Genomic DNA, 72,089 nt, shown 5'->3' on the forward strand with positions numbered 1-72,089 from the left:
TCCTGAGGCCAAGTGGCACAGCACAATTCATCTCCCCACAGCAAACCTTTCCCCTCACTCATCAGAAAAGCTTGCACACACTCAAGCTGTCCCTCACCCCATCTGTGTCCAGAAAGTGTCTGGGAAAATATTAGAACAAAAAGACAAAAATGTGCCAAGGATATTTTAGCAATGAACAGTTTGGGTGGTCCTAGGACAGCATGTTAGCCTTTAAACCTTTCTCTGCTCTATTTGTCATTACAGGGGTAGCCAGAACATGATCACTAAACCATTTGAGATGGCCTAAACCAATTTCATTGTCATGATGATGACAATGATGCTCAGCTCAGTGCTTATGACCCAAGGTCCTTTTATGCCCCTAGGAACTGCAGTAAAGGCATGGGGAATGGGAGAAGCCTTTTCAAACCTGCAGAGAGAGAAAATTGCCTTTATGTGCCAATTTAGTTTACAAATCTAACTTATTCCTTGCTCTGCACACACCTTATAATTAATGTTTCCTTTCTTTTCATTACATCTAATTTTTTTTTCTTTAGTTGCTTACTTACTTGCCCTCATTTTCAAATGACCTTGTTAGGGTGATTCTGTAATATTCTCTGCTTCCCATTTCAACCTGGGGCTTCTTTTTAGTTGTCATATAGTTACATTATGCAAGAATCATTATTTGGTCCTGTCTTAAAGACAGAACCCCTAGCTGCTACATAATACATGTACAGATTCAATGCATTTCTAATGCTGAGAATTTCTCTTCTTTCCCACTGTTCATATAACCAGAAATATTCTGTGGAAAAACTAAAAATAAATCTTCGCCCAATAGAATATGCTTTGTAATGTCTCTTGATATGGGCATTATCTCAGATTTAGCTCAGCTCATTTTGTATGGGAGATGGAGTGAGATTCAGCTCTAATTTAATATCTCTGAGATTGATCTGAGCTGTTTGCAGTCTCAGTCACACGTAATAAGGTGAAGGTACAGTGTCTGACTGTCTGACTGAACATTTATGCTTATCACAGTAACGTATCTAAGCTGCTTTGGAAAAGAAAGGAGAAAGGAACTCTGAAAAGGCAGAAAAAATTAATAATGACCTTCCGATATCATTAACCTGACCTGATTCCATTGTGCTTGATACCATTCATTTTCATTTCTTTAATAGCGTACCTCCCCATTCTGCAATTCTGAAAATGGCTGGAGCAAGCTCTTTTCCAAGGTTGAATGGGAAAATGTGTCAGATGCCCTCTGAAAGAGTCATGCCTCCTGATGGAGACTGAAGATTGGAGGGGTTGTAAGGCTCATGTGGCTGCACTACAGGTTTTGGGACTGGAAGGAAACACACCACAGAAGGCATTGCTAACAGAAGCAGGAGGGAGAGATGGATGGAACCTACAACTGCATTAATAAATCTCTCCCTTGTGAGAGCTTATTAAAGATAATTCAAAATTAGTAACTTCTGAAACATCTAGGCTACACAATTCAACTAATGCTATGGTCCCTGAATTAGCTCCAGAAGAACTAATATAATTACATTGCCCTGTCAGTTGGCCCAAGTTCCTTATTCTTCTTCAGGGGCAGATCTAATTACTCTGGGCACAGCACCAGCCTAATGCAGCCACAGCTCTGCTGGGACTGAGCCAGGACATGTGCTGATGCTGTGCTGGATGGGTCACTCTGACCAAGCCTGCTCAGTGGTGGTTCAAATTGTCCTCCCAAGCCCTTGTGACACATTTCAGGTGTGTTTTATAGCCAGACAGTCAAAGTAGACCCCAAACACAGATGAACTGAGTGGCTGGGTTACGGAAGCCATACCTAGGGAATATGTGATTTTTCCTTCATATCCTTGCTGCAGAGCAAAATATCATATCCTTGATGCACAGCATCAGGTGTCAGACTAAACTTGTTGGCCATACACACAAATGTGTGGCTTGGAAGAGACTCCATCTGCAATGAGCAGGGACATCCTCAGCTAGTCCAGGTTGCTCAGAGCCTCATCCAACCTGAGCCTGAAAGAGTTTCAAAGGAAAGAAAGCAGCCCTAAGAAACTAAAAAGTAATTTCCTATGGTATTAACAGAAGTATCCTAAGATGGCTTTTACTTAAATACTGCTTTTTCTTGTTGCAAACAGCATGAGATAAACACTGCAGGTGAGGCAAGCAGAATGCCAGCTTAATTTTTAGGATGCCTCCCAGAAACTCTTCTATATTGAGAGAAGGACTGTTGTTTTGGTTTTTTTTCTGAGTTATTTTGAAGTTCAAGCTTGTTATCTCTGCTTCTTTTCATTGTAACTTAACCAGTACATGAAAAACTGTTTGGATTCCCAGATTCACATTATGGAACTTTTATTTCTAATGAAGAAGCCGCTGGGCCTACCAGCATTATTTGTGATTATAAACTGGTGTGACACTAGTGCTGTCTCATTTAGGTGAGGTACTGTGGGCCACTTTCAGTATCATCAGACCCTACAGGGTTTACAAAGGCTAACCCGGTGAACACAGTAGAGTGAACACATTAGACATTTTTTGTGACTTCAAGCAGCCACTGGACCAGGCTGATAATTGACACACAGCAGCCTGAACTATTGTGACTTTTTTCCATCAGTGACATAAGAAGTTGGACAATGGCTGCTGTGGGCTGGAGGCAGCCTGAATTGCTCACGCTACTTTTGCTGTCCCACACAGTGTGAGACAGAATAAACACCAATTAAACTTTGCACTATCCCGTGGTTGTACCAACAACATTTAGAGAGTTGCCTACCCGGTGAGATCAGCCTGGATATACTGCTATTGCTTGTATGCTCAGCAGTACCAGAAATATCACCAGGAACACTGGTGCCTGCCTTTCAGCAGCATGATTTGGATCTATTAGACCTTTATTTCACCAGGAGCCTCAAAGAAATCAAGAGGATCAATGGTGAAGAAAGCATTCTAGCATGAAAGCCTAAGAATCTAATCAATCCTGAACAAGTTCTAAATTCTAAGTACCTCATCCCTTCCTTAGATACTGTTCAGGCACGCTTTTTAAAGCATAGAAAAAAATCTGAAGATAGCCTTATGATGTCTTCAGGACAAGGTCTATTTGCTAATTTCTGTTTGTATAATGTTTGGCACAACAGGACTCTTACTCCAAGACTTTGGGGCACCTGGGAGTGCAGTAGACTGATAGCAGTTAAGAGATGGAGTGTCTGAACCCAGGGGATAGTTAGCCACTGAAGCCAACCCACAGTTCTTCATTCTCCATCAAATTTGGTAAATCATGCTGAACTCAGTGGAAAGTCCTCTTGGGGAATCTTGACTCATTTGAGTGACTATGGTGCTCTCAATCAAGCCATGGCATGTTTATGGGCTAAACAAACTTTACTACAGCAATCGTGCTGTGTTTTCCATTCCATAAAATGCATTGTGCAATTTACTGTTCTCTCTTCTCCTTTCCAGTTTTTGTAATCTAGAAGAACAGTAAGCACATATATTGCTTTTATGAGGGAAAGTTCTGAGAACCTGGCGACTTGCCTTACCTCCTCATTTCTTTGTGTTGGGGAACAGGCAGGATATTTTCTGCAGAAAAAGAGTGAATAGAGTTCTGTCCCTCTGAAATCAGCTGCAGAAGAGTACAGGACAGAGCCAGCATGTTGAGGTCTTTGGGAGAGACGGGGGATAATAAATCACCTCATTACTTCTTGTTTCTCATTACAGCCAGTATCAGGAGGAATGTGTCTAATCTTACTGTGTGGCACTGCTTTGGCTTGGGTGAGAGAAGGGTAAATAAGGTTTAGAGCCTATTCTGTCAGCTCTACTCTTAACATCTCCTACCTAGAACAGATTCTGACATTCTTGTGGCACTGGGGTGAGCGTGTGGATTCTGGGTGAATTTCAAGGAGCAAAAACTAGAAATCATGCCACACAATTTTGGGATTGGCCCATGTATGTATGACAAAAAGAACTCTGGGACTGGCTAACAAGGCACAAAATTATTTTGCATATCTGGTAGAGCTCTGCATGTCTTGGTGGTGCCTCCAATACCAGCTTATCTATTGTCCCCCTTGACAAAGGAGGCTTTGTGATTGGAGTTTAATAAAGTGGATTATTATTTTTGATTTATGTGTGCCTCTTCTTACTCAGTTCTCCCAGACAAGTCCTTCTACCTCTCAACCACTTTCTAGTGCTCCTTTCTTTCAGTGTGGCTCCTGTACTCAGTGTAAACAGACAAGAGCAGACTAAGGGACCTTTCCTTGGTGCTTGATGTATGCTTGATGTAAGATGTACCCCTCACACAGCAAGAAGACCTGGAACAGTCCAAGTGCTCATGGGCAGAGTGGTCTGAATACTTCTGGGAAGGACTTCTGTTTACTTTTTTGTTTTCAGTATGTTTTCAGTACTGTTTTCAGTATTCAGGCTGAATTAGGGATTTCTTTCTCACACAGGTGAGTTATTCCTTGAGTAGTCACACTGGAACTGTTTGCATCTATGTTTTAATTCCTTTACAAGAAAGAAGTTCTCTGTCTGCCTCTTACTTGAGGACTGGTGTACCCGTCTGTATTAGACATTCACTGTAGGAGAGCCTGTGCAATGCTGCTTCCAAGTCTAAGAGCATCAGCCTCTGCATCCTCACTGTCTTGTACCCTCTCCTCCAAAGCAGTTAGAAGTGGATATGATCTGAGAAAAGGATGTGACTTCTGTGTCAATTCACACTTAAAACTACAGGACAATTTACCTGTTCTTCAAACTAGGAGATATACCACTTCCATGTTGGGATGAAGATTCATTAGATGGAAAGTGTTGGTGGAACCATCACTGTTTCCCTCCAGATATACCCACAGTGGCCTGGTCTTCACTGATGTCCAGCATAAAGACACAAACAATCTTCAGATGAAATAATTGAAGTGCCAGTAATGTGGTAGCTGTGACACCATGGAGCTAAACCTCTAGCTCACTCCTTCTCTTTTAAATAATTCTGATAACTAAAAAAGGAAAGAAAATATTTCCTGCTTCATGCACTCAAGAAACAGATGTTGCCATTGATGAGCTTAAAAAAATTGCAGCAACCAAATCCTCTGAGTCATCTGGTTCATCCCTTTAGCTCAGAACAAGTTATAAGAATGCCTTCATTAGCTCTTTTGCAGTATAGCAAACATAGCCTCCTGTAAAAGGGAGCAGTGGAATTTTAAAAAGTATCTGTCCATTAACACAAAAAAGTAAAAGTCATGGTTTTCTGTAAAGCCTGAGACATCTTTCATAATATAAGTGCTACTGAAACTATCTTGATTGTGTAAGAATCTCTCAATATTTATAGATGTGTTAATAAATGCTGTAAGCTGCATCGTAAGTTAATGTTTAGAATGCAGAATACTTTGACCTTCTCAGGTAGATCTGACTTTTTCTCCTCTTTTTCCTACAGGGAATATTACATCAGTCTGTGAGCTGTGTTGCATAACTGATTAGATTTTATAGGTCAGTATTATCAGGGAACAAGGTCAAACGTATCTTTGATCATCCAAATGGCTCATCTGATGATTTGTCTTGGCCAGCTCTCTCCCAAACAAGGCTGCTCTATAGGGTCCTGTGCAAGGCACTGTGGACATTGTCCACCCTATTTAGCTTGAGGTACAGCAGCTGGGCACCTGAACCTTTTCTATTTTAGCAGCATAGATATGGACCATGTTAGACCACCTGCCTTTGTACTAAAGCCAGACTGGGGTCATGGCTCTTAAGATATCCTTCATTATCAGGAGAGAAAGGAGTGACTTAGAGGGGCAGCAGACAAGGCTGCCAGACCCTTAGCAACCCAGCAGAGGTAAGAACTCAGTGAATGTGAGAAAGGATGTCACAATCTAGCCATTATGTCCACAGTTAGCCACAGGCAGTCCCAATCTGTAGCTTGCTCCATTGAATACAGAGGTAGCCAGAGTCCAACAGCTGGCTACAAGTTGGACTTGATCACTCCTAACTTCAAGACCAGAATGTCTTTTAGCACACTTATCCTACATGTCTGTTGTTACAACATGGCCAGCACCAGGCCCTGAGGCTGACAGGCAGCCTGTGGTCCAGATGGATGATGTGCAGACATGATTTGCCACGGCTGTAGGACAGGCTGTGCATGTGGCACAAGGTCTGCATCCAGCCTTTTGTGTAACACTCACTGTTGAAACCATAGATCATCTTGGACCACACAGCACTATTTCTGGTTTTAAAGTAATGCCCAGATCAAATATCCAAGTCTGTGATGTATCAATTTGATCTGAATATTTTCTGAATATTTCAGAATTACCTCTTCTTGTTTTTGCTATATTCACAAAGCTGCTGGTAAAGTTTGTGATCAATTAATGTGTTGCACAGCAGCAAGTTGAGTGATAACTGCTTTAATATAGCTGTTGTCCCTTCTTTTTATTCTACCACATTTTCTTGGTCTTCTAAATTATGCTTTTTATCATCAGACTCACTGCTAGCTTTGGTAACTTCAAGGAGACCAAGTTCTGTTCTAGGTTCTGTAACTTAAATCATCCATTTTCTCATTTTCTGAGTTCTGACTAAAGAGTTCCCTTCACATTTACTCAAATTGTTATGAGTTTTTAAAATGTTTTTAATAGAAAGAATCTTCTAAAAAAAGACTTAAATTATTTCCTGCTGCTTTTGCTGGATTGAAAGTTGTTTTGTTGAAACATATCGCTCTGTTAAATTCATTAGTTCCAATGTAGATTATTTGTTTTCATACAAATACGATGGATCTGGTTTATTGCTGTAATAGGGATGTCAGAGAGGTGTAAATGACTATGACACAGCAGCGAGTAAGGTCTTGTAGATCCAATAGATTTGCATTTGCCATCAGCTTTTGGGGGAGATTTTAACCATGAGATATTCACTGAATTATCCTGGAAATTAGCAGCATGGATTTGTGTGAGCTCCTGGCCATGCTATGGAGAAATGAAAGTTTCCTTCACTTTTGTACTCTGGCTCAGGTGTAATTTTTTAGTTTCTTCACATAGCTGCATCTTCCCTCATGATCAGTTTGCACCTCATCCTTATGATTCCTTATGATTACACTTGAGACCAAGAGACTGGGGAAAGAATTAAAAGGGCATTGCTGAGCACCTTGGGAAGTCCTGCTTTACTCAGCTGGGAAGGCCCTCTCTCACCAGAGACAAGATATTTCCCAGTCTGTGATTGGTATATCAGAAGGGACAGAGCCATGTTCCCACCCTGCAGCACCAGGTCCAAGGCAGCACCAGGTCTCATGGTTTTGCTCAGAGAAGTTTTCTTGGACCACAGTACTACAGGTAAGTATAAATTTTAGTATACTATGAACACTTTACTGAAATCTACAGCATGATGCCACTTAATTACTACCTTAATTTGTTCCATATACTGAATACTTATAGTTTTGAGTTACTCCTTGGACTCCACCAAGCAACATGTTGCAATGAAGTAGAAAAATTAAATTGCAAAACCATTATTCTACGCTTGACAAAATTTCAGCTTGAGATTACAGTAATATTTCTATTTTATATTCACTTTTATATATGCCTATTTTAGTCACAAAGAGGGAATGTTTGTTTATGTTATTCCTTTCTGTGCAATGCATTATATTTTGAGCAACAGAAAAAAAGTGAAAGATTTTTTTTTTAAATATTACCAGTATCTGCTAATAGCTAAGACTGTACTTTCCTAAAGAGCAGACTTCTGAAGATATTTGGATGGAAACTGGGGTTGGATTTCTGCCTTGTACAGAGTTGACTTCTGCTTCGCCTAATACTTCTTACTCTCACAAATTCCTTGTCCCCAGGTATATGTTTCTTCCTCTCTGTAGTCATCCCCTGAGGGATCAAGACTTACATGTGAAATATATCTGATATCAGTATTTCATAGGATGGCATGCTGGTAGAAAAACACTTTAGTGTTTTCAAAGCAGCTTTGGAGACTGTTGTGTACAGAGCCACAGAATGCTGTTCATTGTATACAGATTAACAGAATGCTGCTCATTTAAATTAATTTCACTGAGAAACAATTTCAAATCGTATTTTGACACCTAAATCTATTTATGAGATAGGAAAGGGATTAAACTACCAAATACAATCTGGTCATATCCAGATATTTTCTCTTCCTCATACCTGGTTCTACTGTAGTTCTAGGTAAATATAGTATTACCTTTTGTCTTCCTTGCGTGGAACTTGGTGTAAACATATCCTGTGTTATATAAACTTTCCTTCTGTATCACTGATGACAAAATCTGAGAACTGCTATTCAGTTTCCATGGCTGCCAAGAGATAGCTAGATTACAATGATAAAGGGATTTTATTTACATCCGCCCACACAGCATGTTGTTTGGTATCCTGGCCAAGTACACACTGGCAGAAGATGAATTTACTAAACTGGGATTTTGTGGGTGTACTTGGCAGTGAGGGATAGAGATTGTACTCACCTCTGCATATTGGTCCTGAATTTGAAGTGGCCTGAGACCTTCCAGGATACAAAATCCCTCTTTCCCTATTCATGCAAGTGATTTCAGATCCAAACGAGACAAAACTGAGCAGGTCAGCGACAAGCCCTGCTCGATGGCTAGCCAGGCATCAGGTGGAACCATACATTCTGGGGCTGCAAACAAGGTAGCAAGGCAGACAAGGGAGATGCCTTTTTAAGAGAGTCTTGAGCCAGGAGCAAGTCCCCTCTTGCCTGGAGTGTGAAGTCCTGTCACAAGAGAGCTCTGCCCCAGGAACAGCTGGTGCAAGTCTGCCTGTACAGTCCCTGCAAGGCTGGTCAACTCACCAAGCTCTATGAAAAACTGCATCTTGCAGACATGCAATTGGTGTAAACTCCTTACTGAATGGAGTTTTTGAGGAAGTTGGAAAGTATGTTGCCAGGAGAGAAGAGGTGAAAGGAGCTCTTCTAGTGCTGTGATGTCTGGGTTAATGTGGATGCTGTACCTCACTAGATGGTCATTGTAAGTTTTAATTAATAGTTAGGGCATTTAAATATTTGCAGATGGGTGATTTCAAAATTTGAATAAATGAAGCAATTCAGCTTTGAGGCTTGAGCCTAACATGGTATTTCCAAATGCAATTGAGAGCTGGCAGGATAGCTTCCATTTTTGATTAGTGATAAATGTAATTGCAAAAGAATGGCTGACTTTCAGAGACAGGACTCTATTACAAGCCATCTGAGAGTAGGAATCGGGCTAAATGAGCCTGATATAATGATTTATTTACAGCAACTCTAATACTTTTAGCAATTCATTATAATTGTATAGACAGAGACTTCATTATCCCTTCACGTCTCCGTGATCCCTGCAAGGGCTGGGAGCTACAGAGCAAACCCACAGGAAGGGGAGCATGCAGAAGGCTTCATCCTGCAAGGCACTGAGCAGATTGCACCCCTTACCAGGCTGAGTAGGGTATTTGGTTCTTCACACAATTTCCCTCTGTGAGTTATTCCAGTTGATTGAATGAATGATTGAATTTATTGTGTTTAGGGTCTAATAAGGCAAGCTAGTTAATTTCTGTTGGATGATTAGAATAAATCTCTAATTGAATCAAAGTCAATGCAAGTAAATATTTTTTATTAGGTTGTTAATACGTTGCTTGAATGTACTCCTGCACATGTTCATAGCTGTCTTAATTTGGGGCAAGTGGATGGGCTTGGCAAACACAAAATTAATTAAACTTGTAAGAATTTCTTTATTTCTTTTGGAAAATATTTATTATTCAATTTAAAACAAATGGGTCTCTTCTTTGACTCAAGCCTACATATTTTTTAAGACAAATAGAGCAGGGGGGTTGGGAGGATAGTGAAATAGTAGGGTATCATACCCTATTTTGCCTTCAAAACTAAGATTACACCTTCCAAGTCAAAGACTTCCCTTGGGAAACTCAATTTTCCTCTGAAAAACAGCATAGATGGAACCTTTATGACCAAGTGTAGTTAGGCCAGTACAGTTTGCAGAAAAACTGGCATCTAGGGCAACCCTTATATATGTTTCTTTCACAGTTCAACAACAGCAGCAAGGAAAGGCATCAGCAGTGCTGGTTTTGTGTTGCTTGAGTGCTGCACTTCTGCCAGGAACATCTGTACCCCATCCTCTGCTTTCTCTCTTTCTCTGGGAAATTGTCCATTGAGGGCACATCCTAAACCTGAAAGAAGGTTTGAAACATGTCCAAAAAGTGGGACATTCCTTTGCATTTTGCAAGAGCATTAGTTAGGCTGATGTGTTTTTCAAAAAGTCCAAACACAGAGTAAGATCACTGATGCTCTGCCTAAGGCTGGAAAGTTGAATGAAGAGTCTGATTTGTTCCTTGCTTGTTTCAGGTATGAACCTGGTTTATTAGTTGTTATTAATGAGATTAAAGTTCTCCAGAGAAGGGAGGAGCCTGTTACCTCATCTATGTGTGTGCCAGGCTTAAGTAGGCAAACCGACTGACATGGAAGACTCTGAACTGGGAGTGAATACACTGAAGTACTATTTCTACAGGTGTAGCTGACTGAGAGCAGAGAGAAAGTAAAACCACGGGTCTTATTCAAGTCATTTTCCTTCAAAATTAAAGCAAGCTGGTCAACAAAACCCCCAGAAAATTAGCGGAGTTAAATGTTTCAGATGTGGCCATGCAGTGGTGCTTTTCAATCCACATTAAAGTCTGGAAACCTGACAAAACATTCTGGCTTCGGACACCTCACTACATCAGGTGAGTCTTTAAAAATCACAGTCTAAATCATTGCCATGGACAGATGGGAACAGTTTTATGCTGTCTCTTGTAACAGCCCATTTCTGAAATGTTCCTATCACAAATCTGTCTTCTATCAACACACAGGTCAAAACAATAACCTGGATTCTTTTTTGTTGGTGGTGTTTTTAAAGAAAGAACATATTTTAATGATTAACATGGAGAATACCATTTGCACCTGGAAGGACTTACATTAATTCCTGGGCGTTGATAGGACAAAAGGAAATAATACAGGTTTATATCACTTTATATTATGCCCACCAGAAATAGAGACGCCAGCAGAAAGTGATGGCCAGAGAGAAGCTAGCAGTTCTCTCTTATTGGGATCTCTATGTACAATCCATCTGATTCATATCCAGCTGAACCCTTCGCACTGAGATGTTCTTTTTAGCTGAGAATCTCCCAGGGGATCTCTTATAGGCATGGTCCAGAAAAGAGAAGTAAAAAACGGACTTACTCTTGGATAATGTGACCTGGATGACAGGTGGAGGAGATGAAGGTAATTCTGCTGTGAGATGAAGATGTGGTCCATTGCCGCCGTCACAAGGCCACATACCCCTAAAAGTGCTGAAGAGCTTGTTCAGGAGAAGCAGCCAGCAGCACATGAAAGCTGGCTCAACCACAGACACAGCAGCTCTGGTTAAAGCAGCAGAAGGTTGTAAATTTGGCTGGCCTTTGCCAAGAGTGAATGATGGAGTATGAAGGTACTGTTTGCAGTTAAAAGCTGGAGCTCCTGAGCTTTCTGTTGGCAGAGTCCTGGTGCTGTGGCCGTGCTCCTGAGACCAGTGAAAGCAGCAGCATTCCCCTATGCATAGGAAGCATTAACTGTCCCTGTTGGTGTTGGCATTAACTCTGCTGAGAAGGGCACAGAGGCTCATATCCATAAACTCCCAGAGGTCCTCTAGCCCCTGGGTCTGTGTGTATGTGGTGACTGCACAGCCCATCAGCCTTCCCTCATCACCTGCTCCAACTCCAGCTTTATCCTCCAGGCTCGGTTCCTTTAGGTTACTGGCTCTCATGTTGTCGCCAGCAGGCACTTCCCCAGTGAGCTCTGCCACTGGAAGCTGAGCTTGGATCATTGGCACTGAGTTTCTCTCACAGGTTTGCTGCCATAAAGCTCCATGGTGCTTAGAGATAGCACTTCTGCCCTTGCCTTAGGACCTGTCACAGAAAGGCTGCACATAACAATTTGTGAACAATAGGACTGAATTTGCACCTGATTCAAAAGTAATTTCACATGGCTTTGAAAGGGTTTGTTCTTTTATTTTATTTTCTTCCTCTGTTCTCTTGCAGGGGATTTTATTAAATGAAACATGGGATAAAAGTAAGGAAGAAAACTATAGGCTGAGAGATACATTGAAATATTTTAACCATTTAAGACCACTAAGAGCGTGCTTTCATGACACAACACTTGTTAGAAACTCCCTTTATTACCTCCAAAAGCATTGGTGCTTTTGAGTGGCAGATGGCAACAGCCTGAAAAACAGCAGCTCAAAGACTCAATGTGTCATGACATGCCAGTGTACCTCTTCACTTTCTGGGGACTAAGAGCCCAGGGATGGGGAGGAAAGGAAACATTAAAGTATTTTTGCCAATTTTTATTAATATTAGTAAAGCTGAGGATTCCTTAAATTCAGTTGTTGAGTCCCCAAGGGCAAACACAGTAATGACTGAATCTTTGCTGCCTTACACTAGTCAGGGATAGAAGTTTGGGAAATGCACACCAGATTTGTAAATATTCGCTTAGTCTTGAACACTGACCATAAATGCAAAAGTGCAAAAAGGAAGAGAAGTATACTGAACTACACTAATAAAATCCACCAGCTGGAAAAGTGCAAAGAATGTGTAGAGATTTCTTAGAGTCGGAAATGAGTTTGAAAAAAAGATGCACCAGAAGTAATGAGATAAGATAATGAAAGGATAAGCCTGTGTCAACTCTTGCCTCCTAAAAAAAACAAAAACGAGTGGATGAGGGAGGGAAGGAGGACTTGGAGAAAGGGAAAAAGGGCACAGGCCAACCTGCATCTACTATGCTGCAGTAGCACAGCCTCATTGGACATGAGGAATCACAATGGCTCCATGAGATCCCCACTGGCACCTTCCCAATCACATCCACTGCATGGGCAAGAACCCGAAACCTGCCATCCTTCTGTGTCTCCTTCCCTCAAAGCTCCTCTTTCATTGTCTGTCCTTTCTCTCCATCTTGCACTCAGCTTTTCAGCCATCTTGAGACTGACTGTGCTGCAGCCAAAAGGCTGGGAAATCAGGAGCCATCTACAACTAGTTGTCCAGACTGGGAAAAAATCTGTAAAAAGGAGAGAAAGAGAGAGCTGACCAGGCCACACAGTTAAGTGGGGACGGGAGCCAGCAACCAGAGCGATAGCTGTTGTGGCTGACCTGTCAGCCCAAGGCATCCATCTGTGACTGACCATCTGCCTTGGATCCTGCAAGCATCAACAAAACACCATATTTTTCTCTAGCTGTGCTATCCTTTCTCTCCTCCTTCCTCTTACGCCTTCCATGCCTGGCCACAAACAGGGAATGCAGCATCTCAGAGCAGAACAGAAGTAACCACTACCTTTCATTTACCAGGACATCCATACATCAGTGTCAGAGCTGTGCAGGGCTCCTTCAGCAGCTAATCTCCTTTCCCACAGGATATTAAAGTGCAGGGAAGCACCAGCTACTTATAACAGCATCTACCGAGGCATGTGATCAGGACATGACAGGACATAGGACACATCTGATGAGACATAACAGAAAAGGCACTCAAAGGAAAGGTGGAGTTTACTTTAAAAACAGAAAAAGCTGCTGGTTTTTAGCTTTGTATTACTGAATCCTTGCATTTTAAATTGTTCTATATTACTTTGTTTGGAAATAAGGGCAGCATGAACATAGGAGTCACTGCTGATGAGACTTTCATTTTGAGGAGGGAGATAAAATATAAAATATAAAATATAAAGAAGGCTGGGAAGACAGAGACAAAGCAGAGTCCATTTGAAACAAGGTGATACTAAACATTTTCAGCCTACTGGGTATTCAAAGCTTCTTGTGGAACTTATTAAATACTGCCCAATGAGAAAGACTTTGATGAGCATTTTTCCCTATTTCTTTGTTAGTGAAACTGTTTCTAATGACTACAGCAATGCACATTGCTGCTTAATGCACAAAGCCTGCTGTGTTTGCCTACCAGCTTCCCGAGCTGGTAGCATTAAATTCACAGCTCTGTGCTCCGAGTTACTCTCCAGAATGAAAGACTTCATATATAAAACAAACCCTACTATGCTCTGACTCACTCTTGCTTTTACGCAGGAGATAGCATTAATATTAAATTCAATTTCTCCTTGGGAACAGTATCATTTCCATTCTGTTGACAAATATCTCAGCAACACAAGGATAGAGGAAAAGGAGACAGAAAGTGTAACAGAGAGCTCTGGAAACTGATCTAAGTGTTTTACACAGCCTCAGCCACGGCACCGCTGTTTCTTTCAGATGACCCCATCTTTGCTGTTTTGCAATGCATCCACCTGCTCTGATCTCCCTATGAAACTCCTGCCCAGCCTTCAAAGGCTGTCTCTGCATGCATGCATAGGGATGCTGAGAGCTGGAGTGCACATGAGTAGCATCATGTGGCATTATGTGTAACATAAGGCAGAGAACATGTCCATGCTCTGCAAACCAGACAGCAAACAGTTATCTTCATGTAGGCAGAAATAACAAATCCAGGAAAATCCTCTGAAATTGTTTTGTGATTCAAACAAGCCAGTTTAATCTGTGCTAATAAGGCAGAGGCGGAACATTTAATTTAAGTCCAAATGAAATAGAATTACAGTGTCCCACTGACTTTCGTCAGGGGGTTGTGGGTTGTGAAGTCTGTTGAAAATCTTGAAAAATCTAAAAATCTTATTTTTCAAACTTTCTGTACCATGTTAGCACAAACATAGTACCAAGTTAGTGGGTGAAACTGTAACTTTCCAGTAAGAGCAGTAAGATAATAATCGAACACAAATTTTAATTCACAATCTGAAACTCTGCTGCTGAAAATTAATTACATTGGGTCAGGAGAAAAGCACATGCAGCATGGCTTATGCATCTCCATGAATATTTGGCATATGGATGTTCACGAAGAGCCCATAAACCAAAAATTATTTGTCAGAAGTGTGCAGTGAATAGTACCAGGTATTGGATACATTTGGGATGATCACACTTAATTCATAATTCTAGGAAAAAAAAAAATAGAAGTGATGAAATATATCAGCACTGTAGCTGCAGTAGGGAGGCTGCTGTTTAGCGAATGGCTAGCACTCAGAAATGACATCTTTTACAAAAATTTTGTGGTGAGACTGAAGAGTGGGTAGAAAACACTGGTCACTTACTTTCCCTTGTTCTCCAGAATTAGCACAATAATCCTCATCCTCTGATGTTCATCACAAAAGACAGAACATATCTTGCACTGTATTACCTGGAAAACAAAGTAGCTTTTTGAAGCCAAGTGTAGTTTTGGAGGCAGTTAATCAGGTAGCTTATCTAGGAGTATCTAGGTGTGATTTTAGATCTCATCTCCTGTGCTTTCTGTAAGAGGCATCTACCATGCTTGTGGATATGCCCCAGAATGGGCTGCCCCCAAAACTGCTGGACATTTAGATCTTGGTGATTGCTGAGCAAGCCCTTGAAAATCACCCACACTGCACTTAGGGAAGATCTGGATTCCCATATGTGGTGTCTGTAAAAAGTATGCCGTCACCAAAACATATCCCATCTACAATTAAGAGTCAAGAGTAATTTTAAGGAAAAGATTTCTCTGGGCCTAGTGGTGTATTTGTAGTCTGTATTTGTATAGAGGAAGGATGGAGGCAATTTCAGCCTCTTTACTAAATATTTGGATTTTAAATAAGTACGTCAGTGCAAATGTGCACTGTACATGAGTGCTTTTTTAAGGGATCGTGGAAGTTATTTGCTGTACACAGGGATGTTTGAACAGGATTAAAAATGGGTAGAGCCTATGTAAATTTAATAGAGCTTGAAAAGCTTCTCAGCTCTGTCCCATAACATTGTTTTACCAGCAGACCTCAATAATGGCATTATGTGAAAATCCTCTCCCAAAGGGACAGTTTATGCAAAATCTTTGTTAGGTGTTGCCCTCCAGCTGACACAGTGATAAGTGGGCACCTCTCCACACCACAGTACACACACAAAATTACAGAAATTAAATCCCAATGTGCACATCTGCCTAGCTATACAAAAAGGCTTTACAGTGCTGACTGAAATACTGGGCTGTGTCCCACACTGCTTCTCATTCTGAGACAGGCCTCTAGACCCCTATAATTTCACAATGAATTGCTGAGCTGAAGGACCTGATACACAAAGACACTTGAAGCAATGTGAAAAAAGGTATTGGGAAGACCAGATCCCATCATTTGAGGAAAAATCTTTGTACGACAACAGATTTCAAATATAATATTGGAAGTGAGTTTATTTTCAGGGAAAAAGAACCATGCTGGTAAAAGCTGGCATAATATAAACACCTCAAGGACCAGGATTTTTCTTCCTGCACAGAAAAGGATGAAGGAATAAAAGGGAAAAAGAGCACACATCCACAAAACTGACATCTATCTCGTTTTTACTGTATCCTTTCTTAGATCTCTCTCAGTTTCTTAGTAAGATGGTGGGTTTTAATATTCTTTGCATATTTTTAATACCTGTTTTCTAATATTTTAATAGCTGTTACCCACATGTGTATGTGAGTGCGTATATGTATACACACATCCACAAATGTCTATGTAAGAACACATGTATACATTGCTGCAACTTTCTTTTTTTATAGAAGCACCACTTCTATTCTTGTCTTTTCCTCTTCTCTATCTCTTTACTCATATGGATTAAAGTTTTCCACATAACAGATATGATTTCAACATCTTTTACTGAAGTGTCAATCGTCAGCCACCATAATGATTGAATTCAGATCAGTCTGTGGGTTTCTCATGACACAGTGAGGAACAGATATGGGCAAACTGAGTATGTTTTTGTCTCCATTGCCAGCACAAACCCATTTTTCAGTTACTAAGACAGAAAACCTGAGGAGACTTTCCAAATGTAAAAGCAATTTAATGTTATCTTGACCTTTTCAGAGAAGTACTGAGGGTACAGAAGACTTTAGAGACACTCTGTGTGTGACCTTGTCCCAGCACAAGATTCCCTCTTGCAAAGCTCTTCAAACTGTCATCAGGTCCTATGATTTATCTGTCTAAACGAGATCTTTGGTTTATCTGAGACTCCCTCTCTGACCCAGAAGCCAAGCAATTTCCATGTTAGACGATTACACATTCCCTTGAGGGTCACAGGGGATGCAAATGGTAGGTGGACACTTCTGTGCTTTGTTGGAGTTGTGTATGAGGAGAAACACAGAACAGCCAACCAAGGCAGAGCTAATTGTGAAATCAGCTTAGTTGGACTAGCCTTTGGTGGCACGATGCTGTGTCAGGGTGGAGAAGCCATGACCTCTGTGTTGCACCCTGGCCTCTCCTAGAGAAGGAAGGCTGTGCAAGCCACGAGCAGGGCCACCCAGAACCAACCCCACCACTTGGGATAGCCCAAGATCCCAAGGCACTCAGAGACAAATGAAGTTGCAATGTCGTGAATCTCCTTTTAGGAAGCAGAAAAGATGGAATGTGAGCAGGAAAATGTTTATTGCACTTTCCTCCACTTTTTTTTTTCTGGTCTCTCGTCAAGCACATCTGGCCAAAGAGAGGGGAAATGTGGTTTCCACAAGACCAAACTTCGAATGGATACAAGCAGTTTCTAAGGAGACCTGCTCTATAATTGTAGAGGAAATTACAAGCTGAATCATCTGTGGTTTGGGGAGAGAAATCAATGATATTTTGTAAGTTGAACCCAACTGTGATGTCTCTTACCAATAAGGATACTGGAAAGAAATCAATTCCAAGAACTTTCAACAAAAATCCATCTTAATTCAGGTCTGACAGACCAGTTTTGTTCTCCTTCCCTAAAGCAACAACATGCACCAACCCAGAATCCCCAATACTGTTACAGACACAAGCCTCTCACAGCAGAGACAGAATAATGCACTACACTCCAGGCCTAACAAACCACTTGACACTGAGTCTTGGGACAAAGGACTGCACACCTTTCAGGGCTGGCCTGCCAAAACTGCTGGCATCTCTCCAGAAGGCAGATCCAAAGCAGAATCCACCAATTGTGATGCATTCCACCACACATTGAGATGGATTGCTGAAGCAAACTGCACCCACTGGACCCTGTAATGACAGCAGCAAACTAATTCTGCTTATAACCTAAATGGCATCTGACTCTTAAATGAGTGTTCTTCATATGCTGATGCTTCGCACAATTTAACTTTTTTCTATAAGACAGGGAAAAAGTGAGATCCTGAATATCTACTGGCATTTGCCCTTCATTTTGTACTTTTACTTTACTGCATATCCCTGTGAAATGCTGAACTCACTTTAATCATAAGATATAATAGGGAGACAATACTCTATTTTCTGGTAAGATGAGTGAAACTTTGCTTTTGTGTTTATTCTACTTTTTTTTTCTGGTGTTGAGAATTCTACAGTAAAAAATTGCAATGCTTGGTTCTAAATCTTTGGCAGACTTAATCCTGCACATGGTGTAATTTCTAACCCAACTCATCAGGACCCTTCCACAAAACAGAATGACAAAATATGTGCCAGAAAGACTGGGTTAGTTACAAAGGTTACTGCTGCTTACTCAAAAGAGAATAACATGAACACAGGCTGAAGCACGGGCTTCTTCAAAAATTAAAAAAAAAAAAAATTCATAATTTATTCTCTACCTCGTGTAGTTGTATTTCTTGTCTCTTTTTTTCCTTCTTTTCTGTTTCTCTTTTTGTGTATCAGTGTTGGCCAAAAAAACTTGATATTAAGCTCAGTGCTGCTGGTGAGGTTAGGTGCACTCTGCACAGCCGCAGGACACACTCAGGTGCTAATGAATCAACTCCTGTCTGGAATTCAAAATTTCCAGAACTTTTATTCCTTTCTCATATCATCCTGTCAACCTCATCATGTCAAGGGTTTTGAGCATGGGGTCTGACTTCCTCATGCAGTAAAATAGGGCACATATAATGCATCAGTGAAGGGAAGTCAAGAAGGTTCCTGGGGATCCTTTACTATAACTGGGCACGAAAACAATCGGTTGAGGGGTTTCTCCTTTGCTTCCCACATGACACACAGCATGATGCTTACCAGATACCTACCTACATCCTTTCTCTGTGATTTATCAATCCCCTTGTGAACAGTGAACCCTTTTTCATCTTCACAGGACACAACTGCTAAAGACATTCTGACTTCATCTTGCTCTCGGCTCAGATTATATCAGATGGGCCCTGTAACTTGAAACCCTGCACCAAAACTACTTGCTCTATCTTTCAGAAGCCAAACACAAATGCTTCCATAAATATTTGCCCTGGGGTGCCATAGCTCTCTTGAGCCATGTCTACAATAGGGTACGACATTTAAATCCCTCAGGATGGTGAAGAGTTCTCCTCTGAGCCTAAACATCAATATGATGCATGCTCTTGCTTCAAGGCATGGATGAAAGTGTATCCTTCCCTACGAAATGCAAAAACAAGACTTCTGAGGACTCAGATTGTTTGGAGAGAGTCAGAGGGAGGAATTGTCTCTCCCTATTGCATTCCCAAGCCACATGGGGACATAAAGAAGAAGCATGTAAGTACATCCTTTCCAGACAACTTCTGATCTCTCCGTTCCTGCTCACCTGTCGTCTTATATTTGTTTTCACTGTAACCTTCATTTTGCCCAAATTTACCTGCCCTGTGTTGTTGAGCAGGGCCGTCAAATGACAGCAGCTTCTTCCTATATTCCCTCAATGCCTTTGTTACCCTGGGTGTATGACACTCGGGATATACCTCCCGTTCTCTACTGGCTGTGCAGAAAATCCATGTAATTACCACAGGCCCAGTTTACAATCCCAGAATACCTGCTAGGATCCCGTTGTTCAGGATTTTCCTCTTTTTTTGAGGAAGAGAAGGAAATCCAGATGGGGGGAATTTTCCAAAAGGCAAGCATTACATCACTAGAATTGCAAACATCAGCTGAAAGAACTCTATGATTCAACTGATTAAAAAAACTATTATAAAAAATGCTTTTTTTCCAAAGTGAATAGTTTCCCTCTGTAAACTTGCAAATTCTTTTCAGCCTCAGCAAAATTAAGGTGTTATCGAAAAAATGTGGGTTTTAATCTTTCTGTGGTTTTGTGGGTTGAAAATGGGGAAAGATAGGAGTTTTCGGGGGAAAAAAAAGTTGAAGTGGTAAACTATGATCAACAACATTTGATTTATATAAAGAAAGAAAGTTGGGGAAAAAATGCAAAGGAGAAACTGAATGGTGGGTAATAAGTTCTCTACTTAATCTCTGGCAGAATGCCAAATCCCTTAGTGTTATAAAAACCTGTATGAATTTTTTTTTCAAGACTCTTAATAATTTGTTCAACACTTCTTCCTACTTTCAAATATTCCAGCCAATGAATCTGTTGGAGATGTTACTGAGATGGTGAATTTAGAATTAGCATTGCAGAATAATAAAAGCAAGTGAATTCCAGATTTGTAAATACATGCTGGAAGTAGAAACTAGGTTCTGTATATTTTACCTGTGTAAAAGGGCACAGAAATGACCTGTATTTCCAACCTGAAAGTCTCAAATTCTGAATGTCACTTACCTGAAATGAATGACTCATGAGTCCTATAGTCTATTCTGAATAATAAATATATTCAATAAAATTACAACTTATTGGAGGACAATTCACGAAGAGAGGATGAGGTGAAATTAATCTAATATGGAATTAAAAATGAATTATTCATGCAACGCTACAGGACAATTATATCCTCACAAGTAATAACTGTATTGACATCCACGTGGAAGAGGGCCCCCATCTGGTCTTTCTTCCATCCCATCAAATATGAGCATACCAAACTGCTTTCAGAAATTAATAGCAAATTGTGGTTTCTTTGTAAGATTCTGGATTAATTTCTTGGCCTGTAGTGATCATTTTTTAAAAAATAGACTGATGAATCTCTGACAATCTTCATCCAGAGGCCTCTGTTATTCCTTTTCGGGTCTGTTGGAGGACTAGTTAACATAAAACTGTTTTACGTAAAAATTTGCCTGACTCTCAATATTTGAATTAAGAGAAAACTGGGATGATTTATGGTTCACATAATTTACCTTGTTTTTGAACCTCTGCTATACCTGTGGGGAAAGTATTTCCAGGATCAGACAGAGAAAACATCACCTTATTAAAGTATTGCCCAAAGCTGCAATATACATACGATGGGAAGAGAAATTAAAGGAGATTGGATTTCCAGAGACTAAGCTGAGACTGAACGATTTCATGTCAGGAGTGAAAGAGTTCTCTTTTCACATCTTCTTGTTTTCCTTTTTGATTTCTCTTTGTCTTTAGTTCCAGGCAGGGGTGAACGGGACCAATCTCCCCTGCAGCAAGTGGCTACCATTCATCTATGTTTACAAACCAAAACTGATGCAGCCTCAACCTGTCACTGAACCACTGATGAAACCTGACTGGCTGCTGCAGGTCTTGGAATAGAGGCCAGCTGCAATTCAGTAGTGCAGAAAAATTCTTTGCGTGGAAAAATCAGGAGCTTAAACTAAAAAAAGCAGAGCTGTTACAGCGTGACACTTTTCTGTTCCGTCTGCACTATTGTGGCAATGTTCTTGTAGACTATGTTTGAAATGATGCTATAAAAATAAATTCTGATTAGATTTGAATGCTTGATGAAATCAGCATACAATTTAGTTTTTTCCACAGGGTGTTCAAGAATATTCATAAGAGCTCTTTAATTATTAAATAATTACAAATCACTCATTAAAACATTATTCATTTCACCACATAATCATGCCAAGTCATATATTTCAAACCCTAGAATTTTTCCTTTCTTAGTGCCAGACAGATCCAAGCAAAGTTAATTGAATGTTTTTAATATTTATGTAGTTAAATGGCTAGTTCACTAAACTGCACTAGAGTCATAGGCCCAAATCACAGGGAGAGCTCATGAGCATTCATGGGCTCAGCAGGCAGTGCACCACTTGGTGAAATGCATAGGACGACACTTCATTAGATTGAAAAAATACCCTTGCTACCACATTAGATTTTTCCAAGTTCTCCATAGGACCCATGAGGCAACATTTTCACTTTGCTTTCCTTAGGTCAAAGTACACTTATTGCTTCTAACTCCATCAGTTACTTGCCAGCTCCTATTCTCAGGTACTTTCCCTCACTATCCAAGAAGTTAAATGGAAGCTCTTGGGTGAGGAATGCTTGCTTGACTCCTCCAGATGATGACAAAACACCTCATCAGTTAGGAGGGATGAGGACACTAGCAACAAGTTAGTTAGCATTTCAGCCATCCCATCATCCAGCACAACCTCAGAGAATGATTACACCAGTATCAAGAGGAGCTGCCTTTTTTACTTAAGCGTTTTCTGTGAGACAGATGTCATGTTTTGCCTTTCATGAGTAAACTGAGGGTATGAGCAAGCCAAGAGTAAGGGTGGTTCAAGGGCTGCATGAGAATCAGGCTCACCTGCTGTTAGGAGCATGAACACCTAGCATGGGCAGCACATCTCTTCTCATCCCAAAGTCCCCTGAGTTGTGGTCCTGCCTGGGAGACCTGCCAAGGAGCAGAGGGCACCAGACAAGAGGCAACTCCAGATACTCATTCTCCTGAGCACTGGGATAGCTGTGTTCACTCAGGATCAATAACTTTCCCTGTAATTATCTCAAGGACCACTAACTATAAGAAGATGAAATAATATTTGCTACAAAACTTTTATTTTTCCTGTCTATTATTCCAGTATTTTAATAACGTCCACAGAGGTTTGTTCAGGGTCACAAGGCGAAATGGTGGCAGAGCTGGGGACAAAGCTGAGGAAAATCTCATTCTCATTCCTTCTATCCACCAAGGAATGCAGCTTCTCAAATCTAAGTGATAGGATGAGTTCAAAGGCAAAGCAGCAAACTTACCAGTTAATCCAAGCATTATTTCTACAAATGATACTATATCATACTGACAGAGATGAGACCCACTCCTTGACCTTATTTTTGGCAGAATTGCTTTCTCGGGAGAGTAAAAAGCATTCTGTATTTTTGAGGTTGAGTTATGAAGAGCCTTATTAGTAATTGAATATAGTTTCTTTTCTTCCCCAGCAGGCTATTGGAGATTCAATATCTGCAGAAATAGCCATGGAGAGGCCAACAAAATATCCATCTACTTACAAAGTCACAACACAGCAGGGCTACCAGCTTCCTACAGTAAGAGTGTAAAGGCTACACCCATGCTGTGCCACAGAAAGACAGGTCAGAAGGGTGGATGACATTGCAAATATGCAGGTGTAGCAAAGCAGAGGTCTGCAACACCTAGAAATTATAGCTATATTAGTCAGAATATAATTAATATGCCTGCCTTCCTTTTAAATATGTACAAGGATGCTTTAGCTAACAGCAGAATATAAGTATTTTGCAACACTCAAAGCACAGCAAGATGCCATCTATAAGTATTTTGCATAAGTATGTGAGCAACATGACTACCAAAGACGGGTAAAGTTGCAAGTAGGTGGCATTGAGCTAACAAAAATTGCCAGATAGAAAGATAAGCACAAAAGACTGCAAATAGCCAGGACAGCCAACATAATACATGAAAAGGATGACTGACAAAGCAAAAAACACAGTAAGTGATACTGGGAGGAGGTGAGTTCTTCCTTATTGAATGCAGGAAATAGCATAAAACCATCAGGCATAAGAAAATTAAAAATAAACTGAGAAAAGAAAGATGACAAGCCCAATTCTGTCTTCTCTCATAAATGAGCTTTCAAGCCTTATCACCAAATCCTGGCAAATTGGGACCATTGAAGGCCACAACCATCAGTGCCAGCTGTGAGGCAGCAACCCCTGCAGCACTTGAGCACCCACAGCTGGCTTACCATGTGGCTGCTAAACACAGTGATGATGTTGAAATGATGCTTGGCAATTAGCTGTGAGCACAAAGCCTATCCTTAAGGAATGGATTTAGTATAGGTAAAAGTTTAGAAACCTCTCTGATCTGTCAGCCATCTAAACATCTCCACAATAGCAATCCCTAACTACCACACCATATATGCACATTCAGTTGGCATACTTGCAACATAAGTTTTCTGCAACAGAAGGAATTTCTTTGCAAGACCTCCTAACTGATCCTGAGGAATGCACACATCCTAAGAAAATCCAGGTGTTATAACGGTTATTTTTCAAAATAGAAATATTTTCCACAGCTAGAGGAGATGAATTAACAGATTGGAGGTTCATAATGTGCATAGCTTCAGTATCGATATGAACCGTACTACAGGATCTGTAGCCTAATCTGCATTCAGTGGATCAACATTAAGCTATTTAAACTGAAGCAATTGCTTCAGTTAAGCTCCTAATGAATATTTGTTCACACCAGAGAAGCCTTATCACAGTTAGCAGTAACTCACAATTTAGCATATCTTGGGCAAGGTCAGCAGAAACAGCAAGACTTGGGCAATGAACCTGAGTCTTGCCCCAGAATGAAAATAGTCACTTTTTATCATTCATTGATCCTAAAGGCCTTTCTGCAAGTGCACAAAATTGCACCTTGTTTACAAATGGGCAGCAATGAGGTGCAGGTGGGGGTGTGATTAGCTTGCAGCTTATTTTAACATTGCAGGACAGTATGAGTGGCTGGAAAGAGAAACCACAGCTCAGCTTCCAGCCCTGCAGCCTTTCAGCCAGGCTGACTGCTTCCAGAGCATGACAGCACCAATTGTACAGTACCTCTGAGTGTCAAAAGACAGAGAAAAAACCTTGAGGTGGAATTTTTCTTGCCAGCACCTTTAGCCATCCAAAGACTTTGGAAATGTGACCCATGGGCAGACAAGAAGACTTGATTTGATGACTTTCTCCCATCCCTTTAATAACCAAAGGCCTTCAGTTTTCAGACAATAAATCAAATATCCTCCCTGAGCTTTACATGTTTAGGCATACTGATTATTAACTCCTTTAAAAAAAACTAATTACTATGTTCCTGACTTGCATGAATGAATCTGTCTGTATGCTATGACCATGAACTAGAATAATTTTGTCAGTAATTTAAATGATGGTGATATGTATAGGCCATAAGAAGGAAGGAGGCTTCATTATCCTAGGTGCTATCCAGGCTGCCAGGAGGACACATTTTCTCTCTCTTCCAGTTTATAACTTAAGTTATGAAAAAGAGCATTAAGGCTGATGAAAGAGAAAGGTTCTTAAGAAGCTGTGACCTAATTTGCTGTTCTGGTTCCCCATGATCACTTGCCAGGATGATCACCCTTTTTGGAAACATCAGAGCTGTTCCTGTGTGGCAAAACCCAACGTGGAAGCACGGGGAGGGAAGTGGCACTCTCTGCAGCAGGCACATTTGACTGGCTGTTCATTAAATTGTGTGCTGTCAGACAACTGGAGAGAAATGCGAGACAATAGGGCTGAGACGGCCTCGCCAAACCATCTGAACTTTGTGGTAGCCCCAGGCGAGGGTTTTATTGCCATCAGTCAATCAACCAGCATGTTTGGCTTAACTTGTGGGTTCTTTTCCCTCAGGCAGTCAATGACATTAGATTGATGTCATGTTAACACAGCCTTCTGAGCTAAGCAAACAAGAGTTTAGGCCTGATTTGTGTAAGTGGCTACCACAACATGCAAGCAAAAGGGGTAAATGCAAGTAATTAGGCGTTGGGTTTGCTCTGTGATGGAAGGGCCGGAACGGCACACCAAAACATGCTCTGGAAATAAAAGAAAATTGCAAGTTCTCCTGGAATTTCATTGGTGAAAATGTCCCTGGATCGGCATTCTGAATCATCCTTTCAGATAAAACTAACCGTGCCTGTAACTTCACACTTATGCCAAGATTTAAAAGTAGAACCAGGAGGCATCAAATAACGAGAAGGCAATTCAAAATAAACAAAAGAAAGTAATTCTTCATGAGCAGAATTCCTTGACAAAGGATGCTGTAGACAGAGGAAGTGTATATAGGTTTCAAGGAAGACTGAAGAGATTGGAGAAATCCACTGAAGGTTAATAAACCTCCGTCCGGCCCAGAAAACTTTAAAAAATGAGAAAGTATTAGAGGAAAATACCATTATTACTCTTCTTCTCTAACAGTCCTCTCTAAATCTCCAGCTCTAATCAGCATTGGAACCAGTATGCAGGGCTAGGGGAACATTTTATTTGACCTGCCACTTTTATATTACATTTCATGTTCTGAAATAACATAACAAGTTTATTTGGCTTTTTCTTTTGCAGTTTTTTTGCTTTTTGTCTTTTCCCTTTGACAACCCAGGAGGCAAAAGCATAGCTCTTTATGTGAGTACGTAGGTGTCAGAATTTCCACGCTGTCTCACATGTAGGCTAGATGTCTTCTTGCAGGTACATACATGAATGAGGTTAAAGATTATCTGTGGACCACAGCAAAAAAAAAAAATTGTCAGGTCAGAACTGTGCCTTCCACTATTAAAAGTGCATATCAATGTTAAGATAAATGCCTTAGAATTTGAATAAAAAACCCATCAGAATCCACAAACTACATAGATTAAATGCACTTAATCCTGTATCCCCATGCCAAAAGGATGAAAAATTACAGCTCTCTTCACTTTGATCTGGTAGGAAATACATAAATTCTTTTTCTACAGCGAGAAATCCATTTCTGTAGCCAGGGCTGGTTGTGCTGCAGGGGAAAAAAAAAAAAAAAAAAAAAAAAGAAAGAAAGAATGCAGGTTAATTCAGCTTCCAAACCACTACAGTATACCACAAAGTCCTCAACTACTTTGCACTCAGCCTTCACCTCAAGAGACTCTAACAATTTTCTTCTTGCTTCTAGGTGATGATTAATACAGGCTCCAAATACACAAAGGGGTAATAAAACACCCTATGCCATGAACACATATTGGATTGAGTTCATTATTTCTTGAAGGTGTTGAAAGCCTTGCTGGCAGCTTTTCCTGGGGAACAGCCCTTCTCTTTCTGAAATGCTATGTTCTGATTATGAAGGGACACCTTATTAAAAAATAAAAAAAAACTAAAAGGAAATACCATTAGACAATTTCAACAGATGTTTAAAATCCCGGAAATAAAATACTTACTGAAATATGGTGCTCCTTTTCTCTGTACAGGGCCTGTATTACCACAGAGAAATGTTTATTCAAAGATGGCCCCGTGGAAAAGCAGACAGTGAAAGGAGAAACAATAACTGCTGGTAGCTGCACACAAGAGAGGCCTGACCTCATGCACCTGCATCACGACCTCACATCCCTTTTCTTTTACTGCAAGGAAGCAGATGAACTGCCCTAGTGTGAAAGGGTGAGAAGGATGGGTTTCTTTTGAGCCACCTCTCTAGGGCATTGCTACACTAAATTATCACAGAAGAATCTCCTACTCTTGCTAAACCTTCTTTACTAATCAGCTTCACTAACTGAGGCTGGAAGCCTCAGTGTCCCAAGATCCAGCTCATCTTCTTCACTTGCTAATGAAGAACCATCTATGGTCACAGTCAATGAGTGCCAGTCCATGCAGGTCACTGACAGCATTAGGCATAAGAGGTTGGTCTCCTCAGCACCTCAGTCGCTGGGCCAGCTTTAACAGTATCTGCAATGTTGACAACACAGAATTATTACAAGTGAGAGATTGATCACTCAGTCAAAAGCATATCTCACAAATTCAGAGCTGTAGAAGCGCTCCTTTTCCCCCCGTCTGCTTCTCCCAGCATCATTGTCGGAGTTGATGAGCTCCAGGATGTCAGCATCTTGGAGTCCAGCTGGCAAAACACAGCTCTGATGAGCCAAATTCAATACAAATAAAAGGACAGCCTGTGTGGGTTTCACTTAACCCTAGATATCTGCCTGTGTAGTCATCTAGGGAGACTCATCCTACTCTCCTTCCCTAAACACTGGAAAACAACCGGCATGTTTAGGGAGCAATTTCTCTAACCGCAGACAGCTATGCTAGGGTAAAGTGAATCACACCCAGAAATTCCCATTTCACTGCAAAGACTATGAAGAGAGTAGAGGGCAGACAGCTAAGGTATCAACAGATACCTGTATGTAGGAAAATAACACCATCATCTCTGTTCTTAAGAGCTTATGTTCAAAAGGGAAACAATTTACTAGCTCAAATACTGCCCACAAGATATTTTCCAAGGATTCCTGTTTAAAGTGTCCATTCAATCAAACACTATCAAGTAATCCTACTGAGCTAAGGCTAAAGAGCCAGGTAAAGAAACAAAGTCAGGCACTGAGGAAAAAGACAGCCTCTTTCACCCCCTAAGGTGATTTGATAATATGAAAACCCATTGCTCAGACCAACAAGAAGAGAGTGTTGGAGGTTAATCAGTCATCATGCTCTAGCTGAGGCACTAAAGTGCTAGGCAAAGTGCATTTCAGCCTGGTGGATAGACTGTGGAGAAGTCATGAGAACAGCTAAGCCCTGAGCATCACCAGCAAGGCACAAGCCTTTGATATGAGGCAGGAGTCAAATACTTTGTCCTTACAAATCCACTCCTTGGAAGACACCAAATTGACCCCTTTCATAAAGCCAAAGGCTCTTGCTGTGAACAAAGGCAGCTTTTTGACCTCTCCTGAGCACCTTAATGAGCCTGAGGTTTTTGCAGGGACAAAATGTTTGGCATTTTCATTCCAAACAGCACAGAGGATACCTGCCATCCAACACCCCATCTCTGCCTGAATCATGACTTGTATTTTTCCTTTGACACCTATTTTCCTCCAAGCTCATCACTTGCATGTTTAGCAAGTAATACAAATCACCTTGAGTACACAGCAATTTTGCTTCCCCTGTGTAAAGGATCCCCATATTGAATAGAAAACTTTATTCATCTATGGAGCAAAGGAAGGTGATCAAGATCAGCCTTTGAGTGAAAAGAAGATGTTCTCATTATTTCAGACCTATGTTCCTGTAATCAGCAGCTCACACTCCAGATGAGGGAAAGCAGCACCAAGACTGGTAGCAGAAACACTCAAGTTCAGACTGTGTGCTTAGGCAAAATATTCTTGTTAGTGTATAATTAGTCAGCTCTGTATGCACACTAATGGCAGCTGAAAAGGTTTGTGCTGCTTTGAGTTTCAGGAGCCTTCACCACAGGAAACAATATTTTATTCTAATGTAGACTTCTGTATTTTTTGCAAAAGTCCTCAGTGCAGGACAGATATTTTCATCGCTCACTGCCATATCTAAGGAAAAGAGATGGTAGAAAGAATTTGAGAATAAATATTTTAATAAATGAACCAAGGAATTATTAATTCTCTGCTTCTTATGCAGAATATAAAGTATATATAATTTCCAAGAGGAGGTGATTGATGGTGCAGCTCAGTGAGAAACTTTCTTCATTATGTTGAAGCAGACACTCAAAGCATGTGAGACCACAACGGGCCACTCAGGCAGGACAACACATTAGCCTCTCCAGAAAAAGTATGGGGAGAGAGAAAGGATGAGGGAAGGTCCAGGCAGTATTTTCCTTCACTCATGTCTCCCACTGAAGTTGTGGATGCCCCATCCCTGGCAGGGTTCAAGGCCAGGTTGGACAGAGGTCTGAGCAACCTGGGATAGTGGGAGATGTTCCATGTCCATAGCAGGAGGGTTAAACAAGATGATCCTTAAGGTCTTTTCTAATAAGGCCTCCCTTATTCTGTACAAAGTAAAATCTATAAGCTCTTCTGCTCTCAAGGGCTACTTTTTCCTTTCTTCACATGGGAAAACATGTCTGAAGCCTACCACTACTTACAAAGCTTTCTCTATTCCATCCATTGTATTCAATGGATTTTTGTGTGTCTACAAGATAAAAAAATAAAGGAAGCTAGTGAGTAAGAATTATGGAAGTCTGAGAGGAGCTGTGGGAAAAACATACTTCTTCCTGTCTTTAGTTATCTAGAAGGCAGCTGTCCCACTAGAAAGAGCCAACTTGTTCTTTTTTATTCCAGTCCATTCTTTGGTTTATTGAGAGAGGGGATTTTTGCCCTTTGTTTTTTTTTTTGTTTGTTTTTGTTGTTTTGTTTTGGGTTTTGGTTTTTTGGGTTTTTTTTAATTTTTTTTTTTTAATTTTTTTGTATGGGAGCATTTTGGAGGATTTTTTTTCACATTACTTTGTAGCATGGTTCCGGGGCTGAAAATACCATGTAAACTAGGTTACAAGACTTGAAGTTAAACTAATACAAAGTGACAATCAAGAAAGGCTCTTTTCAAGTCTTCTGAATTAAAATGGGATGTTATCAACATAACATGAAATGGGAAGAGCTTATTTCAATGCAGCTTTTCTGGAGATTCTTTGCATCTGAAAGCATAAGTCAGATACAGATTTGACATGAATTACTATATCCCAAAATACATAACTAAAACGAACATCTGGTATTCTGCAGATTCATGCAAAGGATGATTGCTGCTTACAAAAGTCCTCTCATTGACATAGATTTGTTTTCACTGTCTATTCAAAAGTTGAGGTGTGTTGGCCAACTCAGCTGTTTCAGGACAAGGAGTGGGAATCAGATGCATGGCTTAGAATTGTACTTGCAGATGAGATGAGGAGCAATGTGAGGAAAAACCGTCTGCATGCACGTACTGCATCAGCTCATCAAGATCTGTGCTTTGGGCTTTGGAGAAAGATAAAAAAGTGAAACCACAAATGGAAAAATGGATCTCTGGAGTTTTTCTAAAAGGCTGTGTTAGGCCTTTCACTGTGTAATTTTGTGCTATGTTACAGACAAAATAATGAGTCATCTTTAAAAGCTGCTAATTGATTGGGCTGGGATCATGTGACCCACCAGCATCCTTTCAATCTATTTCATAATGAGCAGAGAAAATATGTAGTTGCAAAAGAGGTAACAGGACAATCCAGACACACCCTATTTAAGCAGTCACCTAAAAATGCTCTTTTCTTTAATGTTCCATTTTTGTACTACACGTTCAGAAGACTTTAGTATTCCTTTAAAGAGAGTTGTTCAGTACAGAGGAAAAGGCTAGTCTAGACAGTTAAAATTAATAAAAACAAGAGAAGCACAGAGTAGATAAAGTGCAGTTCAGCCCAACCTACCATAGGATTTAGTCGCCCTGTGTCAATTTTTTCATTTAGACTGAAATTTCCCTTTCTGTGTGTCTGCTTTAGGCCAAGATTTTTTTGTTTGTTTTATCTGTCTGTCTACAGATATATACACATACACAATTTATTTGAAAAAATATCACCAGTTTCTGAGTGGGGCTAGGCAAAACACTAATTTCTCTGTGTGGTTTCCCGAGACACCTTTTGTGTCACTAGACTAGAGGTGTTCAGATTTGACAGCAAGGCTTCATTTTGCTCAAGGACTTGCCCAGTGCTGTTAAGAAAACTGAAAATCATGTCTACGTGGGGCTAGGTTATGAGGGTTTGATAAACTACCATGTGTGCAGGCTTAATAGAGGCTTGCTAGTGCTTTATGTGCCCTGGATGGAGAGACTTTTCCTATAATTTCAGGCATAGCCAGAAACCGAAGCGAAATTAGGGAGAGGCATTCTCTTGCATCTTTTCTACCTTTGATGCCCAGAAGGGGAGAATGCCAGCAACAATCTGGGTCCAGCCTGAAGGAAAAGAGCCTGGAACACTACTTGAAAGAAAAAACTTAGGGAAGACAGAGTTACACCAATTCATCTATAAATATGTTACAAAATGAAGGTTAAGAGTGGATACAAACAAAAAGGCTTCTGGAAAGTAAAAATTAAAATATTTCCACACGCCCATTCCCATCTTTTCCAAAAACAACCACCAAACTCCTTTTTTTGTTTTTTTTTAATCTAAACAAGACAGAAAATTAAGGTGTCCTTTATTTTTATTTTTCTTTCCCAAATCATGAATCCTCTTAGATTAGGAGATGTAGCTTTCATTGTGTTGTCATCAATTCCTGCAGAACATTTAGTACTCCCACAGCTCTGCTGTTGTTCTCAAATTCCTCACAATCCCCAGAAGATGAGGAAATAGTATTCTTTCTATTAAAGAAACAAGAAAGGGGGTAGAGAGGGAATTAAGTAAGAAAAAAATATCCATTAACCTGGAGATTTCTCATTTGTAGCATCCTGTGGCCTGGCACTTTTCTACCTTCAAAATGCAGCTGCTGATATTCACTTGCAGCTGTGAATGCTCAGCTCTCTCACAAATCAGGCTGAGGTTGAAGGCAGGCTCCTAGAAAGCAGGAACGGCACAACAAAGCATCACTTCAGTGTCCTGCCTAGAGACATTGAGGAGGAGGAACCCTCATCCTCTGCACGGAGAGCTGGAGACAGACATTCTGCTTTGGGTGGTGTCACCCTCATTGCTGATGGAAGACACAGTATTTATGGTCTCACAAGGAGTCCTTGTTGTGGTATCTCGTGGCTGGGAGGCAATAAGCACTGTGATTAATTTCTCTGGTGTGCCCGTGTGACAGCTGGATTGGGAGCTGCCTTCCTGCTCCCTGTTTACTCTCCCACCGCTGGAGTGGCTCGAATGCACTGTGACCTAAATGTGCTTCCAGAGTCAAGGCTGATCTACTAATATATAAAGATAGATCTCTCTGAGATTCTGGGTGACACCTTTCAGGCAGATAAATTCATTACATTACATTGCCTTGCAAAACAACCTCATCCATTAAACCAAAGAAGAAATTCTGAATTATCAAATTAAGTGTGACAGCTCTGCTAACACTAGAAAACGTTGTTATCTCAGGTGAATAAACTGAAAATCTAAACCATTGGCTGAGGAAAAAATTTGGAAAGGCATCCTGTCTCATGATATAACCCAAGGGAAATGCTAACCTACCCTAGCTGTAAAATTTGGAGGAGCAAAAGACAGACATACAGCAGGACACAATTAAATAATCTGCTCTCTAAGGATGGACAAATTTAAATGTACGAAGCTATTTCATTGCTGGGTTAAAAGTGTTTCACTTGCTTTATGGGAAAGGTTTTGATCCAAACACTGTCATAGCCTAACTTCTTCTTTGGAACGTATTAGAAGTTCAGTGCAGAGTCTTAGGCCAAGAGGTAACTGGTGGAGTTAGACTCTGAATACTTACTTTTGTTTTGGCCTTTTACGTTGGTTTAAACAGAAGGGAAGAGCATGTTTTCCTTCAATAGCCCTTCTGCCATGCTGAGATTATTGGATTAGGTCCTCACATTATTGGGATTTGAAAAAAACATGTTTTGCTCAGAGTAAAAATGCACAAATACCAATTCACCCTTTGATTTCAAAGCATCTTGAAAAACTGAGGAAGAATTAGAACCCCTTCACTGACCAGCCTGAGAATCAGTGATGCTGAGAAGTAGCAGGCAATATTCCAGGGCTCTCTACCTAACCTGAGGAAGGACCAGGAGGCACCTAGAAACAATCCTGAGAGCATTTGATCATAAATATAGAAATACGGAACTTCAGCAATGAAACCCCATACCAAGCAGGTAACTCAGCAGGATTCTGAATTTCTTATGGCCACCATACTTGGCCAACACACTCCAAAACATCCACCCGAGTTCAGAGACTGTCTCACAGCTTTGGGTTGTGGCTTGAGTAAAACAGGGATGAGTTTCAGTCGAACAGCCCTATTTATAGTTTCCAGCAGACACCAGGCCAAACTCTGTGGTTTTGCATGGTTTCTGTCTGAAAGACAGCAAAAATTGGCCATTTCAGCTGATTTTTTGCTTTGGGTTTTGGTGCGGATGAGAGAAAAGAGGGAGGAAGTTTCATTCAAAAGTTGAAGTGATGAGAAAAGTAAGAGTCTACGAACCTCACAAGCCAAAACTGCAGAAGGTTGACATAGAGCCCTGGGAACAGAAACCACGGTGATTTTCCTGTCTCCCATGGTAAGCAGAGACTATGTGGTGAGTGATAGTGCTGTAGGAAAATGTCTGAGTGGAGCTCCACAGACAGGAGGCGGATTGAAGGGACAAGAAGCCAACTGATTGCTGGATGGATCCTGTCCTCCTACATAAAGAACTTCTGATCTAAAATCAGCTGCTCACATGTTATCAGCAAAAACCTTTACAGCATGCACCTCTCAACTGTGAAACCTCAAAGCACGCCAAGAGGAAGCCATGTGGTCTTCTCAATGGTTGGAATAAAAATATGAGAACCTGGAGTACTGAGCCACTGTCTCAGAGTGTAACTGTAAGGAAGTCACTCCACTTCCTTGAGCTTCAGTCATACTAGTCCAAAATAACTTTGAAAAGTAGGAATCACTTAAAAAAACACCCACTCTGACTAACCCATTTGTTGAGTACCCATACACCTGATATCTCTGGAAGCTTTCTTTGCATAGCAAAACACCTTCCCAAAGACATGATCACCCAAGATAGTTCAGGGTCATGATATTGTAAAAGTATCTCCCTTTAAGAGAAACAAGAAAATGCCAACAGAAACTAAAAGTGGAATCAAAACTAACCTACAAGTGTAGATGTCATCTTCCAAAAAGACATCCAGAATCACTATAATTTTATTGTTACTCATTATCACAGGATTATTTTCTACCTCATCATCATCATCTTCAGAGGGATGAAACAAAATAGACCAGAAGGAGAAACTACTGAAATATACTTGCTAAAATGGAAGAAGACATCAAGGTATACCTTTTTTCCTTTCTCACAACTGGATGGAAAACAAGTGAAACTGAATTATATTATCATGCACTTATCATACTTTCAGTAGTGAGAGGTACATAACAATTTGGCAAGTATTAAAAATACCTCAGTAAAACTTAAGTGAAAAAAGTTCAGTAAAGTGATGTTATTCACACAGTATAATGGCATGAACAGAAAGCACATTAAAAGTGTCAAGCCTATTCTCTTCCTCTGATCCCAGCAGTATTCCCCCAAAGCCTTTACTCCATCTCCTAGAAAATGCACAAAGAAATTGGGGCAGATGCAAAAGCTGTATCTATAACAGAGAATTAAATGCAGTCTGACAGCATGGTGACCTTTTGCACTGACTTTAGCTTAGGAGGAGCTCAGACACAAACCACGCTTTTGGTGAGCTAAGAAACAGACAAGCTATGAATATCTGCCTTAGCATGACCTTTCTGATCCAGCCAGGTATTACAAACAAAGGCACTTGATGATGCCAAAGTGCCAAACCTGTCCAGTATGACAGCTGCCAAAGAGTGTGAACAGACGAAGATACATGCCTACTCCTCCTTTTTCCTTTGCCTACAAGGAATTTTGACTGTGCTGAACAAAAGACTCTTTAGATTATTAATACAAAATGTTGATCCGTCTCAAGGAAACTGATTTTAGCTCTAATCAATGGATAAAATTGTACTGTATGGTTATCAACCAGAAATATTATTTGGGGAAAAGAACAAGAGTAAATCCTAATTTATTTCTGTAAGGACGAAGGTTGACAAAATGCAGTAGACCACCTGCACCACTAGAACTACTCATGGTAGTTGAATACAGTGTCACAGCACAGTCAACTCATCCTATGTGTAAGTAGAGTTCAGGAATTCAGCTGATGAACGTGGAAATATCCAAAAAATTCACCTGATTCAGGTGAATAAGGACCTCTGAATGTCATCTAGCATTATCCCTGATCATTTCATTCCCTGAAGTAAGCAGGACTAGCACTGAAGTTCAGCCTTTCTAGATGAGTTTTGAGTAGCTCCAGGAATGGAAATTGCACAACTTCTCTGGACAATCTTTTCCACCCCTCAAAAAACCTTGTGAACTCCTTTTCCATGTGCTGAGCTGGAATTTCCCTTTCTGCAACTGATGTCTGCTGCATTTTCCTTCTCTCTGTGTGTCTCTGAAAAGGGTCCAGCACTTCCTGGTTTTACAGTCCCTACTAGGCTGGTGGTAGGTCCCTGCAAAACCATCTCTTCCCAGGCTGCACATGCCAAGCTCCCTCAGGCTCCCTTTGCACACGGCATGCCCCGGGTCCCAGCCATCCTAGTAGCTCCCTATTAGCTCCTCTTTCTCAACAATCCTTCAGCCCTGCTCTGAGCAGCAGCCCAGCCACAAATAACACTGAATCATAGGAAGATTGCAACTGGAAGGGACCTTCAGGTATTGGGCTGATGTGGGTTCTGCCCTCTCCTCAACAGCAGCAACATTCAGTAATGTATGATGCTGCTGCTGCTGCTGTTTTTGATGGTATCAAACTAACAAAGTTTGAGAAACTTTACTCCAGGGTGGAAAATTCTAAAATACACCCAAATCCCACAACTTCCTGCAGCTGCTCAAAAACTCCCTGCCTTCATATGCATGCCTGAAGATGTAGTATTTAATATTTAAAGGTTTTGGTGGCACATGTATTAATCTTAGGGGGCTATTTATGGCTCACTGGTGCTTACAGCACTGGCTCTTTGTACTGCCCACAAGTCATGTAACCTGGCTGTTGCCCAGGACAGTGTTAGTGGAAGGCGGTAGGTACACTGGTTATGCTTGGAGAAGTGGCCAAGAGGCAGCTGAGCACAATAAGGAACATAACCTGGACCTTTGCCCTTCCCAAACTGTAGGGCTGGCTGGGCAGTGGTCTGGTCCCCAGAGTATTTATTCTTCCATTTACCTCAGCTCAGAGACAAAGCAGAAGAAAATTCCATACACAAACTTGGGGAAGCAACTAAGCCAGACCTCTCTCCTGACACTAACATAACATCTAAACCAGAGCTAGATGGGCAGGTTTAGGTGACTAACTCTCAGCCTTTGCAGAGACTGAAAGACTTGGAGGGCAGCAGTCTCCCACCCTTCCAGGAGAGTCTCTGGGAACAGTCTACTCTCCCAGAGCCATGCTGAGGACTTGCACACCATCTCGAGCAGACTCACTGTCTTGTTTCTCTAACACTTTCATCTTGCCTTTACCTCTTCCCCAACCTGCACGAAAACACAAAACTGTTTTCCCCCTCCCTTGAACACATGCCCCTCTGGACTCACCTTCTTCTCCCATTCTGCTCTTAGTAACAACTGACCAGGCTAATGTTTACATGGTGAGAAACAAGTAAGACATACCCAACAATAGTGCTTGTATCACCTTGTGTTCTCAGAAATTCTCAAATAGCTTTGAATCACCCATATTTTTTCCAGAGTATGGGTTCCCATGGTTTCTTATGCTGGCATTAATGCAGCTTTTATTTGCCTGAGAAGTACAAAGTGCACGGACATAGCAGAGAATAAGGGCCTATGTATTTATTTAGTAGATTAAAGATCTTATATTAGTTAAAAAGACACAAATATCAAGGGGGAAAAGTACTGCACAGCATAAGTCTCAAGAATAGTCAGATTCCAATTACTGTAATTATATCTTTCAAAGGTAAGGTATGAAAATTATCACTTAAACGAGGGAACAAGGAAAGCAGAGAGAATAGTACCTTATTTCTCATCTTATCTTTGTCTCCCTGCCATTGTACTGAATTGCCATGATTACTTTTTGTTAAAGTCTTTTCATTTTTCTCACTGTTCACTTGAGGATATAAGGCTAGGTGAACAAAGCAGGGTTATCAACCAAAATTCAATTTCACAGACTCCTAAAGGGAAATGTTTATGAAAATGCAGACTTCAGAAAGATCAGGTTCCCGTCTAATTTTCCTTTATGAGTTTGAGCAGTGAATGAACAAAAGCAAATGCTTCAGTGTTGAGGTTGTTTTTGGTTGGAGGTTGGGCAAAATTAAGGGTATAAAAACACCTCTCACAGAAGGAAGTCAACAAAGTCTGCCTTCTTCTCCAGGTTTTTCTCTTTTCTGCCTTATTGAGACCTCCCCATTTTCATTCTTTTGAGCAACTAAGGGTGGGCCTGGCTGTTGTTGAGGTATTTCTGCAATTGCCTCTCACAGATAGCATGTTCCTGCACTGGCTGCTGCTGAGCTCCCAACTGGATGGCATCTCTTGGACCATGAATTACACTTTGTGTCCCATTAAATTGTGTGTCTATCAGTGGAAGTAATACTTTTCTTTTTGAAAGAGGAATGTATCATCTCAATATTGATGGCACCAAAATACCTCTGCAAATATTTTTCCTGCAAACTCAACACAAGTCCTTTATCCTTCTCAACAGTCCAGAAAACTCTGGCAGGCTTAACCCCATGAAATGCAGAGCACTGAGTCCGTTTCATGTCCATTGGGCATGAGGCAACCTCAGAGCACAGGAGCTGGGCACAAGCTGGTGACACATTCCCTGTGGCAGAGCCGTCCAAAACACCGTTTTTCTAAAGAGAATCACAGACAGACTTTGTCATTTTCTCTTTTAGTGTCAGGGCCGAGGATTCAGAAGAAGAGGAAGCTAAGGGAAGAAGAGATGTAAGGAGGAATAATGTCGAAGGGCAAAGAGAGGAAGGAGTGTGAGGGTTAAGGTCTCAGATGTGGATGGGAAGGTAAAAGGAGGAGGCCACCCAGCAGAGCATTTCTGACAACATCCATCCTGCACAGAGGCCATCTGGGTTGGTGACCAGTCAGAACAGTGCTCCACTTGGATATGCAAATGGACAAGGGAAGGAAACTAGCCCCACAGGCCCAGCTATATCTTCACTAGGAAATTCGGTTTTGCTTCAGCACAGACGGACAGCTTGATGTAGGTCAGGAGAAGGCAAACGATGACATCCTGTGGCTTGGGGAGGACTTGGACAGGGAGGGCATAGATCAAGAGGTGGCCTCTCAGCAAGAGAAGGTGGGGCAGCTGTGACAAGGTCTGTGACACCTGTGCTTGGGGAAAACATGTCCCCAGTCCCTGCTTGGCCTGGATATGCCTGAGTAATTCCTTACATGGACATCCCTGCCTTGCCCCTCTGCTCTGCAGAGGATTTTTCCATCTGATGTCGCCTGCAATAGGACTGAACTTAGAACAAACACAGAAAGAAAACTGTTTTGTTGTAAGAAACCTCCTATGCTGTATTATTCTTATTTCTCTGCCTCTAGTGAAAGCCCTGCATAGGCTTGGTGGGGTGACACAACTGTATCGATTCAGCTTCCTAATGCAGATAATTCACAGAACTACAAGGAACAAGACAGAAGGAAAGTTATTAACATTGCTTTAAACTTTGATGGAATAATTTGATGACTGAATTTCAGCTCTTTTTGAAGTAGAAATTAGTAGTCATGAACGCTGCATTTCAAGGTAACCCTGCTTAAATTAAACCAGGCAGTACTGAACTCTCACCGGAACCTGTTAAATTAGTGGCAGAAGTCTTTAGCAAAGCCTTCCCCCCCATTCTAAACCGTGATAAGTGAGGAATTAGTGTCTTTAAAACAAAAATGCAATTTAAAAATTCAGAGTGTTGAAACTCATACAGAACACTTAGCTTCTCCACTAATGCCAGACAACTCCCACACACACCAGCTCAAGGTAATATGGGTCAGAAATGAAAAAATGCTGATAGCACCTCAGTTATGAACTATAGACGTTATGTTTGTAAAAACAACTTGTAGAAAAAACAAGTAGTATTATGCAGATGATGGCTGGAATTCAAAGCAGACAAGAACCAGATGAGAAATGAAGTGTGTATTTTGAATAGCCATTTGAACACCTTCAGTACAGATACAGTAGATTCTTGTATGAAATCTTAAAATAAAGGATGTCTCTTTGCTGAGAAGCTGTTTTGGCACAGCAAGGAATGATGACCTCAATGTGGAAGTCTTTAAGCAAAATTTTCTGCCTTTTTTTGCTGGAGCTCAGCCTAAATGATAACAGAGCTGCCTTCCAGCCTTGGAGTCTTTGAATCTCTGCATAGGGGCGTAGGTATATAGAGTATATCTAAAGCTCTCCATCTAGTGGCAGTTCACAGAATCATAGGACCACAGACTCCTTTGGGTTGGAAAGGACCCTTCCAAGGCCTCTTAGTCCACCTACCCTGCAACAATCAGGGATATTTTCCACAACAGCAGATTGATCAGAGACCCATCCAATCTGGCCTTGGATGTCTCCTGGTTTGGGGCATGTACCACCTCTCTGGACAGCCTGTGCCAATGCCACACCACCCTCACTGCAATCTAAATTGACCTCCTTTTAGTTTAAAACAGTGCTGTAAAGAGCCATGTGATGTTGCCCCTTTGGCAGAGGCTCAGTCAGGTTGCTGCTGTGCACTGAATACCTGCTGCATGTGCACAGAGACCCAGGCCAGCCTCAGCCCACTGCCCAACGCTCTCTTCACCCATTGTCTCACTCCTCGCTGTAACACAGGCATCTGCAGTCATTTCCCCTTCCCAGTAATAATTACAAGGGAAAAAAGCTGTGAAGATTCATCAGCTTCCTTAGGACTTTCTCACCCTATGAGTATATTTCCTTTGAAATGAGCTATCCTTGTTTTTATGTTATTATATTATCCTTCTGAATTCTTTTTAATGTGGATGTTCAGACCTTAGAATGGGTGCAGGTGAGATAATGGAATTCAGAGTGAAGTAAGAATGAGAAGACCACCAAAGATCCTAGTGAGCTTTGTGGACCTGTGTTTCTAAAAAATACCATAACAAGGAGCAGAGAGAGCATGTGAGGGAAAAGGAAAAAGGGAGAAAGGGTACAGGGAGAGAAAAAGATCCTTCTCATTCAAAGTCTTCTGTGCACTTATCTATAAATCAAACAGAACCTCTCTGCAGTTCCATCATGGTCACTGAGCTGGTAAATGCTAGATCTAGGGACATATAGAGTGTTAACCTTGATCCTTCATCTGTGCTTCCAGAGTGGATTTTTACATAGCTGAAGGTTAGCTCTGAATCAGTGACCAAGTTAAGAAGTATCTCCCGCTTCCTTTCTGATGAAAATGAGGTCTTCCCATGGGTGCCTTACAAGTGTGGGCACAAATATTCCCTTCATTCTTCCTCTCCACTAGAGCTCTCACTGCATTTGGTGGGAGACAGACCCAAACAAGGGGTGAAGGTCAGTGAAAAGCCATCTGCACTTTTTCAGGCTTTTAGCCAAGTTTTATGCTGTTGATTGTTGGCTGGCTTGCAGATTTTCCAGCTGTTTAATTGAATTTTATTTTTTTTTCCTGCTCTCTAGCTTATGGGTTGATATTCTGGCCAGATGGTCCCAAGCTGGGACTGACTATCTTGCCTCTCTCTGCTCCCTCATTGTGCTGTTGACCCAGAAGTCAAATTGCTGTCTGCCAGCTTTACTCTTCTAAACTCTGTTGCCTTATGCTTTTTTACATAACGATAATTTTGTATTACCTTTACATGTCCCATAACTATCCTGATGCATGACTGTCTGAGGACCAGCAGGAGCAAAGAAAACTCTTTCATGTGTCATGAAACACAGCAGAGGCCCATCTCTGACTCCATTCGGGGCAGAGTGAGTAACAGCTGACAAGTCTGTCTTTGTATTTGTGTTTCTCTGTATCAGCCCTAAAGATGGAATGGATTTCTTGGTGCCTCTCTTTGGGCAGAGGAATGCCATCCTACACAGCAGGGATCTTGATCAACATACTCAGAAAATGCATGACAGAACAGGCAGATTTCTCAGCACAACTGTTTTTATTAAGACCTTTATTGTAACATGAAAAAAATATTCAACATATCGAATATTTTGGAATTTTTGTTTTGAAACGATATAGTAACTGTTTTTTCCTTTGCTTAAAAACAATGTTTTGATAGAAGGATACGAGATACACATACAAAGCACAAAAAGCATTAAAACTTCAAGTCCTATTTTTAAATGGAAGAAATGTAAATGTTGGAGAAAATGTCACAAAATCATAGAATCATTAAGGTTGGAAAAGATCTCCAGGATCATTGAGTCCAGCCTTTGACAAAACACCATTATGTCAATTAAACCATAGCACTAAGTACTATGTCCAGTTGTTTCTTGAACAGTTTCAGGGATGGTGATTCCACCACCTCTCTGGACAGTCTGTTCCATTGTCTGATTTTCCTTTCAGTGAAGAAATTCTTCTTGATGTCCAATCTGAAGCTCTCCTGGTGCTTCAAGCCATTTCCTCATCCTTTCAACAATGTCAATACAATGTTGTTTGGTTTCTTCCTTACAATAATACAGTAAGCAAGAAACCAGATTATAAACAGAACAAGAAATAAATCCATGCAGATGATTTCAACATTAAACAACTTGCCCCTTCTGCCCTTTCTCCGGGAAAACAACTGCTCCTGATTTAATAACATTTGGACATCCAGAAAAAGCATTATAAATTACCCTAAAGAAAATTCTGCAGAACTGCAAAAGCAGGGCATTTGGTAGATGGAAGCGATTCACTTTCTTGCCATCAAGCTCTCCCATCTTATATGCTTGAGATTTAGATGATTATGCAGCTTGACATTTCCACTCTGATGGCAGACTTCTGAGAGCTGTCACTTCTCTGGGGCAGTGTCCCACCCTTCCCTACACACATGGTCCTTCCCTTTGAGTGACAAACCCACGTACAAACAGCAGATAGCTGCTGAGACTCTTACACAAAGTGCATCTTGGCTGTCTTTTGACCTGCTTCTGCTACCTTTAACCTCAACAGAAAAAATCCCCGTAATTCTATATGAGTGGGAAGTAACTTGCTGACCTCCTCCATGGACATCTCTTGGGTGGCCTTTGCTCTTTGTTGACTGTGATGAGGGTGTTGTCTGATCGTCTTCAGCCCAAAGACCCATCCTTCAGTTTTGGTCTTCTAATATGCAAGGAGTCACAACACAGCTTCTTTCACAACACACATATTAAATATTGGACAGGGGAAAAAAGGAACTCTAGGGTCTTTCAGTCCCATGAGTGTCTGTTGCTCTGTTTTTCTCCATTGTTGTATTTTACTTTCCTAGTAAGTCAAGAGAATTTCTATTAGTATACTGTTCATCTCCTAGCTTACTAACCCTCAAAATGGGAATTCACTGTTTTTTCTTTAAAACACATGAAGAGGGAAATGACAAGAGCATTTGTGTTGTTATGTATCTACAAGCCACTAAGCAAGGAAAAAAAAGCATGAAAACCTAAAGGGGAAATGAAGATGTATAACCATGTCTGATTAACAAAACACTGGATAAAAAGAAGGAATCAGATGAAATTTTTAACTGGCTGAGGACTTAACTCATTAAAAGCTACAAACAGAGGGAAAACAAGGAAGATCTTTGGGGTCTAGGTGCACGGGAAATTCAACTTGGGAAGCTTCTGTGGTTGCTCCTTCCTCTTAATGTAAACCACGTGAAAGCTCTCAATCATTTTTATACATGGTAAATTATTAATGTGTAGTAGCAAGGAAATCTCACTTTGTGACTCTGACTCAACCTGTCAAAAGATAAAGAAATTTTGTGGAAAGCAAGCAATTGAAAATTATAATCGTAAATGAAAACAGCTCATGCTTCTAAAAGTATAAGATAAACATTTACCAAGTGGCCTCTTGAAGCAGACAAATAGAAGGTTACTGAGTCAGAGTACATTATAGCCAAAAATGGCTTGATGTTTTACTGGCATCAAATAATAGGTCCAAGTGCCCATCCCTGAAATCCTTGTATGGTGATTCAGGTATTAGAAGATGTGTGTACACCTGGGGAATGGTAATGTCCCATCAGGGATGGTACTGTAAAAATTAATATGAGAGAAAGAATTGAGTATAATAAGACATTCTGGATATTCTTCATACTGGGAATCTCACCTCTGTGAAACACAAAATGGGCAATTAAAACTATTTATTGAACTACCTCCCTCTGGATATCAAAATATGAAGGGTTCATTATGCAATGCTGTAATTGCAGCAAGAGAGCACAATTTAAAGTAGCTTAAAAAATTAATTTTGACACAAATGCAAGATAGTTCCCTGACTGGATAATAGTTATGCACATGAGAGGAAAGAAAAAAAAAAGCCATTTCTAACTGCAATCGAATCTTCATTTGGCAATTAAAGAAAAACAGGACAAAGGGTACTTGAATGCAGAGACATCCAGAATGCAGTGGGTAGTTCAGCAGAGTTCTTGTTTCAGACCCAAAAAAATAAAGTGAGAAAGAGAAGAAAATCTGCCTTGAACTTTTCCCATATGAATTTCAGCACACTACAGAAAAGACTGCTGGGAATAAAAAAAATAAGGGTCAGTTACCCTCACTCACAGGACATTTCTCAAGTCATTGAGACACTGAACCTGCCCTTACCTTGTGTCGTTTCACAACGACAGTGATGAACCAGCAATTCCATATCTTCCCAGGCACTTCTCTTCCTGGGAGCAAAATTCCACTTGAACTTTGTGCTGAAAACCAAGAAGATTTTTGTCTTCTGAGTGCAAACTTCTTCAGGAGATGAAACTCACTTGTTCATTAAAACAATGAGAAGACTATTGGGCTCTGTCATAGGTGAAATCGGGCTTCTTTAGCCTGTGGGAAAAAATAATAGCAACCAACCACTGGAAGTTACGAATACTTTTTCTTGACAAAATTTGACCAGCTGAGTAGGACTGGGGAGGGAGGGGAATGAGGGGTTGCACACTCCATATAATAAGTGAAAATTTTTTTCTGAATCAGTAAAATTGTATCTGATTAAATAAAAATTTAAAAGTGCAAATCTTTAAAAGAACAGCTTGTCATGAAGGTGACTTCAGCTGTTTAAATAAAAAAGTCCAGTGATACTCTAGACTCCCTACTAATATCACACTAATATCACACTAGTTGTCTTTGTAGGTACCTGTGGGTAACTTTGGTCAATTCTCTGCAACATGATAAGGGAGCTGATGAAACTAGCTGTTGCTAAAATCTGACTACATCTAGAGTATAATAAAATGAAAGGAAGTTTTTATAAGTTAGTAGTGCAGCATCTCAGCTTTCATTTTCTTTTATTTTCCTAAGAGTTTCCTTTCTGCCTGGCAAAGAAGAACTATACTTATTCACAAAAGATGTTCATTGATTTCAGCATGCTGAGCAGTAAGCCCCCAGTAGGGCTACGTGTGTTCTGTGCTTCACATCATTTTGTAGATAGATAGGTAGATAGGTAGATAGATAAATATATGGGCAGTAAAGAAATAGGGTGCATTTTCCCTAGGGAGGGTGGAAGGGGAATGCAACAACCCTGCAAGGTTTAATTGTTTGAAGTGAAGATTACCTGACTGAAGCAGGGTTTGAGTTCTCCACTCCTGGGTACTTGCAATCCATGCAAATACTCCATTCACTGGTAGCCTGGAGCTTCCAAACTTTGCTCATTCTGCCTGCCTCAGCTTTGTACATTACCTTTTGGACTCTCCGAAGAGCATTTGAATAGGATGAAACAACTTTGTTCCCATTGTGATCACAGTTCTCCTGATAAACACCATTTTATGTAGTTGGTGAGCTTCTGGCATTTTTTCAAAGACACACAAATCCCCCTCTCCCGTCCCCCTTCCCTCCAGAAAACAACACAACAACAAAAAGAGAACAATAACTTAAAGCATGGGAATAGGGAATTTTACTGTTTCCCTGTCTGCCATGATTCAGAAAATAACTTCATATTTTTCCTCCAACCTCTCTGTACCTTGGTCAAATTTGGATGAAAATTAAGAGTGGAATAATACTTCCAGTGGTTTATCTAGGAGGATTTGGGTACAACAAACTAAATATTTATAGAAAAATTGCTAAATATTTGCAGTCTGGGTTTCTGTATTGTTTAAACTATTTTCAAAAATAGCTTCCTACTTCACCACAGTTTTTTTAAACTTGGAAGATTTTGTTTTCTGAAAGTTTCTTTTCCAGTTGTTCCTAGTTTTTCTCTCTTATCTCAGTCCCTTCCAAGGATCTAAATCTTTTCCTGTGCCAGCCTTCCTCTGAAAGGTGAAGGAAATCTCAGTGTGGAGTGACAGAGAGAGGAAAGAGAAGGAATAAAATGAACTACCTTTGAAATGCTTACAAGCACTGCCCCTGCAAGAGATTTCCCAGGTGACTTCTGCAAACTATATGCTATAAACAATTATTTTTATTACAGTAACATACAAAGACACAAGGAAAACTTGAGAGCCTGATGGTGCAAGATACTGGTAAAAATAACAGAGCAAAATCTTTTTCTGACTCCAGGAGCCATGACCCTGCTGGGAAAGGGAGTCAACACTCTAATTCAAGGAAACAGTTGGCTTTTAAACATTCTGCATTAAAAGTGAGTGGGAATTGCTTTCTAGAGAAGAAAAGATTTGGGATGTGGTCCAAGTCCTGAAGTAAGACAGATCAGCATCTTTAGGAAGAAAGACACAACCAAACCTTGTTATATTATTGTAAATTCATTAATGAAACAAATGCCTCATACTCACTCTTACCAAGGCTTAACTGTCTTTCTCTGAGTTTCATAGTCTCCAAGACATCTGTATTGCCTCATCTCAGCTGCCATTGTTCAGGACAACACTCCCTGTGTTTCATCTTCTAGATAACAGCCTTGTGTTTGATGCTGTTGATCATATTATATTCTAATGTTCTGGGCCTTTGTAAAATTGCATCTGTGTCTTCTTTCTGTGTTTAAATGGAGAAAAGCAGTTGTAAGAGTAAGTGCAGGAACAGATTTGTGCAGATGAATGAGCAAACTAATGAAAGTTTCTTTACCAAAAAAAACCCAACCAAACAAAAAAAAACACCAAACAACAACTTTGCCAGGCCCCATAAATAAGCATCAGGCATTACTAGGAACACAAGTACAAAAATGTAAAAAAAATGAAAAATTATGTGTAAGTTTGGGATGTATAAAAACTGTGGATAAGTAGAACATTTCTGTCCATTGGAACTTAAGCCTTTTCTTCTCCCATATACTCTAAAGTACTCATTTAGCATGCAAAACTGGATTTGAATCACACCTTCTCTCAAAAGGGCCTTGGATCTTTCTAACTGACTGCCCTGTTCTCTTGTACTCCAGACTGAGCTATTTCCTACTTTCTCTTTTGAAAATTGCTGAATCTTGGCTCAAGTATTTTGTTCACCAGGTTGTAGGGGAAAGAAAAGGGAAAAGATACATTTTGTGTGCATGAATGAACTCATAACCTGCTGTGCAAAGTGCCAAAGAAATATATTGGGCTTCCAACCCAATTTATAAGCAAGTGTTCTTGTTTATTCAAAAGTACCTCCCCAGTGTGTCCATCATATAGCACAGGCATTGTTCTTAGGCATGGGATGCTCAGATTTAAATCTATCAGGCAGCAAAACTATTTCTATTAGACATCCTGCAGCCTTATTGAGTGCTCACATCACTGACCAAGGAGGGTGGTGGTTTTGTATATGAGCCTTTGAATTGGTTTGTCTTCATTAAAAACTAAATGAAACCGTTTTGTCTCTACCAAACCAAGCTTTCTTTTCCCCTTTCTATTTTTTGCTTATCATTCTGTTTAATGAAAAAACCGGCATGTTTTGTTTTCAGCATTATCTAAATCTGTTACCTCCCTTGATTTGAGTTCTGAAACAAACCTCAGTTGTTCCCATAGACTTCAATCATATTGAATCAAACCTCCAGCCTGTAGTGGAGATGGTGCACAGTGCCATGCCTGTAGAACGGGAATTCTGGAATACAGGCAGGGACTTTCTCCCACCATCCCATGCATCTATTTAGATGCTTTGTCATTGTTTGCTATCTATAAATAAGCAGCTTTCCATTGCATGATAAAGACTTGAAGGAAAAACTCTTCACAACGCTGATGGAAAACTATTTGAAGTAGGAGCCACGTGGGTGCTCAACAACAGAAAAAAGGAGGATTTTAAGTGTTTGCTAATCCTTGTGAACCTTTTATAGAGTCAATTTCTTCCACTGATGAGAAGAAAAATTACAGCAGATGAAGACTATTAATATATGTTAAATTCTCAGACAGTATTTTTCAATGCAGCTAGGTGAAATCTTGCCATTCTTCCTGATAGACATGAAGTTCTTCAAAAATGGGACAGGAAAAGCTGACCTCACTCTAGTAAGCAGAATAAACCAGTTATACTTAGTCTCATTGGTGTTTATAAGAGGTTTTAGCTGGCTTCCTTCCTGGCTGGCTATAACTGGCACAAACAATTTCCTTCTTTGAGAGCAGCTGTCACTGGTGTAGTTTCTCTTAGGGCCAGGAATGAAATAAAGCATTTATTCTCTTGAAACATCCTCCTTTGTGTGGAGGCCTATAAACAAATGGTAATGATAACCAGACATTCATCAAATTGTGGGGAGGTGATTAGTGGGATGCCACAAGAATTAGTGTTCAGCCTAGGTATAATTGGCATCTTTAGTCTCTTACACAACCTAATAAAATCTAGCTGCTGGAAAAACTTTTCTCATTTCATTGACTTACTCGCCTAGTGTCAGGTAAAGATTGTTAGATCACCTTCTTGCAATTATTCCTTTTTACTGTGGATTTTTCCATTGTTTGTAAAGGACTGATTTCACAGACATTTGGCCATACTAGAAAGCAAGGCAAAGTAGTTTAGAAGTAACATGACAGTGATAGATGTTGCTATTTAGCACAATTCATAACCTCTTAGTCCAGAGGGACCACAGTGCGTGAGCCTGACTTGTACAGAACTGAACCAAAAGGATTTTTCTGAATTCAGAATGGAGAACACAGAACCAGGTGAGATATGTTAAGCTGATATCTTGGTTTCGTGCACAATAGAAGTAAATATCCTGAGTTGAAACTTACTGGATTCTATTTCTAAGAAAACAACCTTGTGTCTCCTTACAATTTCTTCTGGAAAGTCATTCTAGGGCCTTATAGCTCTGTCATTCAGAAAATGAAGAAAAATTCCAACTCAAATTTATTCATTTTATTTCAGTTACCATAGATTTGGAGACTGACTGTAAGTTTCCGAATTAGGAAAGAGAGTTTATTGTGAGAGCTTTTTCAGAGGTCAGGCTATACTTGCAGTTCAGACTCTTAAAAGCTTGGGGCCAAGCCACAAAAACTTACATTGCACTTTTCACAGGTCTGATTTCGCTAACTTTGCTATATTCCCATATTCCCATAGCTGAAAGTGGGAAAAGCTATCTCTCTTATTAAAGTATTCCAAAATTTTCTGTTAGAAACCTTAAAATACATGTTTGGTCAATGAAAACAACATAGAATTGGTTTGTGCAATTTCATACCGCACTAAACCTCCAATTAAAATTTAACACTAGGAGGTAAATGTTTTAGACCATCTAAATGAAAGAATGCACAAAATCAGGAGTGCAACTTGTGTTGATGGCAAGTTAGGATTTCACAGTTTAATTATGTATCAAATAGTCCATCAGCTTAATGAAACAGAAAATCAGGTTAATAAGTTAATAAATATAACAATTAAGCAAATACTCACATATATGTCCATTAAAAGAGAGTGATAATTAAATATATACCATTATAAGAAAAAACATCTTGAAGTATATTTGGGGTCTTAGGAACTGCTACCCCCCCGTGCCCAACAGTATTTGTTGTTGTTTGAACTAAAAAGCCCTATATGCGTCACTCCAAATGTCTTCACCAATGTTTGGCCCAAATACAAGTATTTTTAAGTAACTACCAACTGCCCATTTAGTGGTCTCACTAAAAACAGAACCTACATAAAATGTGTGCAAGTGCAGTGCCACCCCTGATGTGTTATGAAGACATAAACATCCTAAGTCCAACGCACGGTTTGCAAGGCTTAACTTGGACCTCAAATGTTTGCAGGTATGGACATAGTTTACAACTATGAGGAGCAGTGTTTACCAGTGGTGAAGAGCAAGGTAATGACCAGAGAAACAAACGGGAAGAATTTTGGTTAATTATCCAAGATGAATGAGAATTACAGCTAAAAAAAGAACATTCCAGTGCAGAGCAAAACCAAAGTTGTGGTTATTAACTGAAAAAAAAATTAGAAAGTGCCTAGATTGGAAAAAACAGTACTGATATGATATTTTCCTTTTCTTTTAATTTTTTTCTTTTTTTGTCACAGAAGATGACATTTGGCTTTTGTTATTTGTATAAAGGGTAAAAAAACCAATACCTGCAATGCATTATTTTGTTGTACTGGAATGAGTTTAGAAACTGAGGAAAACGGTTGATATTAAGTTTGTATAAAGATATTTACAAGGTTAGAAATAATAACACAAAGGAATTTTTAAATATATTAGTGGGGTCATTATCCCATGAACATGCCAAAAATATGGAAATTACATTTGATAGGTAGAAGAGGGGACACATATTCTGATATTAATGTAATAAATATGTAATTATTAACAGCTAGGGCATTAAGTGATGTAACTAAAGGCACTGTGCAACTTTTCTCAGGATGGTGCCTTTGAAATCTGTTGATTTTCTTGCTTTTCCAGGGCAAGAAAGATGTGAGTGTAAGAATATCAGCAAATTACAAACAAGATTTTTGTTTGTCTTTTTGTATTAACACCAAAGAATTTTAACTCTTAATCACTTTTTGCCTAACCAGAGTTTGTAATGATTTTTGCATGCCTATGTTGGATTGACACTAACAAAACTATTGATTGGTAATTAAGTTTTATCTAGTCCCCAAACAAATGATGGTTAAATCATTTCATGTCAGCACTGTTCCCTCGATGATTTGTGGTTTTAACTCCTGAAGTATTTAGAGAGAGAAAGTACAGTCCTCAGTTTCCTACAAAAACAAGTCTAGCAACAACTCAATCCCTTGCGGATAGTAAGATTTTTGTGAAATTCCACTGATCATTTAAGTAGCATTTATCTTGTCAATCATTAATCTTGAATATGGTAAACTGCAATTAAAAGAGAAATGGTAGCAAGACCCAGTGAAATGACATTGGGACTTTACCCCTAGAAAGCATATTTTGTGCAACATACTACAGGTGCATTTGTCTTTTTCATGGCCATATCATAGTCCTGACTGATGGCATGCAGCTCCAGAGCTGGACTCCAAAATTTATGTGTCTGTATGTGTGTGTCTATATTACAGTCAGCAGCACCTAGCTAGCTATTAATCTCAACCTTAAATGAGCCTCTGCAGATTCCATTTTCTGTAACAACTTGATCTTCGTTGTGTACCTTAGGACCTCAGCAACCCAGCTCACACTGAGCCACGTATATTGCAGATGCTGAGATTTAGGAGCCTGAATCCACACCCCCACTTCACACCACACAACCAGCTCAAATATCAATGTCTTTTCTCTCATAGATACATTGAATTGTACAAATCAGAGAATAATTCAGTCTGGAAGGGACTTGGGACTCCTTTTGCCCAGCCTTCTATTTGAGTTAGTATCTACTTTGTACTATGTGACTTATTAGAGCAGTCCAGGCTGTCCAGGGCTTTATCCGGTCAGGTTTTCTTCATTTCTAACTGATGAGCATAATTTATATCAGAAATTCTTGCTAGTAGTACTACATTCTTGCTAAGAGTACTGACTTTCACTTTTCTACTGTCAAAACACTTTCCATTTCTCTTTCTCTGCTTCTGTTTTCTTGCTTTCTGTCTTCTTTGTTCTGGAAGGCATCTCAGTCTTGCCCCTGTTGTGCATGTCCAGTTTCAATTTCTCTCTGAATTAAAATACAGTTTTTAAAACAAAAAAAAAAAAAACAACAATTTCACCTACAAAAAACCACCAGTGATAAACTCACCACTGGTCTTGATAGGTTTCTTGTTAATTTCTTAATTTTGCTGAGTTTTAATTTCCAACCATGTATCTTACTATTTCTTCAGCTGATGGATGGAAGGGCCTTCAGGGAGCAATTTCCCATGCTCTTTTTGAAAGCATACAGGAATGTTTAGTTAATATTGTAGTGTATTATTTTTTGTAAGCAGAAATTCTCCATTAGATCACCACTCACTGGGAGGCAAGTTCATCAGGTAGGATTGGAGGGCAAGACACATCCACCAGGCTGTAGCTGAAGAGTGGTAACTCAGCAAGGCATTTCTGGAGCTCTCATTCACACTTATTGAACTTGTCTAGCAACAGCAAATCCCTGGAACACAGATGTCTATCACTGCCAAAAATGTCAACAATCAGTGAGCATACAGGCAAAAAGTACCAGGATGATGAAGGATCTGAAGAGAAAGATTCATAGGACAAGTCAGCAGGACAAACTCTCTAATGCAGAAGTGCAGTTTGGCTCAGTGACGTCTAAGTGAGTCTGATCAACAGCTTCATCTGGTGTTTTTTCCAATTGTATGGGTTAAACAGTGTCCCCGTGACAGGCTTGGACCCAAATAGCCTTAACTATAATGACATTGCTGCTCCTCAGACAAATACTTACACATGTGAGGATAAAGCATATATGTATGTGGTGACAGGACAGGTACAAGAACAACTACATTTTCCTGTCTCTGCTGTGCTCACAGCCAGCTTTAAATCCCTGCGTGGACCCTGGGGACACTGATGACATGACTGCCCCTGCACACCCCTCAAGGGCTCCCTTGTCCAAGGGTCCAGGGCCCCATATCATCCCCCAGGCTCTCATTCCTTGGCCCAGCAACTCCAAGCAGGGTTGGTCTTGTTATCTCACATATACATTTGAATTTTATCTATCATACTAATTGTTTTGCAATATTTGGCTGTTAAAATCATCCTGACTCAGCTGTTTTAACTTTCAGGCTCTCACAATAATTTAACAGAACAATGCCTTGCTTAGTTATTCTTAACTGATCTGTGATTCCCTTCAAAATCTTTCTCATGCATCCTTTCCATCTTTTTTTTTTTTCTTCAGTCAATTCTATTGGAATCTGCCCTCCCACATTGGGTGAGAGGGCGTTAAGACATACCCAGGCAACAACATTACACAGCACTGCTGCTGTCACAAGTCCCGTGTGGCAGAAGGACACGATGTTGTCCTCTTAACCAGGAGATTCCCTCCACAGCTGAGTCATTGCAAGGCATGTGCTACAAGGAGATCCTCTGTATGTCCCTTGAGTTAGTTCTGTGGCACATAATCTTTGAAAGAGTTCTTCCATGATGAAGAAAATATTGTCTCCTTGGAACAAACTGTGATCAGCTGTACAACAGAGTTTAGACACTCAGTCACTGATTTTATTTTGACACTTCAGAGAAATATGTCAAGGTGTTTTGCCTTTCATCTGAAGCATCTCATTTCTCATCTAATAAGCAATTTGCTGCCAAGATTTTAATTAGGGATCTATCAGAAAACTTTTCTTTTGGTCAGAAAATCATGCAACATCTGCCTGGTAATCTATCTGCCCCTGTTTCCTCATCCAGACCAACAACTGAAAAAAAATCTTTAAAAAGTCATAGATTTCCTGCCTAGTCAGAAAAGAGTACAACCCATCTTCAGTCCTGTATTGTCTGACTCTCAGATGCATCAATTCTTCCACTGCCATCTCCCTCTTGTTTTATGCTCCTTCTGGTGAGCAGAGCTGCCCTGAGTGGCGGGTGCCATGGGAGGGCACTTGCTTTGCTTAGGAAAATAAAGAAAATTCCAGCCAGCTCTGGCTGCCAGGCGGAGCTCCAAACCTGGATGGTGAGCCAGCCCCATAGAGCACAGGGAATGCAAAGAGGGCAGCGCTGCTGCCTCAGTGGGGGCACCCACCGTCCTCAGTGGAAGGAGCTCATCCAAATTAATTGCTCTCCCCTGAGACCCTAAGAGCCAGACACATCCCAGACCTGTGTGATTGATACAGGTCCCATCCCAGGCAAAGAAGATGCCAAAACTGCAGCTGCCCTCTGGTGTGTACTTGAAGCAGCTGTACTAGCAGGGGGATTCAGGGATTCTGCAATAATCTCATTTTCTCTTCCTGAAAACAGGCTGTTGGGAACATAACTACGGAAATTCCCACACATGAGCCGTTGTTGGCATGTATGGAGATTACAGTGTATCCAGAGATGGATTTATACACATTAGGAAGACTTGTAGCAGCTTCTGAAACTGTAATTATTTCCCATCTGTGACTGTGAGACCTCATAGAGGAGCAGAATGCTGAGGCAGGCCACCCAGATGAAGAGGCAGCTCTGCTCTAACACCGTGCACAAAGCTGGCCCGCAATTCCTGCGAGGCAGAAGTCTTATCCAGAGGATTTATCATGAACCTCGCTTCCTAAGCTCTGTTGATTTATTTCCTAACCTGTTGATTTATTTTGCATGAGAAGTGTGGGTGTTGGGAGGAATTCTTTGGTCCTTCCTTGTTGCTGCCTGCAGAAACAGAGGGCTGCTGTGCATCCGTCTTAATTACAGCATTTGCCTTGCAGTGGTTTGCCTTTCCAAAGCTGTCTGCCTATGACAAAGGTGACAGTCTTCACTGTTTTCTTCTGATCGAGAGCTGAGTCACTCCATTACAAAGCCCACAGGCCAGATATGTTACTAATGCAGCTGCCCAAGTCCCTACAGCTTCACGGAAACAGTGAAGATACAGTTCTGAAAAATAGCTCATTGTTGCATGCCTCTAATTAAATTAACTAGAAGATCCTAATTATAACATTGAAAGAAGCCAAACCATTTTCTATCTTTGCTTTCTTTTTCTTGCTTTAACGTCGAGCATTTTCTTCCTGCGAGTTCAGTGATCTTCAAATGGCCCTAGGAATTGGACTGTTGAAGCCATATTCAGACACTTTCCTTATATCTGCCTAGTTCAAAAATTGCTGCTTCCTTTCTCCCCTTGGAACAATCCTTAAAAACAGGTAGACATTGCTTTCTTGTTTCAGGTGGCATAATATTTGTAGTTAATAATTTACATGTGCAGGTCTAGTCCAGAACCTCAGAAAAATGAACGTGATTAGAGTGAATTATGTTCCTACACACATTCAGGAAACTGAATTTCCATCCCTGAAAAGCAGTATTTGTGAGGGAATTTAACATCGCAGATGTGTTACCTTTAAGTCAATGGCATTCAGTAAAACAAAGGCATTAACTTCAGTGGAAATGAGTAGAGACAGAAAATACCCATTTGAAAACTGAACTCCAAATATACAATTAGTGTTCAGTTGCCCAGAGAATGTTGTCTTCTAACTTTGCCTGAAAAATAGGTTGAGATAGAAAATAATATCTGAATTTCTTTTCATTGCATCAATAATTTTCATTTGAGTATTTCTTTTCCCTAGCATCAATCCCAAACACTACTTAAAAGCAATCTACTCCTTGTTCTGATTTCAGAAAAAGCTGTTTTACTACTGTTTATATAGCACTGAAATCAAGTTTATATCCCAATGCTCTCAGTGTTTCTTTTATATAACACATGTACATAGTACAAACTTCCTTGGTGAACTACCATTTCTAAAAATTTCATTACTGAAATTTCAGTCTCAAGCACTACTTCTCTTCACAATCTCAAAGTCCATTCCACTTGGGCAGCATTAATCTGCAACACATATGGTGGCAAGACATTCTCATTATTTGCTAAGATAACTAGTTCCTCCTCAATTTCTGCTGACAATGTTGGTTTTGAGCTATTCTGACACAAAAAGCTGACCAGAGTGTATTAGGGACTCAAAGGTGCAGCCCTCAGGATTAGTCACCATATCTATGCACAATGTTAAGTCTTTTTATTTTTGTTCTTATAGACCTGGGAATACGGTAGATGGTAAAACTGCAGCTCCTATATTTTATACTTGATATAAAAAAGCAGTAAGGTCTTACATTGTGTAGGATCAGCTTTCTCCTGCTGGTTGAATGTTCAAAACTCACAGAGCCCAGTGAGTTCTTTGCCTGGGGAAAACGTGCCTTTTACCAAATTTTAAGATAGTCTCTATAATTAGTGGTCTAATTTTGTTGTGCACAAATGACCTGACCCACCCAAGTGGGAACACGAAACTCTTATTTGTGAGCTCAAATTGGCTGAATGTGTGTCCTCAAACAAGTGTACAAGTCTGCTGCATACATAATATTAAGTATGGCAGGCTCTGAAAATATGGTCAACAAATGAATATGAAACACTGCAGAACTATTTTTGGTGTAACATAGGTGAGGCTAGGAAAAGACCAGAATGAAAACTTCGACTTTTCTAAATTGGCTCCAGTTCGGATCCCTAAACATGAGCAAATTCTCCCAAGAGACTTGGAGCACTCAGAAGAATTTGCAGTGTCAATGAACTGCCCTAAATAAGAATATTAATATTTGATATCACAATCTCATCACTGCTTTAATGTAACAGGATGTAGAATTTCATTGCTGGAGTGCCTTGAGGCTCTGCATGAAGGAGGTCTACAAATCCCCATGAACCAGCTACTCTATACCAGACAGAACAGACTACTGATAAATTCGTTCACAATCCCAAAAATATACTTGCATCACACTTGCTCTGCACTGGCATTTATAGCCTTGATTTTTATACTGTGCCTGTTTCTGTGCTTATAAACTGCCTACCAGAAGAGCCCAGACACTCTTAGCCTGATCATTCCTTAACAATTGGCTGTTCCTGTTTCAAACTTCTGTCTCCTGTTCAGTTATCCAAAAAAGACTAATGGAAGGAACAGTGGCAAAGGCACTAATTAGTGCAGACGGTGATCCAAATCTCCAGGAAAAGTTATGAGAAACCATCATGGCAGGTAATGTGTGAACCACCATGGCTTGATTCCTTCTGTTTCCTGCAATATTCCAGAGGGAAGCATAGGGCAGTAGGAGCAATTGATCTTGTTCACCTACCAAATGTGGAGAGTTTATACACCCTTGTAAATACCCCAATTTCATTCTTGTCTGCCCCCTTTAGTCCTATCTTCTCTACATAAGTAGAATTTGTATTAACATCGATTACTGTTATTACTGTAACTAATAGCATATTTCTGAAATTGATTACAGGACACAAAAAGCTTGAAACAGGTGGAATTATTTTCTTTCAAAAGTCACAAAATACAAACTGAATTACTTTTTTAAAAAGTTTTTCTGAGCTAAAAGCAGAGTCAAGTGTCACCCTAGGGCAAATTTCTATAGATGAGTTATAAATCTCTAAATAATGAGGTTTTTAATGAAAACAAGACTAACTCAGTGTGAACTGCAGTACAGCAAATTGTGTCACTATAACTGTAACTTAATGGAAATCTACAGAATATTGAATTTTTTTCTGATTATTGCTTAATTTATCAAACTCGTATCATTTACAGCACAGTCTAAATGAGGCAAAAGATTATTCAAGGATGTGGCAGAGATAATTACAAAAAGCACCAAGGAGACACATAATGAGTAGGTAGAGGAATAAGTCACGTGAGAGAAGAAATTATTATTATTATTATTAAAATCTGTGATACCAATGACTGTATCAGCTATACCAGTGGGAGATGGTGGGAAGAACTGAGGACAGGGGCCGAAATGAAGAGAGGGATAGAGAACATGAGTGGAGAAGGCATTGTGGCTGGTGAGCCAATAACATCATCTCTAATGTTTTCTTCCCGGGGCATGGTATAACTGCTGTATGTGTAGCATTTTTAACTGGAAGCTTGAGATGCAATTAAGCAAATGAACAGCTATACCCAAAGGCTCCCCAAATAAAGAAAAGGTTGGCAAATTAGCTCTGAAGTAAATAGCACTCATCGTTTGTGCAGCATTTTATATTTTCAAGGCATTTTACAAACATTGACTAATGACTTTTTTCTTTGTTTTGTTCTCCCCGAAGTTCACAAGAATTAAGAAATCTACAAATGAACAGGCCAAAAATGTAGTGCATTAACCAAAAATAACAGAAGAGGGGATACCAAGCAATAGTTGGCTACTAGATAAACTCATGGAAGATAAAATCCTAAACCAGCCATGAACGGTGCAGGGCAGACCTGGTGCATTAACATCATGCATTCGTAGCTGCTGCTCCTGAGCAGAGAAGTCCTCCCTCCCAGCCAGGCACAGAACTCTGCTGGGACCAGCTATTGCTCCATCAGCCTCTGTGCCACACTTCATTGCATGTGAAAGGCATGCCTGAAACATCACAGAGTTCACCAAGGGGATCACAGACCAGGGAATTGCATCCAACAGCAGTTCACACCAGCTGCAGGGAGAGGCCATAACCACCACACTGACAACATTTTTCTTTCCTCTCTGGAAACTTGACCATCATCCAGAAAGGAATAGGAGATTCATAGAATGGAAAAATCTTTAAAGCCTAATGTCCATGGAGTTCACTTGCTGAGGGAATAGCCATGTTCCTGAGCATTAATTTTATATTACATACTCTTACAATAAAAATACATTAACTATTTTGGGAATTAGGGAAGAAGCACCTGAGAGTGAATGCCCTTACTATAAGGTGATTTTGCAGTGGATCCCTCCAGCCTCACAATTTTTAGTTTCAGTTTTAAAACTATCCAGTTTTCATCTTTCTCCTGTTTTGCTCCAAACATGAAACTTCTCATAGTACCCTGGATTGTGGGAGAAGAATGTACAGGGCCTTTTTAGATGAAGACACCAGAAACATGGTTTTACCACCTCGGTCAGTTACAGAAGGTGGATGTCACTTTCCCTTTCTTCTGAACAAAACTTCTTTGACGGCTCACCACCCTGTGAGCTCAAAAAATGAAGATGTAGCAGTAGTTTCTCTGCTTTAAACAGAAACTAGTCTCCCCAGTGTGAGCTAAGTGTGATAATAACAAATATACCAAACCTGACTGCTTGGGAGTTTAAGCCTAGAAAGCCTTTGTGGATCCCACAGGAACTTCAGACTAATCCCACACGCAGCTGAAAATGTAGCAGCTCCGAAAATGGATACAAGCAGGACTGCCAAAGCCAGGCAAACGTGTAAACACTTGCGTCTTCACTTCTGAGGAGAGGTTAGGCACATTGCTCGTGCCTCAGCTAGACCTGTGTGGCATTTGAAGTACCTGAGTGTCTTTCTGGGTGTGGGCGCGAGTGCTAGAGATAACATTAACAACACATCAGCAGAAGCCCTACATGTCCTGGACTGTCAAACATCGAGTCCTTAGCAACAAATAGCTTCTGAGCAGTGAAGGCTGGATCACAAAAAGAGATGCTGAAAGTATACAAGCCATTTTGTGACTGTGTCGTGGCTGCTCATGCAAAGGATACATTTTCAAGTGTTTGCAGTACCACAGAAGCCTTGCAGCTGGGTCTGAGTCATTCTGAGCACCAGAAAAGGTGATGAACATTATAGGAAATGATCTCCAGTTACTTCAAAATATTATTCTAGAATGGAAATTTCTGTATTTGCTCTAGGAGGTATCTTGTGGTTATTAGGCTCATTTCTGTTGTTTTTGCAGAAAAGCACTGCCTACTCCTACCCACAGCTCTGCACAGCTGCATCCCATGAAGAATATCCAAAGCATCATTTAAAGAAAGCTAATAAACAAAACAACAAATAATGGCTCGCTCAGCAGATGCTGAAGACAGTGTCTTATGCTGGCACATGCTGGGATTCTTCCTCCTTACATCACTGCAGTGAATATTCACCAAAGCTCTCACAAATCAGAGATTTTATCACCTAAGAGGATCAGACCCAATTATTACAACCTGAGCCAGAGGATCCACTTGGCCCATTAGCTCACCACCATTGTGCTGACTGCTCTCACTTCTCCTCTCTGTCTCCAGGCTTCTAGGACAATGGTCTCGTCTGTTCCTTCCTGGATAAATTAATCTCAGCTTTTCAGCTAAGAGATGATACAAGATCACATAAGTGCTTACTGGAGATGAGGATTACTTCCAGGTCTAGGAGCAGAAACATACAGGCCAAGCAGCTGAGACTACTTACTGATTGTAAATGCACTGAAGATACAAAACACCAATCTTGCAAATTTTCAGAGAAAATTTTCCTGACACTGACTTCCTTTCTATTGCAGTCTAATATCTGAAAGGAAATAGTAGAAGTTTCTTGACTTAGGCAATTAAGTCTGACCTGCTGAATAAAGCTTTAAAAACCAGACTGCTGTGAGTAGCTTTTCCTGGACAAGAAAACAGCCTCATCATAAGGGCTTGCTCTCTCACGTGTCTATGGTTCCTGACAGATTACAGCTATTAAGGTAAAATACAGCTAATTAAGGTTTAAAAAGTAGCTTAAATGGTAACCTAAAATTGTGAGAAAGGACAATTATTATAAACAGTGCAGACCATATTAAGGAATTACGGTAAAAAGGAAAAAAAAAAGCCTCGGGAGGATTAAAGTGTTAAAGAGTAGTAAAATAGCAAAGAGAGAGAGAGAATGTCTAGTGCCTCTTCCTTTTTCTTCTTTTACTTTATCTTTGTAATCCAGACTTAGCAGCAATTTTTGGATGCCTGATGCCATGGTGTGTGAAAAATGACTGCATTTTCATGAGATTAATTTCCTCAATAGGACTGGGGTCAGGTGAGGGAGTTTTGTAACTTCGTACTGCCAGACAGCCACTAGGACCTTGGTGGAGGTCTCAGCACAGGTCTTATAGGGAATGGTTGTGCCATCCAGCTGGAGCTGGGCACTCCTGTGAGTACCTCTGTTTATTTGGAGAGGCTAGATATGAAATAAAACAATCCTTTTAGTATCTGGTATCAAGGAGAAAGACACTCTCAAAAGGAAGAAACAGAGTAGACATCTGAAAAGAAGGCATGGATTGGATAGAAGGCACCTTATATGCCCCTATGGCGTGGTAACCCAAAAAAAGATAGATTTCATCAGGAAGTAGTTTATGGTCACAGCTGATTTACAAGGTGAGTCACTGAAGCACATACTCTAAAAGAAGGCAGTGCCCAGTAAAATCTGACTACATGTGGCAAACCACACGCCAGCCCTGCCTCAAATTCATCTGTGCTGGCCATGTTCCTGTGTCCAGCCTATGTACCTAACCTAACCCAGAGCGAGACAGCCCTCTCTTCAGGCTTGGCAATGCCTGTGACAAGATTTTAGCTTAGATTAGCTAATATATCAAGCTATTTGCACTGTGTGCCTTTGTCACTTGAGTGAAGAAAAGAGGCCAGCTGAGAATGTGTGTTTAAATAAAATTCAGCCTGTCAAGCAACAGTGCTCCTCGGTGGGGGGTGTTTGAACAGGAATCAAGGCCCTTGTCATGAAACAGTGAGGTCAAAGACACACCGTGTCCCAGCCCTGCTTCCAGCTCCAGGCTCTGGGGTGACAAGAGAGGAGGCTCCAAGAGGACAAGGCAGCAGTTGGGAGAGCTGAGGAAGCCATGCTGCAGGGGTGGGAGTAGGCAGATGCCAGCTCCGGGGGCTTGAATTTCCCGAGGCAAACATCCCTTCTCCTTTTTCCTCGGCTGCTACCCACTGCCAGCCAGCCAGTCCACCCGTGCATGTATCTAGCTCCAAAATCAGCCATCTCCACAAGTCTTCCCCATACTGAGCTCCCAGGTCAGCCTTGGGGAAGCTGCCTCTGGGTAGGGAAATTCACCCCCTTGCAGGCACGGGCATGGGAGCAATGCCAGAGCCACCTTAGCACATCCTGCTGTGTATACAGCCAGCTCAGAGCTGCCTAGATACACCAACCCTAGAAGCAATCATTCCAAGAAAAACACCTCCTTGAATAGTGGTGATTTGGGTGATTTTAAAATGTCACTGTGCTGCTGCACAGATCTGCTGTCTGTGGCTGAAGTTTTCAGTACTGACATTCACTTCCCATTTGTACTGAAGTCGGCGGCTCCAGCTCCGTGCACTACTTTGAAAATTCACCTATGTGCACCTTCCACGATCTATCAGCTCGATTTACTGACACAATCAAATGTTTACTATTTCAGTTCTGCAGAGCCCAGAGAGCTGAACAGCAAGCTGTATCTACCTCTTGCAGCATCATCAAAATTGCTAGCTAAATTATGAGTTCCGATGCCTTATTATTCCAGTGAAGATATAAGGAGCAAAAAAGAAAAGAAAAAGAGGATAAGTTTTAGATTTTATTTGCAGTACCCATATGGTTCTTGAAACTGTCATTGAAACAAAAAAATACCCATCCCCACTAGCCCCAAGAAGGGAACATATTTTTCCTGAATGGCAAATGAGCTTCTCAACACAAGAATAATTAGCTAAGGAAGAACCAATATATCATTTTTATTATAACTCTATAGGGAAGTAAATTCTCAAAAACAATGGTCATTATAATGAGCACAAATTTTGCCACACATGATTGTAGGCAGTTAGTAACTGAGCACCCTGATGTCACCCAAACTCCAACTCTTTTGGCATCATCTAGTATTTAATTGAAAGCACAAAAAACAAACCATCATCTCTGCAGAAGCTAGGCACCCCTCAATGGTAGTAAACATTGTGGGACAGACCAGGAACATCTGGTTAGAAAAACCTGCTTAAAACAAACAAGCAAAACAAAACAGATGCCCAAAACCAAACACATGCAATACAAGGACCCTTGGAACTAAAGCCTGAATAATCAGACTTGTAGCTTCTGTTTGCTGATGTGGCTTTTAGGACCCAGAGTTTGGTGTTTTGGGGTGCATTGAGCTTATGAGTTGCCAGAGTGAGCTCACACTTCCCTGTGGATGAGAGCCAAAATCCTGATGCTTGAATATCTCTTCCTTTTTAAAGGCTTTTCAGCAGGGTAGTTGCATCCAATGGCTTTCTTGATGGATAGGACTCTTCCTGAGGAAGCACAACCTCTAACTTCTTCATGCTGAGGAGGGACTCAGAAGCAAGCTTTACTCAGGCAGTCTCCTTCTCTCAGAGCTGCTCCAAACCCTCCCAGTCAAAAGAGAGGTGGAGTTTAAGGTAACCTGCCTCTGTTGCCTGCCTTTCATCTCTTGCTTCCCACACAGCCTGATGGAAAACAAAGCCCATCCAATGAGGCAATCACCAGAGCACAAGCCATCTCTCTGTTCACACACTGCTTCGGAGGAGGCTGGTTTTAAGCAGCTAAGTGTCTTAGTTCTGCACATCTGAGCCCACCACACTTCTTTAAAATTCACATACACATAGCATTGAGCAAGTGTGGAGTCAGAAGCAAGGGCTAGCAGGAAATATCATGGACAGGAGAGTGCAGAAGAGGACACAGACGATGAAGAAATATATTTTGGACAGGGAGGTTGCTCCCCATTGAAACTCCATGGAGGTCTAAGAGACCAGAAAATGTTTCTGCAGCTGTAGCTGTGTGAAGCCTCAAGATTTGTGTCTGAGGGCTATTTGTTCAGCTGGCTCCTGTACTGGTGCTCTGCAGCCTGGAGGGCAGCAACAAGACAGATTTACTCTGTCTTTATCTCTATTGTCCAGCTATATCCACTGCAGGAGGTACCAGGCCTAAGGGACCCTCTGGCAAGGGATGGAGGCAGTGGAGCTTGTCTTCCTATTGGGCCATCACTGGCTGGTACCCTCTGGTTTCATACAGCAGCCACAAGTAATTCGGATTGGATTGGATTGGATTGGATTGGATTGGTTTGGATTGGATTGGATTGGATTGGATTGGATTGGATTGGATTGGATTGGATTGAGCTGGATTGTGGAAATATGGTGTCAAAATCCATCACAGCCATCTGTCAGGTATTCTGACACCTGAAGTTTGTTACCTTGAAAATGGCCGGATGTTAGTCCTAGGTGAAGTGACTCCCATGCTGAGATTGCAAAGAGCTTCTAATATTTAATAAAATAAGGCATTATCATAAGTATTAGTAATACTAGTTTTGTTATTACAGCTTGTTTGGCACACCTTCTAGTTTTAAAGGCCTGGAGAAACCTGACAGCTGATATGGGGATTAATGTTGTCATTTGCTATGATTACCAGTAAACCTTTCATTAAATTCATTGCTGCAAGGTAAACTGTATTTCCACATTTGCTCTTGTTCTATGGCTGCAGCAAGCTGTTAAGGTAGGACTTGGGATTTAGCTGTTTCAACATAAATGTGGGCAACTGATTCACTGTAATTTGGCTGTCATGCTATTTGGCATTTGTTAGGTTTTTTTTCCAGTGCATAGAGATAACGATTACTGCACAGGCAGAGATGTTCAGGCTAACTTTCAGGGACCTTCAAGGCACCACTCTGGTTCTGATCCACTTCTTGTCAATAATTCTTTCTCTTTTGGAATTACTAAAGCACATTCTTCATTCACTAGGCATTAAATGAAATGTATGAGTTTGAAACATCTATGGTGAAAACACTAGATGGAAATAAAAGGGCAACTGCTTTGTAGTTATAGTTCTACATAGCATCAATGTGCCCATTTCCATTAAAATATTGCACATTAAAGGTTATAGGAAAGGCCATGCTGCAGCAATAGTTTGATTTGTACTGCTTTTCTCTATAGAGTACATAAGTCGTGTCTTAATTTTGTGAGATGATACGCCAGCCTAGAAGAGAATATGCAGTTAAGAATGAAAAAGGCACAAATAAACAGTGCCATCTTTTGGGCACTGCTTTAACTCCACATATATTAAATTCCAGATACAAGTAAGGTACGAATGTTATACAGGAATGTGTGTGCACACGTATCCATGTGGCAGCTGATTTTAGGGTGTCAGTTTTATAGTCTCTTGAGAGGCAGTGATAGGGACTCAAAGCCTGAAATTCTCCATCCAGCTTCCTGCAGCTGATCACTTCTCTGCTGTGGCACCTCAGGCTCCAGCAGCATGAGGTGCAGAACAATGCCTGTCTCTGAGTCTGCCTGTGCCATCTCCCTGCTGGATGTAAATCCTACCAAGACAGATGGATGGCTGAATATTTCTTGTGAATTTTTGTGTTTTGAAACATAAGGAAAACTAGGAATAAGGTAGAAATGCAGTGTTTCAATTTCTGTAAGGGGGAAGAGCTTCATATTTTACCAACATGAAGTCCAAATGGATTACATGCAATATCGGACTGCAAACTTCTGGGACAGGTTTTCTAATGGAATCTGCATAAATAAACTCCCTGATGGATACAGGCTTTCCCACTGTGATCCACACTTCCACCCCTGCTGGGATTAATTATTACAACACATTGCTGTGTGCAGGAGGGCCTAAAACAAGCTCCAGCCTCATCAGAACAAGCCTTCCCAACCCTAAACACCACACCTCTCTGTCTCAGGCACTGCCTTAACATTTTCTGAATGCCACAACAAATTTCACAGGTTGTCAGGAGTAATTATATGCCCATTTGGATAAGAGTCAGGTGCTCAAAACTCCTCTGAGAATCTGATCCAACCTTGAAAGAAGATTGGGTTTCTAAAATGATACCCATAGAAAGAGTAATACAAGGTAAAGGGCTAATTGCAGGATGACAGAAGAGTGCTGCCCTTACCAGTGATATTTGTGCATTACAGCTATCACCATTATGGCTGCATAATGGCTGGTTGTAAGCAAGCAATCAAATCCCTGGATCATAACAAGGGATTAGGCAGTTCTTGAAACATGCAGGAGCACTCTGGCCAAGAAGGATAAGGAGACAGGACACCAGTCAATCTGCTTCCAGGTAAATGTTAAATAATAATTTGTACCCGAATTGGTCAGTGTGACCATTGATCATGGCTGTGTTTAGTCATGATTAACATAACCTCTCAAGGCTTATTATTCAGTAATTCTCCCTGACTTCAGCACACTATGAGATGAGAAAGTCAAGCCTTGGCAGCTCCTTCCCTGGCCTCCTTGGAGACACAGCACTAAATCCTACACTGTTGTGCAGACACTGCACTCCTACCCCTGGATCCACCAGAGTAAGCGAGGACAATAAGGCAGAATATTCAGAGATAGAAGAAATGCTGACACCTGAAGCCATTATTGTTGTGGTCAGGAGCTGAAAAATGGAGATGGGCAGACAAAGCCTGAGCTCAGGCTGGAGTGGGAAGCAGAATAATTTTTTTTTTTTTTTTGCACAGATTTTTAAAGATGTTTAGTCTCCTAAAGCTTCAGAAATTAGTGGGGGTTTGTTGTGTCTGAGGTTCAGTTGTACAACACCGAAGTTTTCTCCTGTCTCTGTGCTCTCTCTTTTATTTTTCCAGCATAGCTGTGTGGTGGGAAGGCAGTTTACTTTGTTACATTTCCAGATAAAGGTATTACTCTTTAAGGTCTCTCTAGGGAAGACCTACACAGAAAGTGATATTTCAGGGAAAGGAGAATTAGACTATAAAACACAATGAATTAGATAGAGGTCCAAAACCAATCCCATTTAATTTGGAAATCTCCAGATTCCCACTGTGATTCTTTACCTTAGCTATGTTCTGGGTGATGATTCTCTTTTCAGATTAGCTTTCTCCAGCTAACATTGTTCTGCTCTACATTTTTCTTTTTACCATCATCAGATGCTAAATTTGTTAATATTTTCCCAAGGATACAGAAAGTTTGAGGTCTGATGTGCTCTCTTTATTTCTGTAAATTGATATGCTCTGTTCTCTTACTCAGAGGAGTTTGGCAGCAGTGGCCATAGCCCAGTTGTGCATGGCACACAGCGCACATTGCAGAGACATCAGCACACAGATCTGCCTACTCTGCTTACCAAGCATATCATTTACTGCTTTGCAAACAGTAAAAGGCTTGATTAAATTCAGGGTTTGTATGTTTGCCAACCTGACTTGAGTTCATAGTCAATGGAATCAAAATTTCATTAGAACTGGTGTACACTCAAGAATAAATCATTATCTTTCTCATCTGCAGACACTTCAGTGGCTTGCATGCATTGTTTCTGTGTGCAAAGTCTTCTATTTGAATTGGTTCTCAATAATAAAGCTTGTATGTAGTTGCTTTCTGGTGACGATACCATTCCCCATGGATACATTTTCAAGTTGTTCTTTTCTACATCACTGTGATGTTGAAGACCCAAGGTCAGCCAGGGTGATTCTACCTTAGGCATCTGCTATAGATTGGAAATTACAAAAGAAATGTCAAGAATCAAAGAAGAGGTGGTGCCTTCTTTTTAACAACCAGATGAATTTTATTGTCTCAAGCTCTGGTTCTCAAGGTGGGACTTACCCACTCCAGCATCTGCTGTGGGGCTCAGGCAAGCCAGGAGATTTCTGGGATGTGTTGAGAGCAATTTTAACAGGCAGAACATCAAGGGAGGTGTTCAGCCAGTTCAGCTGCTTGTGTACCATGAATGAGTAACCAGCGATGTGAGAGCACCCTTGGGACCATGGGTTGGTAGAGCCTAATGACCCTTAGGGAAGTGAGGAAGACAAACGGTTCAAAAATTTATTATGAATGGAAGGAGACTAGACAACAACTTTTTTTTTCAGGGCAGTAATAGGCAGGATCTTGTGGGAAGTTGTTCAGAGATCTTAGGACCCTGAGTTGGCTGTGACAAAACACTTTGGAGCACAGCAATAGTCCACCCCAATGGGCAGAACAGGGCACATGACATCAATACAGCAGGAGGCACCAGCCTGGCTGAACAGGGAAATGCCGGGCTCAGATGTCAAAAGGGGATATAGGAAAGGGAGGAGCAGAGACAGGCTGTCAGAAAAGAAGATAAAGACACTGTGAGAACATGACAGAGGGAAATATGTTTGAAGCAGGTGTGAAAGGCAAAAAGGAGCAAAAGAGCTTGAATAATCATGACTCTCTGGACTTACATATCCTCGTCAAGGCCACTTCATCTCGTTCGGTTTCCAGACAGGTCTTCTTCCTCATTTACATGCCCACCAAGGAAAGCTAAGTTCTTCATCCTTCTGTGTTTCTGGATCCTGCTCAGCACATCTCCAACCACAGGGCAGGAGAGAAAGGTAGGCAGCCCCTGCTACAGCTTCTGGAGCTATGGGGCAATATTCTTGCTCCTTCTACCCCTAGGCAACATGGAAACTGCCACCTGACTTCACCTGGCCCCCACTAATAAGAGCCTTCAGATGAACAGCCAGAAACCTTCTCTGTGAGGTTGCTTTGATTCTTGACATCTCTTTTGTAATTTCCACCTCTACTTCATATTTTTGTTGGTTTATGGTCTTTTTTTTTTTAATCCAAAGGCTTTCCTTCTGAGGAACAATCAGTTTCCATGTCAGGATGACCACAAGTTGCTTCTGCTGAGTCCTTCAGGCCACATTGGTAGAGAGGAGTTCCAGGGATGAGTGTGAGGCCAAGCCCATAGGTGGGCTCCAGGCCACCCTGCAGACAGCTCTGCCCTGTGCAGAGCAGGGCTGCAGCAGCAAACAGCAGAGCCACAGCCAGACAGCACACAAAGCACAAGAGCCTGTGCTCAAACTTTCATCCTGACCCTCTTTTATTTAGGAGCACAGCCATACACTTTGGCACAGACTTCAGACCGCTCCAAGACGTGTCTATTGACCAGAGGGAACCCACAGCATCTTCTGAGCCCTCTTTACTCCTTTTGACACTGGAAGAGGTGATGTCTCCCTCTGGGTTCTCACCTTCTGGGATCAGAGCAGTAGCCTGTTTTCCCCTACTCTTGACAACCTGAAGGCATCTGTGGGGTGACCCCAGAAACTTGGGATTTGCCACTGATACTGAAAGCTGTACCCAACAGGAACAAACAAGTCTACCTGGACCGCTGTGGTGGTATAAAGATTTAAAGTGGGATTTTAAAATGTCTCAGAAACCTAATGCTCACATGTCTGGCACTTTAAAGGCTAAGACCATTGTGTCCTACTAGTGACAGTCCATTTTATCTGGACAGTTAATGGGAGTGTTTCTCTGACATCATAAGGGTTAAACATTTATTAGGGATGTGTTTTATCAGCCAGCACAAGAATTTTCTTGGAGCCATTCATGCTGTTGATGTTCCAGAGAAACAAAAATTAACAATTAGTTCAGAAATGAAAATTTTTATTTGTGTATGTGCATCTAGAAAACATTTAAGAACAAATATATATATATATATATATATATATATATATATATATAAATATATATATGTATGTATTTCTTTCATCATAAGCCTACAGCCTAATTTGCATTGACATTTTGAGAATTTCAGCTCCTAGGTGAAAGTGGTATTTTGGAGAAATAACCCACAGATAACGAAGTAAAGCAGAGTGTGAATGTCTGCACTTTTACTAGGAGAAATTAAATGAAAAACAGCTTGACACAATTGAACTGATTTCCAGGACTAGAAGGCAGGTGATGAATTCTAGCATGTGCTGAGGTTATACCAGATAACAGCGTCATTTGAAATTTTACCAGATAACCCATTTCCTGCTTCAGATTTTTTATGATGCATTTCAAATGAAGAGGAAATTCTAGGTAATGCTTTGCTGTGTTATACCACTCCAGTCTGCAAGTGGCTGGTTTCTGGTGCAGTTTTAGTGCTGTGGATGCTGGCTCAGAGTGTGACAACAGCATAGATCCTGGTTAATGCAGATATTTCCTTTGGCTCTGCAACTGAGGCCAAATCAGAAACTGCAAATATCTCAGTATCTTCCCCTTGCTTGCTAAGAAGCAGCTGCAAACGCAATGTGTCCCTAAAAGGTCCCTTAATCTGGTCCCTTTATAGTAAATCTCATTTGGGGAACTTGGGTGTTTTGGGGTGAGGAGAAGACTGATAGGAAATAGAAGTCTGCTTTGATCTTAGAGTACTTTGATTTTGGACACAAAACAAGAGAAGGAGGAAAGGTCTTTCCAGAGGCAGTCACTGGATAAGTGAGGCTAACATCTCCCTAAACATGAGAGATAGAAGGACCCTGAGAGGATACAAGTTCTTAGTCATATTAATCAGTGCACTAATGCTGGGGAAGAAGAGAGGAGGATGAATAACCCCACCTCCCTTGGAGGGATGTGTGCTGTCCTGTCTGTGCTGCAAAAAGGGAAAGCTTTCCAGTGTGTACAAATGAGAGTCAAAAAAACCCCACTTGTCTCATTGACTGACCCACTGGGACAAGTTATTTCAGCTCCATGTAAAATAATTAGCTTTGATCACAATTATTACACCAAAGCCAAAGGATTAACCAAGGAGCTCACCAGTAGAAAGCAGTCCCTGGGCATTGGTGAAGGCAGGTAGGACTCACAGCAGATGCAAACCAAAAAACAAATCATTGTGGCAAAGACATCCAGTGCCAAATGGACGCAGGGCTTCTGATGGGTGGCAAAGGGGTTGCCGTGGGACAGCAAGCTAAGAAAGAGGGAGAGGGATGGGGTATGGAGGAGAGGAGGGCCTTGAGCTGAGCAGAGGTGGGTGGCAGAAATGCCACAAGGAGCAGGATGTGAGCAAGCAATCAACACAGGGACAGAAAATGAAGGCAGCAAAAGTCCCTGGCGTGCAATCTCAAGCATGCTGGCTGCAGGGTTTCCCCTGAGCAGAGGAGAGACGTGTTGTCGTGCAAGTCAGCAAGGATTAGACTCAAGTGAGGTCTTTCCCCACCAGACTGGGGCTGGACTAAATTCCTGTTTGGGCTCTGTTTTCTCTCTTCTCAACGGCCATCCCAGCATTGCTCATTCTTCCCTACAGTCTGTATAGTATGGACACATCTCATTCCACACAGCAAACAGGAAAATTCAGAGGACTGGGTTTTTCTAGGACAGTGAAAGAATTTCAGTGCTCAGCTCTCTGGAAAATTAGTAGCTAAACCCTTGAGTTCAGCTTCAAATATCTCAGCCAGATCAATCATTGCAGTTGTTATTCTGTATTCAGACACTTTTGGCCAAGTGCATTATTTATGATCCTAAATAATCTCCCAGTTACTGTTTGCTATGACACTGAGTTAGGACTCACTGGGAATGTTAAGAAGAACCTGCAGATATCAACTATTTCTTGTGCAGAAATCAATGCTTGTGAGAATCAGCACAGATAGGTCAAATTGTCAGAAGAGTTAGTCTTGGTCAATTGATTCCACAGACATGGGGAGCATCTGAGGCTGCTTCTCCCACTAGTGAGTCTAAAGAGCCCACTGAGTATTCTAGTTTTCATGTATAATTTCCAAGAGCTGCCTACTTTGCATAGGATTGTGAGGATTATTAATGTTAAAATGTTTCATTGGTGAATTTAGAAAGATCTAAATTTCTCCTCTGACCCCTGAAAACCCAGGTGACTTTCAAACTTGCCAGAGCAAACCTTCCCCTTACTTATGCAATTTATAGGAATGGAAGAGGAAAGTCTGTGCTGAATGTTCCTGCTCAGAAAACTTTAAATTACTCAGCTAAAACCACAAGCAGCATCAATGTTTGCACCACCAATTATTTTGAAAAGGAAATGCATTTCCATTTTCATGAAGCAGAGGAAGATAAAGTGATGTTTTATGAACTTCCTCTTATGTGTCAAGCTGGCTTGGTTGATTTTTGGATAGCACTTCATCGTGTTGGGTCTTTTCCAGGAAATGATAATTTACGAGCTTTTGAAACACATACTCCCCCTCTTCACCAGTCAGAAAGTATGACCTAGTTTAAGTTGCAGCTTGAAGATGTGACCTAGTTTTGCAGGTAGCTTGCACCAACTGAACTCAACCTCGTAAAATCTGGGAACCTTTTCTTCATGATGAGTTGGATTGTGGCCTTGAATCATTGCTCCAAACGATAAAAAAAGGCCTGAGGGACCTTCTGTAGATCCCTGCAAAGAATGAAAGGATGGGCGGTCATCTGAAGGCCAGTTAAAGACCCCTTCACCACTGAAGACACAGCTGGGTACCCCCGTGGTTGAGAAGCTTGAGTACAAAGAGTGACTGACACTGCTGGCATGGGAACAACCTGGGAGAAGCATGGTGTGGTGTGGGGAGGGCACAGATGCCAGTTTTTTCCTTCTCACACAAACAATATGCAGTGAGGGAGGAAAATGTTTTCTTGCTTTTCTGGTCTCTCTACTTCATGGCTGAATATTTAAGCACCTTTAAACAGTGAGTGAATGGACTGTTTTATACAGAGCCTGGACTTGTCTGGGGCTTGATGTTAGGTGCAGCATTGGCCTATTACCTCTGGGGCAGAGAGCACTGGAATGCTTTCTCTTTACATCTCTACCTGGATTAGGAGGAGTTTCTCAGATGGAACCAGTTCTAATCATGTCCAAAAGAGAAAAATATGCGCCCTTGAAAGCAAAGACAGATGGTGAGGGCAGGTATTCTACATGGAAATGGTCTGGCAGCTTTTCTGGAAGCAGCTTTTCTCTTAAATGCTGTGATTCTAGCAGAGCACATCACAGCTCTAGCAAAGGCATCAAAACTTTCATGAGCTTGTCCTAACTGTTGATGACCATTTGCAGAGATCTCCATGTGGTTTCCCACTACTTTTCCAAATTTTTTTACTGCATTAAATAAGGTTCTTAATCACTCTTAATACCTGAGAGCAGTGCTCATTGTCTCATCCAAACAGATGAACAAGAGGAATAATAATAGAAAGAAAAGTTTGTATCATTTAATCAAGGCAGCACTGTTGTAATTAAAATGAAGGTTCCTCTATGTTGAAAGCAATGTGATCACATCCATCACATCAGTGGCTTTGGAGTGATGAGCCAGACTTCCAACAAACATCTCACTTCCTTAGCAGAAGAAACATCAAAACATGCAGCACTGAAATTTAGGAGTGATGCAGAATTTGAGCCTTCAAAGGCATGCACTGAGTTAATTTTCCTGTTAAAAAAAATGAATGTCCTAAAAACAAGAGTATGAGGGAGCCTTAGAGATGGTTCTGTGTTATCTCCTTTGCACATAAGTAGGAATGAGTTTAGGTGAAAATGCTATTGCAAGGGTTACTTGCATCACCTAAATCTAGGTCACATCATGAAATTCAAAGAAAACTTCTGAGTTTACCAATACATTTTTAGCAAACGCCACATTTCCGAGTACACAGGAATTGATAATATGGGAAATACCAGTATTTCGTTCAGCCTGATCT

The 72,089-nt window shown here is 40.8% G+C and overlaps 1 long non-coding RNA gene across 2 annotated transcripts; it reads right to left on the bottom strand.

The window, feature by feature from the left end:
- Nucleotides 1–41,196: 41,196 nt before the first annotated feature.
- On the bottom strand, nucleotides 41,197–46,223 carry LOC148224813 (uncharacterized). 2 transcript variants are annotated; one of them, XR_015801959.1, is made up of 3 exons: nucleotides 45,921–46,223; nucleotides 43,804–44,022; nucleotides 41,197–42,478 (listed from the first exon to the last, which is right to left on the bottom strand). It is a non-coding gene; the product is annotated as an uncharacterized LOC148224813 (long non-coding RNA). The 2 variants fall into 2 exon arrangements; XR_015801958.1 differs by having other exon boundaries at nucleotides 41,197–41,706; nucleotides 42,233–44,022.
- Between the last annotated feature and the right edge of the window lie 25,866 nt (nucleotides 46,224–72,089).

The sequence above is a fragment of the Sturnus vulgaris genome, chromosome 2 (assembly GCF_052056855.1).
Source record: "Sturnus vulgaris isolate bStuVul1 chromosome 2, bStuVul1.hap1, whole genome shotgun sequence".
NCBI classification, from domain to species: Eukaryota; Metazoa; Chordata; class Aves; order Passeriformes; family Sturnidae; genus Sturnus; species Sturnus vulgaris.